Genomic DNA, 72,089 nt, shown 5'->3' on the forward strand with positions numbered 1-72,089 from the left:
ATGGTATCTCTCTTGATGCCATCAAAGGCACGCACACAGACGTTGTTAGGCCTAATTCTCTCAGTACCGATCTCCATTCGTTGCAAAGTTGAGAGAGGGCAAATATCTACTCCAAAACCACCATCCAGCATGACCCTTTTCACATAATATCCCTCGTATTTAACTGTCAGATGAAGGGCTTTGTTGTGGGCAGCCCCTTCCGGAGGCAAATCATTCTTGCTGAAAGAAATTTGATTGACTGCAAAAAATCTTTCTGCCATAATTTCCAACTGTTCCACAGTGGTTTCTATGGGAACATATACCTCATTGAGGGTTTTGATCAACACTTTCTGATGTTCAGTTGAATTCATTAGCAGAGACAACAAAGAGACCTGAGCAGGAGACTTCAGGAGTTGGTCTCATAATCCGTCTTTTCCATTTTTCGGAAGAACTATTCTGCTTCTTCAACACTAACTGGCTTCTTGGGTTGGAAACGATTCTTCGTGGCATTATTCACTTCTTCCAAATTGAGGTACTTCTTCACCGGGCTAATTTCATTTGCTTCTCCCGAGATCTCTTTACCCCTGTAAGTTACTACCGTCTTGTTGTAATTCCATGGAACGGTAGTGGGATCTGTCATGGGCCTCTACGGTGCGCGGCCAATAACCATGGGCTCATTTAGCCTTGGTGAAATTACTGGCCCCCGCACCACGTAGGTCCCTTTAGGCATATACATTTTAGATCCCTTATTTAGATCAAACCTTCTCGGAGGGCTCAATGACATTTGTTCTTTCTTGTGCCCCCGGGGAACATAAAAATGACATCTTTTGAGGGCGCCACCCCAGTTTCGGTTTCCACTTTCTTTTCTGTATTCTGAGGGATGGGTTTGCTCTTCTTCTCCCCTTGTCTTGTTTTGCGGCAGACTTTGGCTTCTTTTCCATATCGGCTATGGCAATGATGGATTTTAGAGCTGGGTCAAACTCTTTATCTTTACAAATCATTCTAATAACCGGCTCGTTGTTGTGATCCGGTAATGGATTGTTGGTTATATTAGGAATGTCTTCATCCTTTAGCACTATCCGCCTTTGTTCTATGAGGTTATCCACAGCCCTTTTCAGGGTCCAACAGTCGTCTGTATCATGCCCTTCCGCTCCTGAGTGGTAAGCATATCGAGTACCAACTTTGTAGGAGGGCGACACTGGGTTCTGCTTGGTTTGGGGTATGGGCTGCAACAAACCCATCTGGACAAGTTTGGGGAAAAGGCTGGAATATGACTCACCAATGGGTGTGAAGTTTGCCATCCTGGGTGGTTCCCGGGCATAGGCATTGTAGGGGAAGTTATTCTGTGGAGGTCTGGGATTATACTGAGCTTAGTGAGGAGGTTGATTTTTGGAAAATGGAGTTCGGTTTTGATTGAATTGTTGTTGTGGCCTAACGTAGGGTTGGGCATTCATCACTGCATATGACTGAGGAACCATATCATAGGCCACATCCTGGTGGGGATAGTAATGTTGTGGGGTTCTTATAGGGAAGTAAGGTCTGGGTGAATAGGATTTTCTTACATTTGAAGTTGCCATTGCCACTTCTTCCTTCTTCTTTCGGTTTGCTACACCTCCAGACCCACATTGAATTGCTTGAGAGGTAGCCCTTATAGCAGATTGACTCAATATTCGCCTTGTTTTTAAACCATTCTCAAACATTTCACCAATTTTGATGGCCTCAGCAAATGATTTCCCCATCGCAGACATCATATTCTAATATAATCAGCCTCTTGGGCTTGAAGAAAAATGCTAACCATCTCTGTTTCATCCATTGGAGGCTTGACTCTGGCCGCTTGTTCACGCCATTTGACAGCGTACTCTCGAAAGCTTTCCAAAGACTTCTTCTTGAGGTTCGACAACGAATTACTGCAAGGGAAATGTCGATGTTGTATTGAAACTGCCTGACAAAATTCCGAGCCAGGTCATCCCAAATATGCCACCGAGATATATCCTGATACATGTACCATTCAGAAGCAATGCCAACCAGGCTCTCTCCGAAATAAGCCATGAGAAGCTCCTCTTTTCCGCCTGTTCCCCGCAATTGGTTGCAGTACCTTTTGAGGTGGGCTATGGGATCCCTATGCCCATTATACTTTTCAAACTAAAGGGTTTTAAAACCCAAGGGTAAATGCACGTGTGGGAACATACATAGGTCAGCATAGGATATGCTCTTTTGACCGCTCAAACCCTATATATTCTTGAGACTCTGCTCCATGCTCCTCATTTTTCTGGTAATATCCTCTTGTTTAGGGTATTTTGTGGTTTTCTCTTGCCCCGTAGTAAACTCGTACTGGGGTGGCTGAGGGTAAGCATTGGTAGTAAACTGGGTAGGTTCCAGCGGGAAAGATGGTGCTTGAAATGTGAAAGAGGATGGATCGAAGCTAGGCCTGGGTAGAGTGGGTTGTGCCGTAGCTGAACAAGGTGGCGCAGTGAATATGTTTGAGGCCTCACCTGACATTGACACCTGGGGGCGAGCCTCAGAAGGTGTTCCAGCAAAGTGGGCTGAGATGGTAGGATATCCCAGTGGGGTGTTTGGGTAACTTATGGGGATGTTGGAAGTCCCACTTGCCCTGGGAAATAGCTCAGGGAATCCAGGTATCGCACTTGGTGGTTCTCTGCCGTTTGCCCAGGCGTCCCACATTTCCATCATGCGGAGACGCAAACTTCTATTTTCCTCAGCAGTTGTTGACTCAGAAATTGGGATGGCCGAGATCGGGCTATCCTCCGGAATAGGAACTGTCGACAGATGACTTTCTGAAGATATTTCAACATTTCCTTTCAACCTTGTGAAGTACGGATGTGAAGCCAGACTACCACAAAACCAGCCACCTTAATATAGAACTTGTACTTAACAGTAGACAACAAACCGGTCAGTTTGAAGCAGTTAACACATAGGTAATCGCACGTTGGGAGTGTGATGCACATATACAGTTAAATGTGTTTCTACATGTTTCATCCTAACTTAGCTTATTTCCCCAATTTTTTTTCTTTCCACTTTGGCTCTTTGATGTTGCTCCTCTTATTCCCATTTTCCTCCCTTTATTTCCTCTCTTTTCTTGCTTTGCTTTTTTTTCCGTTTTTCTTTTGGTTTTTCTTTGGCTTGTTTTTTCTCTCTTTTTGTTTTTTCTTTCGGTTCTTTCCTTACACATCCCTCTTTTATTTGAGTTATTTACAAAAATCATGACCGGATCCGATGAGGATTACCTACGTATCACGATGTCGCGTGAATCAGACCATTACGTAGTTCAAGAAATAAATGCAAAATAAAACATTTTTGGTATTTTTTTTTCAAATTTTCATTAAAACAAAACCATTAATTTTCTCTATTACAACGACTCGATCCTACATACTTGAGAATTGAAAACTACAACAGACTTGAAACAGACTTTAGGGAATGAACATACAGACTCGAAATAAAAAAAGAAAACATAATCAGGAGTACATCAGTGCCTCCAATCCTGTCCTAGGAGCACCAACTGGTCTTGTCGCGGGCCTATGCGCCATGTCATCCTGGAGGCAATAGAGATCGTCCATTATCTGTAGGACAAAGATCATTACTGTGGCAAAGAACATGGACCTGGTCATGCACTCGTTGCATTTCATCATGATGTAGTCGGTGATTCTTCTAACCCTTCCCCTGATGATGCCCTTTTCCTTCAACAAACGCCCAATCTGCTGAGATCTAGCCTCCAAGATCTGAGTGGCAATATGATTCTGTTCTTGCAAATGTTGTAGGTCTCCCTCTAGCTGTGGCATCAAAGCGTAGCAATGTTCTCTCTCGGCTTTGAAGCTCTTGGCTTGCTTGGCCATCTCATTCTCGAAGGTGGTTAGCTTTTTCTTTAAATTTGTGACTTCTCCATCGTATTTCCTTTTTAGTTGTCGAACAAACTCTGCCCGCCCCTCGGCGTTCTTTGCCAACTGTGCTCTAGCTCTTGCCAAACTGCATTCGAATTTTTCTAGATCATTCCCGTACTCACATATTTTATTCCTAAGGCCATTAATGAGTTTTTCATCTACTCGGCTTCTTTCCGGATTCTTGGCAGCTATCTTCATCCTTTGGATCTGGGCCTGGAGGATTTCATTTTCTTGTGCTAATTTTTTCTTCCCTCCCTCATATGCAAGGGTTTGTGCATCACTATCGAACTTGAAGTCTCTGATTTGTCCTTCTAACCTGCTTATAGAGGCCCAATATTTATTTTTTTTGTCACCCACTCCAACTATTCTTGTGATGCTTCGACAAACTCTTGGAGGTGAGGTCTTTTAGCTGGCCTTCCAAACTCAATTTTCCTTTTGTACCAGGCGAGGTAGTCGGGTGAGACTTCACCTCTGGATAGATCACGTACTCGGGTATTTGTTGTCAGATATTGTCACTCACTCCAAATCTGGCGAATCACTGTTTCGTGAAACTGACCATCAGAACGGATCTCGACCACATGAAGGCTAAGGTCTTCATCCTTGGGCACTATTTGACATCTCCCTAGCTGTCTCAAAACATGGTATGGGGCATAAGGCTGGATGCTTTTGAGACCCATTAGGAGGAAGTGAGGACCGGTAGCTGGCATGTATATGATTTCATCAACAGGAAGCCAGCCCAATGTCCACTCTATTTGATTTGCAGTAGGCAAGATATCCATTCTGCGAGCCCTTCTGGCATGTTAAACCCGTCGACCCTTGTATAAAACTCCCCTATGCAGCTTTTCCCTGTCGACCCATAGTTAATGTACTGAGGACGATGACATAGATGCTCAATCATCCACATTTGTAGCAGCAAGTTGCACCCTTCAAAAAAGTCTCCTCCAGCCTTACAAGCTGTGAGAGCTCGGAAGATTTCAAACACTATCATGGGTGCGAGGGTGCTTTTTGCTTGAGTAAGAAAAGTGTTGACGACCCCAACTATCCGTACATCGATATTCCCATCTTTACTAGGAAACACTAGAAGACCCAAAAATACCACCATGAAAAACACATGTGTTCTTCCTATTTTAGTTGATTCCCTTTGCTACAAATTCTTCTTTCTGGATTGTTGAAACTCCCTATGTGTCTATATCGCTGGTATATGAACTGTGGAGTAGAAAAACCAGCTGCCAAATCCGGGTATTGGACCCCCTACTTATCTTTAGTAGATCTAAAAACTTGTGTGGAGTGACAGCTCTTGGAGCGACCAAATACTTGTGTCTCAGAACTTCAGTGCTTCCAATATACCCAACTATCTCTTCCAAAGTGGGTGTGAGTTCAAAATCTGAGAAATGAAACACGTTGTGAGCTGGATCCCAAAACGTAACTAGTACCTTTATTATGTCTCCTCTAGTCTTGATCTTCAGTAACCCGGTGAGACCCCTATAGTAGAGGTTGACCACATCTTGTCCTGATTTACCCAGATCTTCCCATCACATATACAGTTCCAAAGGAATCTTGGTCATGACCGTCATTGGCAAATTTTGACTCGTGCTCATTCTGCACATCTAAATTAAGGTGATTGGTTTAAAACAGGGCGAGTTTTATAAAAAAGGTCAATTTTGCAACCATTTAAATAACATGGCTACTTTTACAAATACGGTCCTTCAACACTTCGAAAGGGAAGATTTTAGGGTTGTGTTTGCTATGTAGACAAAAATTTGAAAAGGGCAATAGGTGGTTATTCTTGTGAAAATAGCCTTCCGGCGTCCTTTTGGGGACATTTTGGGCTATTTAGGCAAGAATGATACTACCTAATTTATTTAAGATAGAATAACAACATTTCAATTTTTTGGGGTTATTTTTTTTGCAAAAAATGGAGTTGGACCTAATGGGGGTTGCCTACGTATCCCACATCCGGTGAGAAGCAAACTTGCGTAGTTTGGTCAGTTTTGACATAATAAAATAGAGAAAAGACATGAAACTTTTGAAACCAAATTTTTTTCTTTTTTTTTTCAAAATTTCAGCAGAGTTTCGGCATATTTTGGACACCAGGTTTTTTCAAAGTCGGGTAATCAATTCTCTCATACCTCAATTTTATTTTCCCAATTCCTTCCTTATTCTAGCAACCGGTCAACATGCAAACAGAAGCAAATAATTGCACAAGTAGCACGTAAAATATACATCAGGATGGTCTTTGATTCTAGGATCCACCTGTCCTAGACGGACCCAACCCCTGTGTTGAGTCCCCAAAGTCAAATGCACATGATGCAAACAAACGTTCCTACTAGGGATCCGGCATGAGGCTGAGTTATTCTAAGTTTTAAAACCTGGGTATATTGTTCTAGACTTGTGTACCCGTGCAGACAACTCGAGCCGGGGGGGCTACATATCGGGAACCAAAAGGACATCCGTCTTTGTAACTTGTCCGAGCCTCTTTCTTTTTTCAAGGTATGACACTAACAGAAAGAGGAGGCACGCCAGCGTGCACATCCCCGAAGATGAGAAGAGAAGGGTTTTGTAATAGTTCATATACAATTCAAATAATATCAAAGCGGTAAAAAGTAGCATTTAGCACATTAGGTTCAAATATGTAAAAATCAGATAATGAATAAAGCCAAAATATAACAGTTAATCTAAGCTCAAATTCTTAAACCCTGAACCAAAGTTATGGGTTATGATCCCCAGCAGAGTCGCCAGAGCTGTCACACCTCCTTTTTACACACCCGAGGGGGGTATAGCGAGTTTTTCCAATTTAAGTGACATTATTCGAAATGAGATTATTTATTTATCAGAGTCGCCACTTGGGATAGTTTATTTAGTGTCCCAAGTTTAAAATCCCAAATCGAGGAAATTCGACTTTCCTTTTGAAGTCTGCGAACCAGAAATTCTAAGTAAGGAATTTTGTTAACCCGAGAGAAGGTGTTAGGCATTCTCGGGTTCCGCGGTTTTAGCACGGTCGCTTAAACTATTATAATCAGCCCATTATCTGATTTATTACATATTTTAACCTATGGTGCATTTTAAATGATTAGCCGCTTTTAATAATTATTGTTACATATTGCAAATCACGTCACGGGAACCGTGCCCATGATTTACAACATGTTTAATTTTAAAGATTAAATTATGGCCGGGTCACATAAATCTACTCCCCAAATTTTAGTAATTAGTGGTCACAACTACGTCACGGAAACCGTACCCGCAGCTATGACAATTAATTAATTAACGCGCCTAAAAACAAACTATGAAAGTTCAAGGCATTTTTGAACTAATTTTGTGTTTATATGAGAGCCATAAATTAAAGGATTTTATTTGTATATGGCACACCCCAAATTATTTGATCTAAATTTGTGAGGGCCATGTGTTATAGATTTAAAGCATGGCACACCTAAAATTTTTAAAAAAAAGTTTATATATATTTTAAAGGGCAAACTAAAGGTATTTCTATTTTTAACTAATTTAAAACTAACTACCACAACCACGTCACGGGAGCCGTACCCGTAGTTGTAATAATTTTAATTGCGCCTAAAGCATTTTAGGAATGTTCATAAATTAGTTCTCACGTTATTGATGCAACAAAAGGGGAAAAGAAAAATGGGCCTCTACTTAGGCCCAAGTCACAATTAATGAGTTCAACTCTAGCAATGTACTTTATACAAGAAACCAAAAGCACGAACCATACAAAATTACACATGATTTCAACCAATGTCCATTTGTGCGTAAAAAATCACATTTTTTTTATAAATGCACATGAGTCCAGTTTCTTTGGGGAGTAATTACATGTACTGATTTTCCTTTAGGATGCATTTTGCTCAACTCCAATTTGTGAATGCAACTTGGTTATGGCATTTAAGAAAAAATGGCAACAAACCCAGTTAAAGAAGAAAATAAAAATAACACAAAATATTCAGTTGTTAACGATTTTGCCAACTACAACAGATGAATCAGTTAAAATATTACATCTCCTTTTTCAAACTACCTTTACAAGGATTAACGATTAACAGAAAACATTCTCACTCTTTGAACATGAACTGATTTAAATGAATCATCCATTATACAAAGTCCTTTTAGCACTCTGGAACCAAACTCTCAGCTTTACTATCAAAGTTGATTTTATTTTCTCTTATAGTTAAGTTTTAATGATGAGTTTTTGAAATTTCATTTAAGACATCAATTGCATGCTAATGACAACTCTAATCCCAAGTCAAACCATATGAGTTAGGGAATTAATATTATATATTCATCTTTACCATCATTTAGAAGTGTAGTGCATATATATATCAACTATATCAAATATTACAAGCCCCATTTGGATTTGCATTCAATTTAACATAAACAGAGAAATATACACTCTGAAATCTAAATACATCTTAGCAGTCATGCTTTCATGGATTCAAAGTGAGAAACGTACATAATATGAAGTGTGAAGAGTACTTCGACACTAATATTGAGATTCTAAAATAACCAAGCAAAAGATCGTAGGAACATTTCAGGAAGCAGCAAAACAAAACACAGACATCGAACAAAAATAATTTTTTTTGTTTCTCGATTAATTTTCAGAACCAAACTAGGGCTCTTATCATGCTTTAAACAATAGCAGAAATGAAGTGAAAGAAAGAATTAGAAGATGAACCTGAAGTTAGCACGTTTGATTTAATAGAAAAACTCCAATGATTACAATGGATGAGTTGGAACATAATTTGCAACAAAAATTCACACACCAGCAACAGGAATCGAACAGCCTCCAGAAGTTCATTTTTTCTTTAAAACTCAATCGGACCCCATTCTTTGAGAAACAAAGGCAAAGGATGCTGAAACTTTGGGAATTTTTTTTTCTTTTCTGAAGAGAAACAGACTCAAGCTAAGAAACTCAAAAACCCTAAAAATATTTCTACTCTTTTCTGATTTTTTTTTCGAAAAATTTCTCTAGGTTTTCTATCTGATTGTCTCTTCGATTTTTTTTCTCTGATTTTTCTTCTGATCTTTTTTCCCCTTACAAATAAAGCTTACCTCGTATATATAGTCTTCAAAATCTTCAAAAATCTGCCCAAAATCCGAAAATCCCTCAAGTTTTTGAACAATTTTTGGGACAAATGGAGGGTGTGGATTGATTCACATCTATCCACGGCTCCCATTCATCCAACAAATCGTCCTTTTTGTATAGAAATTATGCGATTTTGAGGGAATATTCGTACTCTTCTAACAAATTCGTTGGGGGATAAGGTGACGTGGAGGAGAGGGGACCGTGTGGGTGAACTCGGGTGAGTTATGGCGAGTTAAAGTGAGTCGATTTGAATTAGTGAGGAAGAAGATGAATAGTAGCAGTAGGCGCCGCTTCTATTCTCTAGATTTAAGGTTTGGAGATGGAGAAATGTTATATGAGGGATTTTATATTAAAGGGGCGGGTCGGTTTATTTGGTTGGGTTTGATCCGGTTTGGGCTGGGGCTGTAGAGATGAAAATGTTTGGGCTGGGGGGAATTAAATTAAAGATGCCCCAATTCAATTCTTTTTCAATTCTTCCATTATTTCTAAATTCATTTTCTTTTCCTTTTTCTTTCTTCTTCTTCTTTTTTTCTAATTAAAAATCCTAATAATTAAAAATCCTAAATTATCTAAAAATATGAAATTAAACTAGTTAACTAATTATAAAAAATTGCAAACATTCCTTAAATCTAAATTAAAAGAGGAAAATCAATAAACTAAAATTAAAAGACAAGAAATGTAAAAATGAGCTATTGTTGTGATTTTCAAATTTTTATAAAATAAATAATTACTGATTAATTCTAAAAATGTAAAAATAGATCCTAAATGCAATGCGCGACATTTTTGGTATTTTTTCATGATTTAAATAAAAATTAAACATGCACAGAAATGCAAACAATTAATAAAAATCTACAAAAATTCCTAGAAATGGCAAATAATTAAGAAAAATCTATCTTCGTACTCCTCTGACAAATCCGTTGAGGATAAGGTGACATGGAGGGGGGGACCATTTTGAGTGAATTCGGGTGAGTTATGGCGAGTTGAGGTGAGACGATTCGAATTAGTGAGGAAGAAGATGAATAGTAGCAGTAGGCGCCGCTTCTGTTAACAAGTCTAAGGTTCATGAATTTTGGGGAAAAATTATAAGAGGGATTTTATATTAAAAGGAAAAATGGGCGGGTCGGTTTATTTTGTTGGGTTTGATCCGGTTTGGGATGGTGCTGTAGAGAGGGAAATGTTTGGGCTGGGGAGGGGGATTAAATAAAAGATGGCCCAATTCAATTCTTTTCCAATTCTTCCATTATTTCTAAATTTCTTTTCTTTTTCTTTTTCTTTTTTCTTCTTTTTTTTCTAATTAAAAATTCTAATAATTAAAAATCCTAAATTATCTAAAAATGTGAAATTAAACTAGTTAACTAATTATAAAAAATTGTAAACATCCCTTAAATCTAAATTAAAAGAGGAAAATCAATAAACTAAAATTAAAAGACAAAAAATGTAAAAATGAGCTATTGTTGTGATTTTCAAAATTTTATAAAGCAAATAATTACTGATTAATTCTAAAAATATAAAAACATATCCTAAATGCAATGCATGACATTTTTGGTATTTTTTTCATGATTTATATAAAAATTAAACATGCACAAAAATGTAAACAATTAATAAAAATCTACAAAAATTCCTAGAAATGGCAAATAATTAAGAAAAATCTATCTTCTTGAATTTTATAGGAGTATTTCATATAGGGCAAAAATCACATGCTCACACTACCGGATATTGTATTAACATTGACTTCTTTCATTATTGATGTAGCGATCCGGCCGGTCGTTTTAAGAATTAACGCTCTGATCCCCTATTAACTGCTTTCCTCATGTTTGTTTCTACTATTTTGATTCGCCGGGATGTTTGATTTTGAGTTTCGAAGTGTTTTGGGACACTTTGTCCCTAAATGAGAGCTTAAGCTTTAGAATTTGGACTGTAGTCGGAGCAGTGTGAAGACGGCCTCGGAATGGAATTCCGTCGATTCCGTTAGCTCCGTTGGGTGATTTTGGGCTTAGGTGCGTGTTCGGATGGTGTTTTGGAGGTCTGTAGCTTATTTAGGCTTGAAATGCCGAAAGTTAAATTTTTGAAGTTTCCAGTTCGATAGTGAGATTTTGATATCAGGGTCGGAATGGAATTACAAAAGTTGGAGTAGCTCCGTAGTGTTGAATGTGACGTTCTTGCAAAATTTCAAGTCATTCGGACGAGGTTTGATAGACTTTTTAATCGAAAGCATAATTTGAGAGTTTTTGGAGTTCTTGGGCTTGAATCCAATGTTAAATTGGTATTTGGATGTTGTTTAGAGCATTTCGAAGGTTGGAACAAGTTTGAATGATATTTTAGGATTAGCTGGCATGTTTGGTTGAGGTCCCGGGGGCCTCGGGTGTGTTTCGGATGCTCAACGGATCATTATTGGAATTAGGTGTGCAGCAGATTTTGCTGGTTTTTCTGTTGCAGACTTTTACCCTTCGCGTTCGCGAAGGGGAGATAGTGTTCGCGAAGGCTGTCCAGGGGAAGTATCACGAACGCAAGGATAGGGGCACGTTCGCGAAGAGGAAAGGCGGAGCAGTTGGGGACCCCATGGAATTTCTCTACGCGTTCGCGAGTACTGGGTCGCGTTCGCGAAGGTCATGGAGCTGAAGCTACGCGTTCGCGAAAGAGGAAGTTGGCCAGTAGGATTTTTGTGCATCGTGTTCGCGATAGTAGTCTCGCGTTCGCGAAGAAGAACGTATCTGGGCAGATTTTTAAAACCTAAAATCGAGGGTTTAAGCCATAACTCATATTTTGGACTTGGGAGCTCGGGAAATTGCGATTTTTGAAGAGATTTTCATCTGGGTGATTTGGGTAAGTAATTCCTACTCGGTTTAGACTAATTTTCATGAATCTACACTTAAATCCATCCTTTAATTTCGGAATTTGTATGAAATTTGGGGGAAAGTTCTTAGATCAAAAATTCAAGTTTTGGTTGAGGATTTTACATTGGATTTGGATAATTTTGGTATGGCTAGACTTGTGAGAGTATGAGCATTCTGAAAATGTAAATTTTACCCGATTCCGAGACGTGGGCCCGAGGGGCATTTTGGCTTTTACCTAATTTCGCGTATTGGCTTGGAATTTGTTTGTAGAATCAGTTACTTGAAGTGTTATTTACATTATGCAATTGAATTGAATAAATTTGGGCCATTTGGAGTCGAGCACTTGTGGCAAGAATGTGGTTTCGGGTTAATTTTGAGTCGGTTCGAGGTAAGTGGCTTGCTAAACTTGTGTGGGGGAAACTCTCCTTAGGATTTGGTATTATTGATATTTGAAATGCCTTGTATGTGAGGTGACGAGTGCGTACTTGTGCTAATTGTTGAAAATCCGATTTTCTTTAAGTAAATTTTAATTGTGATTCTTTTTCCTGTTTATATTACTTGCAATTTAAGCTTGTTGTTAGCTTAGAGAAGCATGTCTAATTGACTCAATTGCTTTACTTGCTCAAAGTGCCTTATCTTGATTATGTGCAGCATGCTAGGCTAGAATTACCTATTTTACTTTAGTATGGAATTTGAATTGAGTTGTGTATTCTTCGTGTTGTTGCTGTGTGTTTACTTTGGGACTACGGGACGGTATCCCGGTAGATCCCCCTGCATGTTTACTTTGAGACTATGGGACAGTATCCCGGTAGATCCCCCTGCATATTTACTTTGGGACTACGGATTTGTATTTCGGTAGATCCCCCTGCACATTTACATTGGAACTACGGGACTGCACCTGGTAGATTCCCCTTGTACTGGATATTTACATTTGGGACTACGGATCGGATTTCCAGTAGATCCCCAGGCATTATGAGTTGAACTATGGGATCGCACCTGGGAGATCCACTAGATATTTATATTTGGGGACTACAGGACAGTACCCTGGGAGATCCCCCGGTTGTTATCTCTGTGTTGAGATGTACTCCCTTCCGTGATTACTTTGTCTCTGTTATAATTGCTATTGTTCTTTCTATTCTATGTTATTTCTTACTGTTGCACTTAATTATATTATCTTACTCTACACTGTTATACCTTATATTTTATTTAACCTCAGTAGGGCCCTGACTTTCCTCGTCACTACCCGGCTGAGGTTAGGCTTGGCACTTACTGAGTACCGTTGTGGTGTACTCATACCCTTTCTGCGCATGTTTTTCATGTTCAGATCTAGGTACTTCCACTCAGTCTTATCATCCTTGAGGCGAGGTGTTTCTGTAGAGACTTCGAGGTACATCTTCTGCGTTCGCAGACCGAGGACTAATGCTGTACGGTGGGTCGGGCTGGGACCGGGACCGGACCGGGCCCGTGGTCCTAACGGGCTAAACGGGCCTGGTGGGTCGGTCCTTAATGGTGCAAAAAGCCCGTGGCGGGCCGGGTATGATAAAAAAGCCCACGAGCCTGGGACCGCTAAGCCCGGGACCGGCTAGCGGGCCTGGGCCGGTCTTACCAGGCCTAACGGGCCTGGTAGGCTACTTTTTTTTTAACGGGCCTGGTAGGCTACTTTTTAATTTTTTTTTTTTTAAAATAGCAACGGTCAAAAATTAAAATATATATACATAACATACAATATATACTACAAGAAAATATATAAGGGAATATATATACATAACATACAATATATACTACAAGAAAATATATAAGAGAATATATATACATAACATACAATATATACTACAAGAAAATATATAAGGGAATATATATACATAACATACAATATATACTACAAGAAAATATATAAGGGAATATATATACATAACATACAATATATACTACAAGAAAATATATAAGGTAATGTATATACATAACATACAATATATACTACAAGAAAATATATAAGGTAATGTATATACATAACATACAATATATACTACAAGAAAATATATAAGGTAATGTATATACATAACATACAATATATACTACAAGAAAATATATAAGGTAATATATATACATAACATACAATATATACTACAAGAAAATATATAAGGTAATATATATACATAACATACAATATATACTACAAGAAAATATATAAGGTAATGTATATACATAACATACAATATATACTACACGAAAGTATATTAGGTAATATATATACATAACATACAATATATACTACAAGAATATATATATATACATAACATACAATATATACTTACAATATATACTACAAGAAAATTTATAAGATACAATGTAGATTATGGTGTACCTTGTACTTTGGCATATCTTCTTTTAGTTTTTTCCCCTTTTAATGGTGGTATTAGTACCTTGTTGTGCTCATTCCATTGGGGGAGGAAGACTAAGATATTTCTTGTAGTATTCCATGGTGTTGTGCTCATTCCATGGTGGTATTGTGTTGATGGTATTTATCCGCAAATTCGTCTTTAAGATATTTCAACAATTTGTGTTATTTTAAAATTATTAGACGTATTTATGCTTCATGTTGTATTTTCTTATTAATTTATTATGCATGGCAATTTAGTTTTACTATTGTTTTGTTATTTTACTTTTTCGTCAAACACTTTAATAATTTGATTTATACATATATATTATTTATATAGCCATGATATGGTTTACAAGAAATTGCCTTAAAAAAAACCTGTTAGGCCCGCTAAGCCCACGAGCCCGGCCCGTTTAACCCAGGACCATATGGGCTTAGGCCCGTCACGGGCTGGTTCCACCCGTTGAGCCCACGAAGCCCGGGACCGTGAGGCCCGAGACGGCCAGAGCCCGGGACCGCTAAGCCCAGGCCCGTTTGGCCCATTTAGGCCCGGGCCCGGCCCAGAATACAGCACTACCGAGGTGTCCCTTTCAATCTTTCTGTAATAGTATATCCCTTCAGTAGTTTCCTTTTGTTAGACATTTCTGGAGTTAGAGCTTCTTATGTATCTCTTAGCTTGTGATTCATGGGGTTCCGGATTTTGGAAAGTGTTAGGTTGAGATTTTGTACTGTTATATGTCAGGCGGCATCTTAAACACTATTTCAGTTTGTTATTTCGGTTTTATATTATTTTCTTTCCGCAAATTGTTCTTTTTCCGCATTTGTTAGGCTTACCTAGTGTTGATACCCAATTTTTCTTATATATTTTCAATATGCAAAATACTTTCAAAATAGCATATATATGCATATATAAGCATGTCCAAGTGTTTTATTATTTTTCCCATAATTTTTAATGTTTTTTAAATTGATTTATTTTCCTTTTCATCCATAAAATCCCCAATATTATTTTCAAAATTATTATTATTATGGTAATTCATCTATTGGACTTTCATATATATGCCAAAATATGGCTAGAATAATTTTTACATATTTTTACAATTTTATTTAGTGCTTTTAAAGCTAAATTGCACATAATTACAATATTAGTCATTTTAAGGTTTGATTGTGTCTTATATTTTTAAATTATTATTTATGTGTTATAAATTATTTTAGTGTTTTCAATTTATTTTCAGAAGTTATTTACTATTTTTACATAAATTAAAAAAGGAAAAGTGGCTATTTAAATTTTAGCCCAAATTGGCTTTCAATTTAACCCCAAATCAAACTCAATTCCCCGGCCCAATTCTAATTTAAACCCGACCCCTAACCCTTTTAAACCAACCCGAACCCGGATCCCTACTTACCCCTTTTAATCTAGGTCGTTGATCATTCAGATCAACGACCACCATTTCACCTTACCTTAATTAATCCCAAACGACTCCCAAAACCCTCTCATTTGTTACAATCCGCTGTCCTTGAATCCCTCTCCTCTCAAATTCTCTCTGAAACCTAAGGCTAACCCTAGTTGTCGCCACCCAAATCCACCCTAATCCCTTTCAATCCCTACCTAATCCATGGACTCTGATGGTTGTTTGAGAGGTGTACCGGTCTCCTATGGCTCCTGGTTGTTTGTTTCCGTGATTTCATGGATAGATCTCAAAGGGATCTAGTCCAGTCTTGGTTCAACTTCTATCTATGGCTTTTATCCAGCCATCCATGGTTGTTCAAGTTAGATACTTGACTTTTCCGGTTAGATCAGTAACTTTTCAAAGTCTTTCTCACTTTCTCTGGGTTCTCTGAAACCCTAGCTTTAAGAGCTTTTCGATTTTTCTTTCAGATCTGTCTTAGATCTATGCATGTTATGAACTTCTTGATGTTTTCTCAAAGGTTCTTCAATTTTCTTTCAAAGTGACTCTTCGTTTTCAAATTAGGGTTTCTTAGACTCTTTTCAAAAGATCTCTTCTCCGATTTTCGGTGATGTTTTACTATGTTTAAACGATTTGCTTATATTTTTTCTTCCACCTGGTTCCTCGTGTTAAAAACCCTAAGTGTTTGTTTTCTATCTGGGATTCTAAAACTCTCTTTGTTTGTCTTATACGTATGCTTGGTTCGATTATGTTCTTTGGGTTTGAATCCTTTTTTCTTGTTTGACTTATCTGATTTTGAGTTCTTACCAATTTTTTTACTTGACTATTGTATGAACCCTAATTCCTTATAAATCTTTTCTTCACTTATTGCTATAGGTTTGAAGACTTTTCTTGTTTTTGTGTGTTGATCTCCTTTACCAGTTACTATGTTTTCTTCGCTTTTGATTCTATGTGACTACTTGACTTTGTTGACTACTGTTCTTCGAGTAGATCTCTTTTACTATTGAATCCTATCTTACCCCTGCTACTACTATATGTTTGTTGCTTCTTTTGGCAATATGATTGGCCTCGCATGTCTGACATTCTTGTTCATCCTTCTCTATTCATATGGCAAAGTACAGAATCATGTTTCCTTCTTGATTGATCTTTATTCCCTTAAGTGACGTTTTAATTACAAGGTTTTCTTATAAACCCTAATTTTACTCGTTTGTTTAAGTTGATTGATTATTTCCTTTATTTGTTGTGATATTTCACCCTGCTGAATCCTTTCCCAAAATTAAGTATATTTTGTACTTAGACTCAAATATTTACCTTATACCTTTACTACCCCTTTTATGGCAAGAATCAATCTTTCTCAAACTGATTTCTTTCCTTAATTGTCCCTGTCAGTATCCATTTGAACAGTAATCCCTTGATTAAAGGGAAGTACTTGTATTAATGGAATTCTGATTGTGATTATTGCCATATTTGTGTCAAACCTTTACGTGTTACCTTATTTTCTACTCATTTTCAAAGCTATAAAAACCCTACCCTCTCTTCTTTAAAGACACGAACAATTGAGTTCAGAACACACAATTACACACTCAAAACTCTCTCTCTTTCTCTACTACTACTTGTGCTACTGTTTTGTCTAGCCGGCTAAAATCCAAAGCTAGATTGTGGAATCCTACTTGCCTTATCTTTCTGCACTTTGCTTCTTTAACTGGTATGTCCTAGTTTAATTTTAAACCTTTAACAACAACATGTTTCTTTATTTGTTTCAGTTTCCCTCATTTTTCTGTTTGTGGTTCTGTTAAGTTATATTACCAGCATGCTATAATGTTTCCCCTTCCCTTTAGATTAATGCATGTGTGTCTCCAAGCATGCCCTGCCAATCACTTATTGTGTACTTATCATCCCAAGCCCCCTATCCCTTCAATGTGCTTATGTTCTTTCTGACTAGCCTGTGATCATGCCAATATCAGCTATTGTTGTGCATGTCCTACTAGTCCTAAGACCCTTGATGGGGTTATATGTTGCAGTCAATGACTGTGTATCCCAAGTCCCTTGACCCCTTTGTGTGACTACTGATTCTGTATGTGATCCTATCTTGGGAGTTTTGAGTTTTATTTACTACTACAACTAATTTCAATCACCTATGTTACTGACTGCTTTCAAAATGGACTATCACCTCTGTAGCAACCCTATATAAAGTTGCCAGACCATTCTGGCGATACAGGGAAGAAGGAAGCTGGGTGAAGAAACTTACCATCATATTCAACGGGTAAATGATGTTGACAAATACAAATGGTGGGATAACAAAATCAAGAGTATACTGAATTAGAGTGGGTACGAACCTGGCAAGGGGCTCGGCAAGAACCTCCAGGGAATCTCTAAACCCATAAAACTCAAGAAACATGGCACTACTTTCGGTCTGGGATATGATTACACTTGGGAAGAGTTCAACAACTGGTCGCCACCATGGTGCGGTCCTTACTATCCACTAGAGCAGCCAATATCGCATCTGGAGTAGACTTTCCAACAGGCTAACATTATTTATGGATCAGATAAAGAAGAAACACTTGCAGCAGTGAAGAACTTGTTCCTAGAAGACAATGACATAGACTGTTGTGTTGTTCTCGAGGAGGAGGGGGAGGAAGGCCCTTCCATACAGGTTGTGAGCAGAGGGGCCTATCTCAAGAATTGGACCATCAGGACAACCAAAGCTCGACGTTCCTCGGGGTAGCAAGGCTAAAACACACATTATTCACTGTTTTATTTACTAAATGATTTTCTTTTCGCAATTTCAATTTCCACAATAAGATCTTCAATGTTCAAAACAGTTATTCAATTTATCAAAATCATTTTGACTTTTCTTATGAATTAACACTTATTTCTATCGTTTTCTCTCATTACTTTACTTATACAACTTTACTATTACTTTTCTTGATGAACCAATGACTGTGACATGCAAGGAGACAATGCAACAAATGGACATTGATTCAGAGGAAGATGACATACCTTATGAGATTGTCAAAGAAGTTGAGAACTTTGAAAACAGACCTAAGTCCAACCTGGACGAGACCGAAATTGTCAACCTGGGAGATGTAGAGAACGTCAAGAAAACACGAATCAGCATTCACCTATCGCCATCGGAAAAGGAAGAATACACAGAATTTCTAAAAGAATATGAGGACATATTTGCCTGGTCGTATGATGACATGACTGGTCTGAGTACGTCTATGGTGGCTCATAAACTGTCAACCGATCCAACATGTCCACCGGTAAAGCAAAGGCTCAAAAATTCAAACCTGATATGAGTCTGAAAATCAAGGAGAAGGTCAACAATCAGATCAAAGCTAAGGTTCTCAGGGTAGTAGAATACCCGGCGTGGTTAGCCAACATTGTTCCAGTGCCAAAGAAGGATGGGAAGGTCAGAGTCTGTGTCGACTACCGGGATCTCAACCGGGCCAGTCCGAAGGATGACTTCCCTTTGCTGAACATACACATCCTGATTGACAATTGCGCCAAGCATAAGTTGCAGTCGTTCGTAGATTGTTTTGCTAGTTATCATCAGATCAGGATGGATGAAGAAGATGTTGAGAAAACAACTTTCATTACGCCGTGGGGAATGTACTACTACAAGATGATGCTATTCGTCCTAAAGAATGCAGGGGCCACCTACATGAGGGCCATGACTACCATATTCCATGATATGATATACAAAGAGATAGAGGTATATGTAGATGATGTTATTATCAAATCCCAGAAGGCCACTGACCACATGGAAGATCTGAGGAAGTTTTTCAATAGACTACAGAGGTATAACCTGAAACTAAACCCCGCAAAGTGTGCATTTGGGGTTCCTACTGGGAAATTGCTTGGGTTTATTGTGAGTCGCCAAGGAATAGAACTGGATCCATCAAAAGTCAAGGCCATTCAAGAACTACCACCGCCAAGGAACAAGAAGGATGTGATGAGTTTCTTGGGAAGGCTTAACTACATCAGCCGGTTCATAGCACAGTCTACAGTTATCTGTGAGCCAATCTTTAAGATGTTGAAGAAGGACGCCGCTACCAAATGGACTGATGACTGCCAAAAGGCCTTCGACGGAATCAAGGAGTACCTATCAACACCACCAGTCTTAGTCCCATCCGAGCCAGGTAGACCCTTACTACTCTACCTTGCAGTGTTGGATGGAGCTTTCGGCTACGTCCTGGGGCAGCATGATGAAACGGGGAGGAAGGAGCAAGCCATTTATTACCTCAGTAAGAAGTTCACCCTGTACGAGGCCCGGTATTCTTTATTAGAATGCACTTGTTGTACTTTGACTTGGGTAGCTCAGAAGCTGAGACATTACTTCTGCGCTTATACTACATATCGCATATCAAGGATGGATCCTTTGAAGTATATCTTTCAGAAGCCCATGCCCACTGGCAAGCTGGCCAAGTAGCAAATCCTGTTGAGTGAGTTTGACATTGTCTACATAACACAGAAAGCGATCAAGGGACAAGCACTAGCAGCCTACCTCGCTGAAAATCCTGTGGATGGAGAATATGAACCCCTGAAAATGTACTTTCCTGATGAAGAGGTATCATTAATAGGAGAAGACATTGCAGAACCCTATGACGGTCGGAGAATGTTTTTCGATAGAACAACGAATTTCAAAGGAGTTGGCATAGGAGCAGTCCTAGTATCAGAAATCGATCAGCATTATCCAGTGTCCGCCAAACTCAGGTTCCCGTACACCAACAATATGGCCGAGTATGAAGCCTGCATCTTAGGACTCAAAATGGCCATTGACATGAACGTTCAAGAGCTGCTAGTAATTGGAGATTCAGACTTACTTATACATCAGGTACGAGAAGAATGGGCAACCAAGAACTCCAAGATACCCCCATATCTGCATCATGTACAGGAATTGAGAAAGAGGTTCACGACGACAGAATTCCAACATATTCCTAGAGTCCAGAATGAGTTCGTTGATGCATTGGCTACCCTGTCATCTATGATACAACATCTAGACAAGAATTTCATTAATCTCATTCCAGTAAAGATCCATGATCAGCCAGCTTACTGTGCCCACGTTGAAGAAGAAGCAAACGGAAAGCCTTGGTTTCATGATATCAAGGAATATTTGGCAAAAGGAGAGTACCCAGAGCTTGCAAATCCTACTCAGAAATACACACTTCGTAGATTGTCCAACAACTTCTTCCACAGCGGAGGAATCCTGTATAGGAGGACTCCCGATTTAGGACTATTAAGATGTGTTGATGCGAAGGAAGCATCGAGGCTACTAGAGGAAATTCATGCTGGGATCTGCGGTCCACATATGAACGGTTTTGTCTTAGCAAAAAAGATACTCCGGGCTGGTTACTTTTGGATGACTATGGAAACAGACTGCATCCAGTATGTCTAAAAATGCCACCGCTGTCAAATACATGCAGACATGATAAAGGTACCTCCAAACGAGATTAACACAACAAGCTCAACGTGGTCGTTCGCCGTCTGGGGAATGGACGTTATTGGACCAATCGAACCCACCACTTCCAACAGACACAGGTTTATCCTAGTAGCCATTGACTATTTCACCAAATGGGTCGAAGCAGCATCCTACAGAGCAGTGACTAAGAAAATCATGGTAGACTTTGTTCGCGACCGCATTGTTTGTCGATTTGGGATTCTAGAGTCAATCATTACTGTTAATGGCTCCAACCTCAACAGTGATTTGATGAAAGCCATGTACGAAATTTTCAAGATCAAACACAGAAATTCCACAGCCTACATGCCTCAAATGAATAGAGTTGTAGAAGCCGCCAACAAGAATATCAAGAAGATATTGATGAAAATGATAGAAAGGCATAAACAGTGGCACGAGAAGTTATCATTTGCTTTACTAGGGTATCGCACCATAGTTCGCACATCAATCGGGGCAACCCCTATATGCTGGTTTACGGTATAGAGGCTGTCATTCCCATCGAGGTGGAAATTATTTCCCTAAGGATCATACAAAAAGCTGAGCTCAACAACGCAAAATAGGTAAAAAGTTATTATGAGCAACTGGCCCTTATAAACGGAAAGAGAATGAATGCAGTTTGCCACGGTCAACTCTATCAGAACAGAATATCTAGAGCCTTCAACAAGAGAGTCAAGCCAAGACAGTTCACACTGGGGCAGCTGGTGTTAAAGAAAATTTTTTCGCATCAAGATGAAGCCAAGGGGAAGTTCTCTCCCAACTAGCAGGGTCCATATATGGTTCACCGAGTTCTGACAGGAGGAGCCCTCACACTTGCAGAAATGGACAGAGAAGTCAGGCCAAAGCCGATCAATTCAGATGTAGTCATGCGTTACTATGTGTAATCTTTATGCTTTCCTCATATGATGTAAATTGAACTACACCTGACCTGATTCCCATTTAAGAGGGGATACGTAGACAGCCTTATAGGTTCGGTCACAACTCAATAAAAATTTCATATTCCCCCAAAATTGGAAACTATGGCAGAATTTTGAGGAGGAACCTCAAAATTCCGAAGTGATTTTAGCCAATCGCCGCACGAGCATCAGTCAGAAATGTCAACCCATCAAACTGGGGAAAATTTTTGAGGAGGAACCTCAAAATTCTATAGCAGGAGGGGTTGCAATATCCTGAACCATGTCACAATCGTCGGTTCATCTGGAAGATATTTTTAACTATACATTTATGTCATACTATTATAAAATCATGCATGTTTATTATTGAAACTACTTTGTTTAGCAACGCTACCTCAATGATACAAACGGTATCACCAGATCAAATTCGCACGAGTCAAGCAAAGCCAACGGGGATATGAACTAACCTTCCCCCTACAAAACTCACGATTTTTCTTTGGATGCAGGCACTAGGATTGATAAATCATTAAATATACTGTACACACATGGAAAAAACATTGTTCAAGAGTACGACTCTGCGAACCGTTGCACTTGCCAACATTTTCTATCAGCACACACAAGTAATGCCCCCTAGTCACAATGCTCCTAGTAATCACAATGTCGCGATCTACTATCAGCTAAGAAACCTCTACTATCATTCATTATTTTATTTTCTTACATAAGGCTACTATTCTGCCTTCCGAGACTAAACGCTATCTCCATCCGCATTCCCCTCCCCCGTCCACTTAGTTTCATAAGTCTAAATGATTTGGGGCACAGAATCTGTCGTAGATGTGAAATTTGCTAATTTTTATTGCATTGCATAAGGCTACTATTCTGCCTTCCGGGACTAAACGTTGTCTCCATCTGCATTCGCATTGCATAAGGCTACTATTCTTCCTTCCAATCTGCATAAGGCTACCATTCTACCTTCTGAGGTTAAGCTCTACCTCCATCTGCATTCGCATCTTTGCATAAGGCTACCATTCTGCCTTCCAACTTGCATAAGACTACTATTCTGCCTTCCGACACTAAACGATGTCTCCATCCGCATCTTTGCATAAGGCCACCATTCTGTCTTCCGAGGTTAAGCTCTACCTCCATCTGCATTCATATAAGGCTAGCATTTTGCCTTCCAATCTGCATAAGGCTACCATTCTGCCTTTCGAGACTAAACACTATCTCCATCTGCATCTTTGCATAAGGCTATCATTCTGCCTTTCGAGACTAAACTCTGCCTCCAATTTTCTTCGAAACTAAGTGCCATCTCAAAGCACTATTTATTTCGCTTTTCTTACGGGCTAAGCTCTGCCTTGCAATTTGCAAGACTAAGCTCTATCTTGTCCACGTCATACTACTACATCCTTCATGGGCTAAAATATCGCCAACTCATCCAAAGGCATCATCGTTTGGAGGCACCATCTTCATAGCCCGAGAACACCATGTCATCGCCTGAGGATCCCTTTCAATCTTTTGCATATATTATTCAAAGGCATCATGGTTTGAAGTTACCATCCTCATAGCCCGAGAGCATCATTACATGTCCTGCGAATCCTTTATCATACGCTTCATGGCCCTGGACATCATGGTCTAAAGACGTCATCCTAACTGTCCAAAGCAACATTCATAGTCCAACGGGAATTTGCATCATGTTTAAATTTATGCACAATATACGCTCGTATTGTTTCTAATTGTAGGTAAACCGGCGAGCAACGGTCATCCCGGCAGGAGCGACCCCGCTCCAGTTCCCACAGCCATATGAAACCTTGAACATTCCCATAAACTTGCCACTCACCCCGCCCTAGATATTGCGTCCGTTCTTGAAATCGCTTCATCGGTATACTCCGCCGGTGGATCCTGAACTATATACGACATGATTCCTGTAAAGAGCAGGGATATGTAGGCAGCTCAGAAGCTAGGGTGCAGCCTAAACCTCTTCAAAACCGTTTCGCTCGGTCAAAATAGGCCATCATATCTTTACCAGACAACTCTTTCATCCTTCTCGGGTAAAGAGGGGCAGCTGTTGATACCCAATTTTTCCTATATATTTTCAATATGCAAAATACTTTCAAAATAGCATATATATATATATATATACGCATATATAAGCATGTCCAAGTGTTTTATTATTTTTTCCAAAATTTTTAAGGTTTTTAAATTGATTTATTTCTCTTTTCATCCATAAAATCCCCAATAATTATTTTCACAATTATTATTTTGGTAATTCATCTATTAAATTTTTATATTTATGCCAAAATATGGCTAGAATAGTTTTACATATTCATTTAGTGCTTTTAAAGCTAAATTGCACATAATTGCAATATTAGCCATTTTAAGGTTTAATTGTGTCTTATATTCATAAAATTGAGTCTTGTATTTTAAAATTATTTTTTATGTGTTATAAATTATTTTAGTATTTTCAATTTATTTTCAGAAGTTATTTACTATTTTTACATAAATTTAAAAGGGAAAAGTGGCTATTTAAATTTTAGCCCAAATTGGCTTTCAATTTAACCCCAAATCAAACCCAATTCTCCGGCCCAATTCTAATTTAAACCCGACCCTTGACCCTTTTAAACCAACCTAAACTCGGATCCCTACCTACCCCTTTTAATCTAGGTCGTTGATCATTCAGATCAACGGCCACCATTTCACCTTACCTTAATTAATCCCAAACGACCCCCAAAACCCTCTGATTTGTTACAATCTGCCGCCCTTGAATCCCTCTCCTCTCAAATTCTCTCTGAAACCTAAGTCTAACCCTAGCCGCCGCCACCCAAATCTACCCTAATCCCTTTCAATCCCTACCTAATCCATGGATTCCCATAGGTGTTTGAGAGGTGTACCGGTATCCTATGGCTCCTGGTTGTTTGTTTCCGTGATTTCATGGACAGATCTCAAAGGGATCTAGTCCAGTCTTGGTTTAACTTCTATCTATGGCCTTTTTCCGGCCATCCATGGCTATTCAAGTCAAATCCTTGACTTTTCCAGTTAGATCGGTAACTTTTCAAAGTCTTTCTCACTTTCTCTAGGTTCTCTGAAACCCTAGCTTTAAGAGCTTTTCGATTTTTCTTTCAGATCTGTCTTAGATCTGTGCATGATATGAACTTCTTGATGTTTTCTCAAAAGTTCTTCAATTTCCTTTCAAAGTGACTCTTCGTTTTCAAATTAGGGTTTCTTAGACTCTTTTCAAAAGATCTCTTCTCCGATCTTTGGTGATGTTTTACTGTGTTTAAATGATTTGCTTATATTTTTTCTTCCACCTGGTTCCTCGTGTTAAAAACCCTAAGTGTTTTATTTCTATCTGGGGTTCTGAAACTCTCTTTGTTTATTTTATGCGTATGCTTGGTTCGATTATGTTCTTTGGGTTTGAATCCTTTTTTCTTGTTTGACTTTTCTGATTCTGAGTTCTTACCATTTTTTTTACTCGACTATTGTATGAACCCTAATTTCTTATAAATCTTTTCTTCACTTATTGCTATAGGTTTAAAGACTTTTCTTGTTTCTGTGCGTTGATCTCCTTTACCAGTTACTATGTTTTCTTCGCTTTTGATTCTATGTGACTATTTGACTTTGTTGACTACTATGCTTCGAGTAGATCTCTTTTACTAGTGAATCCTAGCTTACCCCTGCTACTACTGTATGTTTGTGTTGCTTCTTTTGGCAATATGATTGGCCTCGCATGTCTGACACTCTTGTTCATCCTTCTCTATTCATATGGCAAAGTGCAGAATCATGTTTCCTTCTTGATTGATCTTTATTTCCTTAAGTGACGTTTTAATTACAATGTTTTCTTATAAACCCTAATTTTACTCGTTTGTTTAAGTTGATTGATTCTTTCCTTTATTTGCTGTGATATTTCACCCTGCTGAATCCTTTCCCAAAATTAAGTACATTTTGTACTTAGACTCAATTATTTACCCTATACCTTTACTACCCCCTTTATGGCAAGAATTAATCTTTCTCAAACTGATTTCTTTCCTTAATAGTCCCTGTTAGTATCCGTTTGAACAGTAATCCCTTGATTAAAGGGAAGTACTTGTATTAATGGGATTTTGATTGTGATTATTGACATATTTGTGTCAAACCTTTACTTGTTACCTTATTTTCTACTCGTTTTTAAAGCTATAAAAACCCTACCCTCACTTCTTTAAAGACACGAACAATTGAGTTCAGAACACACACTTACACACTCAAAACTCTCTCTCTTTCTCTACTACTACTTGTGCTACTGCTTTGTCTAGCCGGCTGAAAGCCAAGGCTAGACTGTGGAATCCTACTTTCCTTATCTTTTTGCACTTTGCTTCTTTAACTGATATGTCCTAGTTTAATTTTAAAGCTTCAACAACAACATGCTTCTTTATTTGTTTCAGTTTCCCTCATTTTTCTGTTTGTGGTTCTATTAAGTTACATTATCAGCATGCTATAATGTTTCCCCTTCCCTTTAGATTAATGCATGTGTGTCTCCAAGCATGCCCTGCCAATCACTTATTGTGTACTTATCATCCCAAGCCCCCATATCCCTTCAATGTGCTTATGTTCTTTCTGACTAGCCTGTGATCATACCAGTATCAACTATTGTTGTGCATGTCCTACTAGTCCTAAGACCCTTGATGGGGTTATATGTTGCAGTCAATGTCTGTGTATCCCAAGTCTCTTGACCCCTTTGTGTGACTACTGATTCTATATGTGATCCCATCTTGGGAGTTTTGAGTTTTATTTACTACTACAACTGATTTCAATCACCTCTGTTACTGACTCCTTTCAAAATGGACTATCAGTCCAGCCTTTTTTAAAAACAAATCCCTTTCAACATGTGTTTTGCACTTTCACTATACTCTTAGAATATAGGTTCTGCCCCTCTTGTGTGAGACTTACTTTGGGACCCTTGAGCTCCCTCTGAACTTGGACACATAAGTGTTGGCTCTTCCACACTACACTTACTCTGTTTGGTTATGCAAATCTGGGAATGAGCACTGCCCGGGATCCCTTGAGGTCCTTAGGGAACTCTGACACACCCAGACATGAGAAGGTTTTGGAACAACATTTGGCATTTGAGGTGGTTTATTCCATAACTCATAGAGGAAGTCAGAATCAGGCTCCCTATGGTTGTAACTTATTATTTTGCATTTCTTATGTAATTCAATCATTTGGTCTGTAATAATTTGTAAACAAGTATGGGTTTGGCTAGTGAAAGAGATGTGGAAATATGCATGTTATATTTATTAAAGGGTAGAAAACATGTTCCTAGATTTACATTCCTACTTGCGCAATAGAAATCATGCTTAGGACTCATTTCATGCATTAGAAATCGTGCTCATTAGGACTTACACTTACTGTTTTCAGCATGTCCATTTCACTAACATATCACTTATAAAATCTTGCGTTAATACTGGTGTTTCTGCAATCATGTTCCTACTGCCATGTACACTTACAGATCCTGTTTAGGCTAAACAACACTAACAAACATATCATCTCTACATATTCTAGAAATCATGTTTAGACGCTGCAATATTTGTGCATATATAAATCCTGCTTAGGATTCTACATACACATTATTCTGCATCTCCGTACATTAGATACTATGTCTTTAGAATTTCATTTATATTCGTTTAAGCATGCTTAGGCTAACTATGAATGCATAAAAGGGAATAAAGCAATTTTACTCAGTCCTTTACGACCAACTGACAATAATTCTATGTGTTGAACACCTAGGACAACATGTTTTAGGTAATAAAAGTAATCTCCAAACTGTCTTAATAACTTGGAATAACTGCTGCACCTCGTTTTGCGCCTAGGCAAGCCTTAGGTAATAATGATAAAACTGGAATTGCCTTTGTTTAATTATCAACTGCTACAACCAGCAGGCTGGCCTAATTCAGACTTCTTATCTAAGTCATGTAATAAATTTGGTTTTGCTTCAACAAAAACATCCTGCCTTAGGAGTTTAAATTCAGACCTTAACTGTGTATAAGTCATGTTGTTTACGTGCATTATTTGTGGAGGTATAACTAAGCCTTCTATCTGCTTACATGTTTCCCCCTAATTACAGTTTTATATGTTTTGTATGCCGCTTTAGCATTTTTACCTTTAAACCTGAGGTCTGCCTAGAACCTCCTTCTTTTAGGAATAGGAGTCCTAAAAATTCTTCCGTGACTAATAGGAAGGGACGGGTAGTAGCATGCAATAAGAGCCGGGACCAATCATCGCTCTAATTACCTTTGTGGGGGTGGAAAAGGGGAGATATGGATATGATGACCGATGTGCAAATACCACGTGTAGCCCCTCTTTTGAGGAGTGTCATACCGGGTATTGCATCGATGTGATCCATATTACAAACAAACCTAGGACACCCCATCCCCCTTTTTCTTATATTAATAAGCATGCTTTAGATTGTAACTCTTTTCAAAATTTAGCCTTTCAATAGTTGTTTTCAAACTTTTGTGTGTTTAAACTTAAATCCCCTCTATTTGAGCCCAATACTTGTCTATTTGTACAAATTCACAAAAACTTGTCTGGCCGGGAACCACACTAGTGGATCCTGAGGGGGTGCCTAACACCTTCCCCTTGGGATAATTCAAGCCCTTACCCTATCTCTGGTTACCAAACATAGTTAGAAATGAACCCTATATGTGTCCTAATGCGCCTTAAATCATTAGGTGGCGACTCTTCAAAAAATGCAAACCTCGTTCCCAAAAGGAATGAGTTGTCCCATACCAAATGACATAAACCCGATTTTCCGATGTGAAGAGGAAAAAGGGGGCACGACACCTAGTAGTAGAGACTAGGTGCCATCACGATAGTTGACGGAGGGCGAACTGGGGTCGTGACAACCAAATAAGAGAAATATCTCTTATCTCTTAAAATAGTGTGTTGTAGCACTATCTAGAAGACATATATCATCATTATTAATCTTGAGTCCAATTGATGACCGGGGAATTTTTATATTCTTCATTAAAAAAATCAAAAAAAAATACATCATAAGAAATATGAAAGACAAACAGAATAAGAACATTAAGAAATACATTAGAAATGTAGAAACTAGCAACACCTAATGCATTAGAAAAATATACTCAAGAAAAATAAACTAGTTGCAAACATAAAATGACAACTTTTATTATAGCTTCATTCCCCAGTAAGATAATTAGTTCTTCGGTCAATATCCTCAAAGAAGTCTCCAACTTCTAAATGAGTAATATTTGTTAGACCTCCAAAATCATCATCTTTGTATGCAAGATGTGTCTCACAATCATATTTGTTTGAGGGACCTACTTCGTCATCATTATTTTGAAAGGTCAAGTGTGCCTCCACATTATTTTCTTTCTTTATGAGGGAGGCTTGATAAAGTTTGACAAAATGATCCGGCGTACGACAAATGCGTGCCCAATGACCTTTCATACAACATCGGTGACACATATTAATTTTAGCTTTTGAAGGATTAATTTGAGAACCCTTATTGTTCTCCAGTTTATTTCCACCATAATGACGATAATTGTTTCGTCCTCTGCCACCTCCACATTTACGACCATGTCCATGATCACGGTAATTATTTTGTTTTCTTTCAAACTTATCATATGTTGCTACAGCATTCATTTCCGGAAATGGAGCTGACCCAGTGGGACGGGCTTCATGAATTTTTATTAATAAAGTATTAATTTTCTCTGCCACAAGTAGGCATGTGATTAACTCAAAATATTTCTTAAAACCTTTTTCACGGTATTGTTGTTGTAGTACCACATTTGAAGCGTGAAAAGTAGAAAATGTTTTTTCCAATAAGTCATCATCTATGATAGTGTCTCCACATAATTTTAATAGAGAACTTACTTTAAAGATAGCAGAATTATACTCACTTACGGTTTTAAAGTCTTGCAACCTTAAATGTATCCACTGAAAGAGACTATGCTGGTTGCGGGCCACCTCGAGAGATGCAGCTCGCCTAAGTCTCCGTATCATCCATGCTGCTATGCCCATTAAGCTGTTAGAGGTATATGTGTCTGTGCAACAAAAATGCACAACAAGTGTAGCATGAGAACAAAAACAACATGTACTCAGTAAGTATCCCATCTAATCTCGAAGAAGTAAAGATGATAGGTCGACTTCGACACTTACTAGTGGTCCAATGATAATATACCAATAATTTAATAAATCGAGAATTTTCATAAAAATGATGGTAACTCAAATAGCATGAGGCAAGTAAACAATTCTTTCGTTTATAGGAAATTTCCAAATTTATTTTCATCATTTATACATTTATCTTAGGCCAGGGAGAAACAAATATCAACATCTATGAATTTCTAGGAAAGCAATACAAGCATGCGCAAATCATGTCGAGGTCGTACGGCCCGATCCAATAAATATTTAAATTGTGCACTGCTAGAGGTACGAATGGAGAGAACCATAGATGCATCTATTTAATCTACCAAGGCGTTTGGCCCATTCCACAATATATAAACGCATTCAAACAGTCAATCAAGAACTCATCAAGGAGTAACTATCCAAGAAAAGGCAATTTCTCTTTTAAAAATAGAGAAACGATGACTAGTCTTTTAGAAATTCATTTACACGTTCAATATGTTTTAAGCATGTTTAAATTGACAACAAGATTTTAAATATTGCAAGTAAAGCATGTTTTGGGTCCTAAACTTCCCGGACTTAAGTATAATAGTAGCTACGCACGGACTCTCATCACCTCGTGCGTACATAACCCCCACAAATAGAAGCACATATCCAATTAATTCACATATGGGGAGAATTCCCTCTTACAAGGTTAGAAAGGAGACTCACCTCGCTACGAAGCCCACTTTCCGGTCCAAGATTATTCTCAAACCCTCAATTCGGTGCGGAACAATCCAAAACTAATGAAATAGTGTATAAACTAATCAATACATGTTCAAAAATTCATATTCCAACTATTAAGGTGATTATCCAACCTTAAATGTAAGATTCCTAAAATTCACCCTCAGGCCCACATGCCCGAATTCCGGAAATTTTCGAAGAAAGTTGTTACCCATAACCTTATGAAGTCAAATATATAATTTTTACCAAATTAAATAACCATTTTCGTGGTCAAATCTCATTTTTATACAAAACCTAGGTTTTCATCTAAACCCTTGATTTCACCAATTTTTACATGTTAATCTATTCATAATTTATGTATTAAACTCATGTTGTGTAAAAATTACTTACCTCAAAGTGCTAGGTGAAAACCCTCTTACAAAAGCTCCATAAATCGCCCAAATCCGAGACTTAAAACTCAAAAATGAGTAAAAAAATAGTTGACTCCCGTTTTTAGGCATTCTGCCTAGGCAAGTCACATGTATAAAATGCGACTTTGCCTAATTTTCGGGCAAAAAATGAACTACTACCAGCCTTCAGTCAACGGACCATAACTTTTTGTACAAATGTTCAAATGATAAATGGTTTAACTTTCTGGAAACAAGAATCAAAGATCTACAACTTTCATGTTTGGATATTTTCTGATTCCTTATAGATTTCGAGATATAAGCTTCTAAAATAGGCTCCTCGCATCAGAAATTTCTGGGGAAATTGCAGAACAGCTTTACCATTCTTTATTCAGTCGATCATAACTTTCTGTACAAATATCCAAATGATGAATGGTTTATCTTTCGTAAAACTAGAATTCAAGCGCTACAACTTTCATGTTTTGTAAATTTTTAGATTTCTTATAGATTGCAAGATATGAGCTTTCAAAATGGACTCCTCGCATCAGAATTTTTCTGGCGAACAGCTTCTGCAACAGATTTCAGCAGTTTTTCTTTGTCCAAAATCCATTCTGTTAACCTTTCGAAATCCACCCGAGGCCCTCGGGCCCTTAACCAATTATACCAACATGTCCCAAAACATGATACGAACTCGCTCGAGGCCTCAAATCACATCAAGCAATGTCGAAATCATGAATCGCACTCCAATTCAAGCTTAATGAACTTTAAATTTCAAACTTCTACTTTCGTTGTTTAAACCTATCAAATCACGTCCGATTGACCTCAAATTTTGCACACAAGTTATATTTGACATTACGGACCTACTTCAACTTTCGAAATCAGAATCCAACCCCGATATCAAAAAGTCCACTTCCGGTCAAACTTCTTAAAACCTTCAAATTTCTATGTTTAGCCAAATGACTCCAAATTGACCTACGGACCTCCGAATTCACTTTCGATCGTGCTCTTAATACCAGAATCACCATACAGATCTATTCCCAAACTTAGAATCCCAAACGGACATTGATAGCATTGAAATGCACTTCAACCCAAATTTATGAAATTCTTCTGATAATAGGCTAAATTGTATAGTTTGGCGTAAGTTCAGACTCTAATTTAAGGAGGATTTACTGTTTTAAGTGTGTAAATAATGCAAAAATTGTCTCTAATGGTGACTCTGTATTTCACAGGAGTGCAATACCCATTGAAGACTTATGATGGTGATCCGGGCAAAAATTGGAACTAGTGGACGAATTCAGGGAATGAAGCTTGACATGGCAGAATATAACCCCACTAGCGCGGGTATTAGCATGGCCTTAGCGTGCCTGCGATAGTCCAGTCATCAGAAGCAGAATGTAACCTCACTAGCGTGGCCTTAGCGCGCCCGCGCTAGTCCAGATGCGGGAAAGAAATGTGTAGGGGCAAATTAGGAAGTCCAAAGCAAAAACCACACGAACTATAAATGGTTTAATGCGTCCAAGAAAAAGGGAATCAGTTTTTATGGTTGAGAAGAAGACAAGAAGGGGCAAGAAGCAAGGAGGCAATTTGGGCAACAATTCTTATCTCCCTAGTTTGTTCTTTTATCAATTACTATGAATTCCTTTGTAGTTTTTATCATTGTTATGAGTAGCTAACTCTTTTAATCTAAGGTTTTGGGTGAATCCGTTGTGGATGAACTTGTTTTTATATTAATATAGTTTTGAGTTGGTTGTTAATCTCTATTTGTTCAACTACATTTTGATTTTGGTTAGTTGAAAGGATCCTCAATTAGCCGTTCCTATTTATTATGTATCTGCTTGAGAGAGAGTACATATTTAGGTAATTGTTTGAACAACATCACTCTCGGAGTATAGGCAAGAGTCATAACCGAGGTCTTAGAGGTTGGAGTAGAGATAACGATACCTCGGGTGCGATCTAAGTGAGCTGTAATGCGAATCTAGCTAGCGTAGCTTGAGAGAGTGCGTTTAGTAAATTATCATAATTACTTGAGAGAGAGTTATGATATCTGGAGAGTTCATGATCGATAGAGGCAACTAAATCGAAGATATAAGAAACATACAACAAAGGAATTCAACAACGGGGGAAACCATTACCTTAGACCTTTATTCCAATTGTCTACAACTGCGTGTTAGTTAATCTTCGTTTTATTAATTCTGTTAGCTGTAATAGTGACCATAACGCGACTTGTTATTCACAAAGTTTGAGAAGGTTGACTAATAAGAATTTAGTACTTAAAAGGCTTTTCTTGATACATTAATTCCCTGTGGGATTCGACTCGGGGCATAATACCCCGGATTATATTTGCAACACCCGCTTAGTCTTTTAATAGACACAGTTGAGTGTAATCAAATTTTGGCATCGTTGCCGGGGAGTTAATGGTATTATCAACTGTGATTGAAAGAAGTACAAAAAAAAATCTTAGTGTAGTTAGTTTTCTCTATACCCGATTTTTACATTGAAATTTTTTAACGTTTTTCGACTTGGTTGCACAGGTGCATGCCTAGAAACTCATCGAGAACTGGTGAAGTATTTGTACCATTATCAAATCTCGAGAAAGTTTTCAAGGCCTTGAATCGGGCCAACCGGAAAAACAAACAACAACAAACAACTGACCCATTAGAAACAGCAATGGGAAATCACGAAGAACACCCAGCTGTACCAATATCGCCAATGGCACCTCTTGTGCCCGAGGTGGCTCTCTATGATTGGGCACAACCCACAACTGAAAATCTGGCCACCTCGATTTTAGTCCCGCAGATACAAGCTGAATCATTCTAAATCACGAATAACATGTTGCATTTGTTGCAAAACAAGGGACTATTTTCGGGGTCACAAGTTGAAGATCCTCAACAGCACTTGAAAAATTTTCTGTCAATCTGCAAAACCCAACGGCAGCCCAATGTAACTTCGGAAGCAATCAAGTTGCTATTGTTCCTATTTTCAGTGACAGGAGCTGCCCAGACCTGGTTAAACTCACTCCCCATAAATTCCATAACAACTTGGGAGGAGTTAGTCAAGCAATTCGTGAACAAGTTCCACCCCTCCCCCCCCAACAAAACTACGCAACAGATTGATGACATTTTGAGTTTTAAATAGAGACCAATGGAAACATTGCATGAAACATGGGAGCATTTTAAAGGGATGTTGGTCATATGTCCGCACCATGGCATTCTAGATTTAATGTTGGGACAGCGGTTCTACATTAGATTGTCAGATAGCATGAAGAACATTGTTGATGCTTCAGCTGGTGGAGCATTTTTTAGTAAAACATGGAGAGAAGGTCAAGGTCTGCTTGACAAGATGGCGCAGAATTTGGGATGGATAACCAGAAATGCACCTATCACTCCAGTGGTACACTCAGTGCCTTTAGATCCATCCAATTCAATGGCTGAAAATATGGCCACCTTATTGACACAGATGAGCATACTCACCAAAAAGGTAGAAGAGTCAGGGCAAAAATAGCAGATACATATTGTAGATACTACTAATGGGGGATTGTGCACATCTTGCATTAGTCAGCCAATTGGTAACCAGTGGAAAGCAGAACACGATCATCAGCATTACCCTGAAGATATGAACTATGTGTCTAATTATGGGGGCCAGATACAGGGTAGTCAGAATTGGGGTCAGCAGAATCAGCAGTACAGTCCATCCTAAACACATTTCAACAGTGGGAATATGGGAGTATGAGACCCCCCAACAATATAGCACCTTACCCAAGGCCACAGGGATGCAGTAATCAGAATCAACAGCAAGGGTATCACCCTCCTCAGCAGTAGTATAGTGGAAGGCAGGAAGATGGGTTTGCTAGACTTGAAGCAATGATGCAACAGGTTATTGGGTCTAATGCAAAGATTAGTGAGAGAGTAGATACACATGATTCAGCGATCAAACATATTGAAATGCAGATGGGCCAAATTTTGATGTCTTTGAACAATCGCCCTCATGGGACACTACCTGCAGATACCTAGGTAAATCCAAAAAATCAAGTCCCGAAGCAGCTGATGGCGGTAAGCCTATGTAATGGCAGAGATTTGGATGTAGAGAAAGAAAGGGCTAGAGAAGCCAGGGAGGCTGAGACACTCATATCAGTACCCATTGAGTTGGATGAATCAACGAAACTGACAGAGGTGACAGTCCAGCTTGCCCAGGAGGAAAGTAGCATTCAAATGGAAACCGAGAAAGAAGCTGAGATAGCACAGGAACCAGTAGTTGATGTGGCAGCTTATAAAGATCAATCCCAAATGATTGGGAAGAAGAGACCTCATGCACCCTTCCCTCAGAGGCTAGCCAAGTACCAAAAAGAGGAGCAATACAAGAAGTTCTTGGAAATGCTAAAACAAATCTAGGTAAATATTCCCTTAATTGATGCTTTGAAAGAGATTCCTCGGTATGCAAAAATGATGAAAGACTTAATGTCCCGAAAATTTGATTTCCAAGACTTGGCCACAATTACTCTTACTCAGACCTATAGTGCAGTGGTGACTAGACCAATTGCGGAAAAGTTGTCTGACCTAGGGAGCTTTACAATCCCATGCACTATTGGTGATTTTGCCTTTGCTAAAGCACTGTGTGATCTAGGGGCCAGCATTAATCTTATACCCCCGGCAATTTATAAGAGGCTGGGTATTGGAAGAGCTAGACCCACCTCTATGTTGTTGCAGCTGGCTGACAGGACGGTAAAGCGACCCTCTGGTATTCTGGATGATGTGTTGATTCAGGTAGGGAAATTTGTGTTCCCTATAGATTTTGTAATCTTAGACTTTAAAGTGGATGAAGAGATTCCCATAATTTTGGGAAGACCATTCCTGGCCACGGGGAGAGCTTTAATTGATTGTGAAACTAGGGAGTTAAATATTAGGTTGAACGATGAAGAGATAACATTCAGCGTGCAGAAATCTATGAGGCGACCAAGTGAATTCGCCAATTACTCTCTTATTGATGCTGTGGATGTAATTGTTGAGACCAATGATAAACTGCTGACTATTGAAGATCCCCTCGTTGCGTGTCTAATGAATTTAGATAAGGTAAAGGGAGAAGAACTGGCTGGATGGGTGATAGCATTAGAGGGTAGAGGGTTCTGGGATAGAACTCTTGAATTTGAGTCCTTGCACTTGGAAAACAAAGAAACTCTTCCATCCAAGCCATCAATCGAAGAACCACCAAAGCTGGAGTTAAAGCCATTGCCAGCCCATCTCAGGTATGAGTTTCTTAGACCTGACTCCACACTTCTGCAGGTACTTAAGGAGTGCAAGACTATCATTGGGTGGACCATGGAAGACATAAAGGGGATCAACCATGCATACTGTATGCATAAAATTATACTAGAAGAGGGACACAAACCTTCTAGGGAACACCAAAGAAGGTTGAACCCCAATATGAAGGAAGTGGTGAAGAAAGAAGTGATCAAGTGGTTAGATGCGGGAATCATTTTCCCAATTTCTGATAGTAGTTGGGTTAGCCTAGTTCAATGTGTACCTAAAAAGGGTGGCATGACGGTAGTTAAGAATGATAACAATGAATTGATCTCTACAAGAACCGTCACAGGCTGGAGAATTTGCATGGATTATAGATAGCTAAATCTAGCCACTCGAAAAGACCATTTCCCACTTCCTTTCATTGATCAGATGTTATATAGATTGGTAGGAAGGTCACACTTCTATTTTCTAGATGGATACTCGAGGTACAACCAGATTTCTATTGCCCCGGAGGATAGGGAAAAGACTTCATTTACTTGCCCTTACTGAGTGTTTGCCTTTAGGAGAATGCCATTTGGTTTTTGTAATGCACCTTCAACATTCCAACGGTGCATGATGTCCATTTTCATAGATATGGTGGAAGACATTATGGAGGTCTTCATGGACGATTTCTCAGTAGTAGGAAATTCATTCGATGAATGATAGAAATTTAACCCATGTACTGAAGAGGTGCATCGAGACGAATCTAGTGTTTAATTGGGAGAAGTGACATTTCATGGTACAAGAAGGAATCGTCTTGGGGCACTTAGTGTCGAATAAAGGGATTGAGGTGGACAGAGCCAAAGTCGGCGTGATAGAAAAACTTCCACCTCCCACATCAGTCAAGGCTATTCGTAGCTTCCTGGGACACGCCAGCTTCTACCGGCGATTCATCAAGGACTTTTCCAAGATCACCAATCCCCTCTGTAAGTTGCTCGAAAAAGATAACCCATTTGTGTTTTCTGATGATTGCAGGGTAGCTTTTGAGAAACTAAAGAAGCGGCTAGTCACAACACTGATTATAGTTGTTCCCGATTGGGAGCAACCGTTTGAACTCATGTGTGATGCTAGTGACTACGCTGTGGGATCCATGTTGGGACAGCACAAGGATAAGGTAATGCACCCTATTTACTACGCAAGTAGGATGTTGAGTGGTGCTCAACTGAATTACACGGTAACTGAAAAACGAAATGTTGGCTGTTGTGTTCGCCTTTGATAAGTTCAGGTCTTACTTGATTGGGTCGAAGGTGATCGTGTACACAGATCACGTAGCCATTCGGTATTTAGTTGATAAAAAAGAGTCCAAAACGCTCCTAATTCGTTGGGTGCTGCTTTTGCAAGAGTTTGACTTGGAGATTCGTGACTGTAAGGGCACGGAGAACCAAATCGATGATCATTTGTCACGCCTGAAGGTGCTGAAAATGCGACTGAGTCTAAGGATATTCTGGAAACCTTTCCAAATGAGCAGCTGCTAGCCACAAGTGTGGAAGATGTGTCATGGTATGCTGATATTGCAAACTATTTGGCTTGCGGCATTGAACCATATGAACTCTCATATGTTTAAAAGAAACAATTTTATCGTGACTGCCGAAACTACTACTGGGATGAACCACATTTGTTTAAACTTTATATTGATAACATGATCCGAAGATGCGTCCCCGAGATAGAGCAATGTTCTATTTTGAAGGCTTGTCACGCGTCACCTTATGGAGGACATTTTGGAGGAGTTCGGACAGCAGCAAAGATGTTAGAGGCTGGGTTCTACTGGCCAGCAATCTTAAAGGATGCTCACCAATGGGTAAAGGGCTGCAACGAATGCCAAAGAATGGGAAACATATCTCGTCGACATGAGATGCCAATGAATCCAATTCAGCAAGTTGAGGTGTTCGATGTTTGGGGAATTGATTTCATGGGTCCCTTCGTCAGTTCTTACGGCAATAAGTATATACGTGTTGCGGTAGATTACATGTCCAAATGGGTGGAACCTGCAGCGTTCCCCACCAATGATTCGAGAGTGGTAGTGGGGTTCTTGAAGAATAATATATTCACCCGATTCGGGATTCCGAGAGCCGTCATTAGTGACGGAGGCACGCACTTTTGCAATCGTGTCTTTGAGAAGTTGCTGGCTAAATATGACGTATACCACAAGGTAGCAACCCCATATCATCCTCAAACAAGAGGGTAGGTAGAGGTCTCAAACCGTGAGATCAAGAGTGTGCTCACTAAAATTGTAAACGCCACAAGAACTGATTGGGCGAAAAAGCTTGACGATGCACTCTGGGCCTATAGGACTACATTCAAAACACCTATCGGTATGTCACCGTACAAGTTGGTATTTGGGAAGGCCTGTCACCTGACTGTGAAGCTAGAACATCGAGCTTGGTGGGCACTAAAGCAATTGAACATGAACCTTGATGAGGCTGGAGAAAATCGATTGACACAGTTGCATGAGTTGGAGGAATTCAGATATCACGCCTTTGAAAGCAGGAGGATCTATAAGGAAAGAATGAAGAGGTTGCACGACAAACACATTGTGGACAGAAATTTCAAACCCAGAGACAAGGTATTATTGTACAATTCAAGGTTGAGATTGTTTCCTGGTAAGTTTAAGTCCCGATGGTCTGGGCCGTTCAGGGTGACCAAAGTGTTCCCGTTTGGGGTTGTGGAGATAACCAGTGAAGATGACACCAACACCTTCAAGGTTAATAGACAACGACTCAAATTGTATGTGGGGATGGATAAAACATAAGAGTTTTCCGTGGTACTTCTCGATGAACCACAGAGGTTGAGAGAATCTTAAATACACTCACTCTACGTCGTGCCGCGATGTTAAATCAAGCGCTGGTTGGGAGACAACTCAACATGTATAGTTTTATTTAGTGGTAATATTAATATGTGCAGGAGTTCTAGAAAAGGGGCGGGCAAAAGCTTCCATGAAGAAAGAAGACAAAATAATGGCACGCCTGGACTAGCGCGCCCGCACTACACCAGCGCTAAAGCCGCGCTAATTAGGTTAAACACTTCCCAAATTGGTTTCAACTAGCGCGGGCGCTAAGCTCGTGCTAGTTGGGTTATACACTACCTCAGGTGTATGTCACTAGCGCGCCCACACTACCCCCACACTAAGGTCGTGCTAGTCAGGTTAAACACTGCCCGTAACTCCTTCGACTAGCGCACCCATGCTACGACAGAACTAAGGCCACGCTAATCCCCTCGACATCAGGTAAGTTCGGATATGTTTTTATTTTATTTTATTGCTTCTCTTTTAATTTTTTTTCATTAACCCATTTACTTTTAACCCTACCCAACTGCCCAACCCCTTTTATTTCACCCACTCTCCATATCCTATCACACTACCACCCCAAACTAAACCCTCCCTTATTCTTCCTCATCTATTCCTTACAAACCATTCCTCCATACATAACAATTTACAGCACAAGGTTCCTCCATCTCACGAAGACCCTCCATATCTCTTTTCATCACTCATTACGCTTTCGCTCTCATCCCCTCTACTGGTATGTATTCCTCCCTTTGATTTTGTTTTTAATTATTTAATTTCGTTTGTTAATTTCTTTTCCTTCTTTTTGATTTGTATGGTAGAATGTAGTCTTATTTTAGGGTGGAAACACTTGTTAGTAGTAATGTAGGGCTGAAACCTTTCAACATACAAATTGTGGGGGTGATATGTGTTTATTGGGTTACTTTGGTGGTGCTCCTTGTGTTGAAAGTATGCTTTGGGCTTAAAATTAGCCATTGTCCATCATGTGTTTGTTAAAATGCCTCTTTGGAGGAAGTGTTGTAACAAATTCAGTGGTGAGTCTGAGTATCCACGGTTGAGTCACTCGATTGTATTGAACTGACGTTGGACTAATTGTAGGTACCATGCCTCCCCGCAAACGTCATGCAACAGGCACCTTCTCCAGCCGCCCGGCTCAAGCCAACACCAGGGGACGACCTCGGAATTCGGTCGATTCTAGGCCTTTCAACAGTCAGAAGTTTGTGTCTGGCAAGGCCCAGGACAGGTTCAATAAAAAAGAGGCCAAAACCATGGTGCTGGAACAAGCCATGGATCCCAACGCACTAGGGGCAACCTGTCCCCTATACCCTTCGAGCTGAGGCGGCAAGGACTAGACATATTTTTAGAGGAGCCTATTACCGCAAATGTCATGTTTGTTAGGGAATTCTATGTGAACCTGCCGGAACATAAGAACTATACTATTACGGTGCGCAAGAGACCGGTAGATGCCTCTTTGGAAAATATCAGGATTCTGTACAGGCTTCTTCCACCAGTTGAGGGGTACGTGGATGCGTACCAATCGTACAATAGTAGGCATACTCCCTGGTCCACATTCACTGAGACCATATGTCAACCGGGAGCCACTCTGCAATGGTACAAATATGGGAATAAGTTCCACTCTTCGGCCCTCAAGTTTGAAGCCAAATGCTGGTTATACTTCATAAATAGCCAACTCCTACCCTCCAAGAACCTATCCGAAGTGAATATCCCTCGAGGGTGCTTAATTTGGTGTTTCATGAACAATGGTCCGTTCGACGTAGCCAAAGTAATACATGATGAAATGTTCCAGCGAGTCAGGGTGCAATGATATGGTTTATACTACCCGTACCTTGTCACCCGGTTGTGTCTTCAGGAAAATGTGCCAAGTAACCTTGTTATAGATATCCGACTTCCTTCGGTACATCCTTTCACGGCTGAGAGGGTCACCACAGGCAAGGAAGTGGTAGTAGCTGAGGAGTTAGTTGGACAAGATTCTGATGATGATAACGAAGAAGAGTAGGAGTAACCACATCAGGCAGCCGAGGATGTGGAGATTATCGGTGAGCAGCCAGCACGACCACAGGCTGCGGATGTTGCAGGCCCGTCTAGGGCCAGTTGGGGACAGCGGCTAGACCGCTTAGATGGTAAGGTAGCTGAAATACGGACCTCGGTGACTAACCTGGGAACTCGTGTTGATGAAATGGCAACCCAACAGAAGAAATCAGAAAAAACGGATCATGGGTTGGCTACGTGCTTTGGGTCTGGCATGCAATGTAGACGCCGGCTCTGTCTCCGATCAGGATTGATCTGTCAGGGAAGTTCCCTTTCCCTTACTCTGTTTGACTTGGCCATGAGGACATGTCCTCATTTTAAGTGTGGGGTGGGGGTTGGGATTTCCCTGTGTGTTATGTTGTATTTCCCTGTGTGTTATGTTGTATATATTCAAATTTCATTTTTTTTTTCTTTTTTTTTAGGTAATGTAGTAGCTCACCCTTGGTTTTTCTTTGGGCCGCGGTTCTTTTCCAAGGGTTTAGTTTGAACCGGGTATAGCTAGCTTCTTCTTTTATTTTGAGTTTTTAGGAATCTCTTGGGCGAGATACTTAATGAGAAAAAGCACCCTTCACACACCATAACACCATGACTCTTCGAGTGTGACGCTTAGGCTCTTTTGGTGACTCTTGTTGATTGCCTTAATGGTGCATGTGTAATTAACTCGAATGCTTAATGGAGTGTGTTGAAGAACTAATTTGGATGAATTATGTGACAAGTGTGTGTGAGGTTATCTACATCATATTCTATGCTTACATTTGATACCTAGAACTTGCCCCGTGTGTGTACAAATCGAAATAGAGGCTTGTTTAGTCCGAGAAGGGATATATGAATTTCTTTGTAAGCCAGAAGAAAATTTATGTATCCACCTGAATGCAATTAACCATAGTCAACCCCGTTTGATCCTATAAGCCTATTTCTTTGATAACCATGTGATGAACCATACCCCACTGTTTGAGTAGCTTGTCTGTTTGAACCATGTACCTCCCAGGAGGACTTATATTATTTGTTGTGATGTAAAAGTCAAAGTGTGGGGTAGAGGTGTGTTATATAAGGAAACACAAGGGAATAGATTAAAAGGTGCAAAGTAAAAAAAATGAGAGAAAGTTGCACTTAAGAAGACTAGGGGTGATTATGAAGCAAAGTGTGGTGAAAGGTCTGGGAATATTAAAAAAAATAGGCGGAATGTCAATATAAGTGTATTAAAAGTGCTTAGGGAGGTTAGTCACTGCACCCAAATGTATTCTACCCGTCCCTTAGTGTACATTATAACCAAGTAAAGACCTATTGATCTTGGACTAAATGAACTCAATTAGGGGAGTATTACACTACGGGCAAGCTTATGGCGTATCTGTGTAGCATATGAATGTTCTTTGCGAGAGAGAGTGAATTCTTCCTATATAAAGTTCTTGTTATCTTGAATATTATGTGTTGTGGAACTACTATCAAGTGTGTGATGTGAGGGAACGTGATTCATGAAAAAGAGGTAAGTTTTGACCTTCCGGCAAAGCATTATGAGAAAGTAAAGTATGGCATGGCATGAGAGAGTTGCCATTTGAGGTATAGATGTTACAATGTGAGAGAGATGCTTGTGACTCGTTTGTGGGGTGTCACTGTAGGGAAGCGATGGATGAAAAGAAACCTTGTAGGATGTAGCGGATTGCTCGAGGACCAGCAATAATTTAAGTGTGGGGTGTTGATAATAGGCTAAATTGTATAGTTTGGCGTAAGTTCGGACTCTAACTTAAGGAGGATTTACTGTTTTAAGTGTGTAAATAATGCAAACATTGGCTCTAATGGTGACTCTGTGTTTCACAGGAGTGCAATACCCAAATGAAGACTTATGATGGTGATCCGGGCAAAAATTGGAACTAGTGGACGAATTCAAGGAATGAAGCTTGACATGGCAGAATATAACCCCACTAGCGCGGGCATTAGCGCGGCCTTAGCGCACCCGCGCTAGTCCAGTCATCAGAAGCAGAATGTAACCTCACTAGTGCGGCCTTAGCGCACCCGTGCTAGTCCAAATGCAGGAAAGAAATGTGCAGGGGCAAATTAGGAAGTCCAAAGCAAAAATCACACGAACTATAAATGGTTTAATGCGTCCAAGAAAAAGGGTATCAGTTTTTATGGTTGAGATGATGACAAGAAGGGGCAAGAAGCAAGGAGGCAATTTGGGCAACAATTCTTATCTCCCTAGTTTGTTCTTTTATCAATTACTATGAATTCCTTTGTAGGATTTATCATTGTTATGAGTAGCTAACTCTTTTAATCTAAGGTTTTGGGTGAATCCGTTGTGGATGAACTTGTTTTTATATTAATATAGTTTTGAGTTGGTTGTTAATCTCTATTTGTTCAACTACGTTTTGATTTTGGTTAGTTGAAAGGATCCTCAATTAGCCGTTCCTATTTATTATGTATCTGCTTGAGAGAGAGTGCATATTTAGGTAATTGTTTGAACAACATCACTCCCGGAGTATAGGCGAGAGTCATAACCGAGGTCTTAGAGGTTGGAGTAGAGATAATGATACCTCGGGTGCGATCTAAATAAGCTGTAATGCGAATCTAGCTAGCGTAGCTTGAGAGAGTGCGTCTAGTAAATTATCATAATTACTTGAGAGAGAGTTATGATAGCTGGAGAGTTCATGATCGATATAGGCAACTAAATCGAAACTATAAGAAAGATACAACTAAGGAATTTAACAACGGGGAAACCATTACCTTAGACCTTTATTCCAATTGTCTACAACTGCGTGTTAGTTAATCTTCGTTTTATTAATTCTGTTAGCTGTAATAGTGACCATAACGCCACTTGTTATTCACAAAGTTTGAGAAGATTGACTAATAAGAATTTAGTACTTTAAAGGCTTCTCTTGATACGTTAATTCCCTGTGGGATTCGACTCGGGGCATAATACCTCGGATTATATTTGCAACGCCCGCTTAGTCTTTTAATAGACACAGTTGAGCGTGATCAAATTTTGCCAAAAATGCTAACTTCCACAATAGGGTCCAAAACGCTCTCGGGTCACCCAAAATCTGATTCAGTCATACGCCTAAGTCCGAAATCATCATACAAACCTGTTGGAACCTAAAAATCCCGATTCCGAGGTCGTTTCCTCAAAAATCCAATCCTAGTCAATTCTTCCAACTTAAAGCTTCCAAAATGGGAATTTTCTTTCCAAATCAATTCCAAACTTCCCGAAGTTCAATTCCGACCATGCGTACAAGTCATAATACCTGAAGTGGTGCTGCTCAGGGCCTCAAACTGACGAACGGCGCGCTAGAGCTCAAAACAACCGGTCCGGTCATTACATTAAAGATAGCAGAATTATACTCACTTACGGTTTTAAAGTCTTACAACCTTAAATGTATCCACTCATACCGAGCTTTCGGTTACCGTAAGTTTTAGGTGGTCATATCGATCCTTCAAATTAATCCATAATTCAAGTGGGTCTTTTACGGTTAAATATCCAGTTTTTAACCCTTCATGTAGATGATGATGAAGGAAAATCTTAGCCTTCGCTTTATCCTGATTTGATGCTTCATTTACTTGTATAATAGTATTTCCAAAACCTTTAGTGTCAAGGTGAATTTCAACATCAAGGACCCATGATAAATAGTTCTTCCCGGTGATGTCAAGTGCCACAAATTCAAGTTTTGATAAGTTTGACATAGTGAAAACTATCATAAAAGATAAATAAGTTAGAAAAATAATTATATTAATAAACAATTAATGAAACAAACGAGTAAGGAAAAAAAGAAACGGAAATAGAGCTATATCATATAAATAACCTACTATTTTATTTTATTCTGGCCATAAAATGAAAAATGCATATTGTTTCATTTGACTTTATATTATTGATATATATGTGTTAATAGAATTGAACATGACTAACATTATTTTTATGTTTCAATCCAATAAATATAAAATAATTAAACTAATGTGAAATTATTACTTGTCAATTCATTTCTCACAGTTCTTCAAAATTCCTTAAAGATATGTTTTGATCCGGGAAGTCCATGAATATTATAAGTATGTCATTAGTGGGTAACTAGTTTGATGACTTTGAGGTCATATAAGAGTTGAGCATTAAAGGAAATAGTTATTTTATCATGGCAATGTACTTAAACTATTTAAGATGCCCAAGAGCACAAGTAATCTGCAAATAGTGAGCATATGATATGTACTACCATAAATAAAATGAATATATTGACACATACCTTAATAAAATATGACTCAACTTAGCGGGGCTTAAGAATAAAATTAGAGTTTCGTGCTGATAACGTGTTATAAAATAAAAGCAATTCAGTAAAATATAAATAAGAAGAGACAGAAAGAAGGAAGAACTCTTTTCTTCTTTCACTTTGGTGTATCCTCCATTACAATTTACATAGCCTTTTATAGGCATAAAATGAGAAGACTTACTATTGTAAATAGTGAATGGGATGGACATAAAGTAAGAGATTTCATCTGTAAGTTATTCACATACATGGGCATCCGATCTACAAACTATTCATAACAATTGTAAGATTTTAGTGGACTAAAGATATACGTATAAGTTTTAAACATAAGACCTCTTTTTCTACAAGAAGGTAAAGCTTTATATGTATATTGAGAACTCCCGACTTGAAGACTTCTCGATTGAGGATAACTTTTAACATGTGTTTCAAGTTATTTAAGTGTAGAAATTATTCAACCATCCCTGGAAATTTAACTTTAATATATATATATATATATATATGGCTATTATTTTGAGAGCTGCGACACAGTATTATTTTCCCGAAAAAGAAACATAAGGTGCCATTATACGACCATTCCAGCTGGTTTTTCTGCCAGTTTTGAAGAATTTGACATTTTACTGAAGCTAAAAGTATATATGAAGGACATGTAGTATATATGAAATATATGTGTGTGCGCGTATATATATATATATATATATATATATATATATATATATATATATTATGAAATAATAAAAGAAGAAGAAAAATATTGTAGAGAAAAGTAGGCAGGGAGAATTCTTATTGATTTGGGATTAATTACAATGGAATAGAACCCTTCTATTTGTAGGGAAAAAGTGACTTAGCCACCAAGTAAAATCCTTACAATCTATATAAAATATTGACATTCATCTTAAATAAAACTTTATTTATAACACTCCCCCTTGAATGTCTATTCAACAGATAATGTGCCTCGTTAAAACCTTAACTAAAATAAAATCCGGTGGAAAAAAAATCTAGAGAAGGAAAAAGAGTACACATATTTAACAATACACCTTTTGGTTGCCTGGTTAAAAATCTTACAAGGAAAACTCATTGGGTCAAAACCTTGTTAGGGAAAAGGAGTACAATGTGTATTAACTCCCCTTGATGAGAGCATCAATTCACATCCTTGAGCTTTTGCATTCCAATCTTGTACACTAGTTTCTTGAAGGTTGATGTCGGCATAGATTTGATGAATAAAATAACCATATTAACTCCAATGAATATGTTGCACCTTGAAAATCTTCTCTATCATATTATCATGCTTATAGTTATAGCAAGAGACATATGTGTGCAAATAAAACTTAGGATATGGTACTTCAGGACCAAGAATTGTATATGCTTTAAGCGATTTAAATCCTTCAAGGATTGTCGTATAAGTTAAGTCATATAAGTCATATAATAGACTTTAATTAGATGCATATCAAGTGTCACGACCCAAAATCTAACCGTGTCGTGATGGCGTCTATCGTGATACTAGGCCAGCCACTTATTCCCAAATACTCTATTTTTCGAATAAAAACTTAAGAAAATCATAATTTTAACGAAAATCCAATAATATAAAAAATAGAAGTCAAAATCCAGCGAAAAGGAACATAATCCCGACCTCGGGTGTGACTAAGTCAAGAGCCACAACTACTACATCTGTTCGAAATAACATGACCAACACGGTCTGAGAATATCCAAATAAATATACTAAAGGAAGATAAGGAAAGGAGAAGGCAGAACTGCAGTCGCCAAGCAGCTACCTCGCAATCTCCAAGGGAAAGTCCACAATTATATAATCAGCAGCCACTACCGTGGCCCAAGATACCTGGATTTGCACACAATGTGCAGGGGTAACGTGACTACACCAACTCAATAAGTAACAAGTCCAAATTATGGACTGACGATAGTGACGAACCAAACCTCAACAGGTTGCAACAGTTAATTGTACGAAAAAGTAGACATGCTTGCAGTTCAAATAAAAGCTCGACACTATGTATTCACAATATGATCAGTACGGGGAGTATACCTCCACTCACAAGTACTCAACCAATCGGTACTATATATGGCCATCCGGCCCAGGAAAGATCCATCCCGGAGTATATACATCACTGAATGTAGTCATCCAGTACCGAGGAAACAGGCCAATCCAACCTCATGGAGAAGATCCATCTCCATACCAATACTTCGGACAAGATCCATGTCCAGGGAGGATCCATCCCTCAATATCATCAACTGCGCTCACTGGGGGTGTAAAGACTTTGAAGGGGCTTCTCTGATCCCAAGCACTATATCAATGCTAGCGAAGGCATGATCAATATCTTGTTGCGGCGTGCAGCCCGATCTCATATTGTCAATCAATATCCGGCTCTCGACCTCACTCAGTCAATACTCTCCAATCTCACTCACACGAGCTCAAAATGTCATGATACTAACCTGAATAATGATATGATATGTCAATAGCAATAATTGAGACTGGGGCATGATATAATATGCATGAACAGGACTGAGTACAGAATAATTATGAAGCAAATGACATGACAGCAAGAAACGTATTATAAGGTCATTTTACTAAGGTCATTTTACTAAGAAATGTATTTGGACATCGTATGAGGATTTTATGGTCATTTTACTAAGAATTGGATTGCTAGATTTTTCAAATTAATTACACAATTGCCACTAAATTCGTATTTAAAAATCTGCACTATTTTCAAATATTGAAACCAACATATCTCCTTCAATATAAGGTCAAATGGAATGATTCAAGAGCCTAACTTAACTAAAATTCCACAAGGAATCCATTGGAGGAATTAAAGTGAGTTTTGGGATTGTTTGATATATAATCGAGGCAAAATAGCTGGCAGAAAAATATAAGAGTATAAAACAAGGGTTTGTTCATTTGGTCATATTTTGAGTTGGGGAGCTCGGATTTGGGCGATTTTGGAGGCGATTTTCACCATATGTATCGGGGTAAGTGTTCTCTATTCGGTTTTGGTTATAATCATGAATCCATCTTCATTTTTGGCATTTGATTGATGATTTTAAAGTGAAATTTGGGAGTTTTTGCCTAATGTTTCATAAAGTGAATTTTTAAGTTTTGAACATCAATTCGGAGTCGGAATTGGATGAAACTAGTATGGTTGGACTCATAATTAAATGGGTTGTTGGATTTTATGAGTTTTGTCCGGTTCTGAGATGCGGGTCCCGGTTGGGCTTTTCGGCTAATTCGACCTTTTTCGATTGGGATTGGTTGCTTTAGCATTGTTTGATGTATTTGAGTTGTTTTTGGTTAGTTTCAAGTCGTTCGGAGGTCGGAACGTGCGAGATGGAATTTTTGGAGCATCACTAGGCTTGCTCGATATTGGAATTGGCTTGTTTGAGGTAAGTAATGATTGTAAATCTAGTCCTGAGGGTATCAAACCCCGGATTTCACATTGCTTTACTATTTTGAGTTGACGCACATGCTAGGTGACGGGCGTGTGGGCATGCACCGTTGGGGATTGTGACTTGGTCCATTCCCTAGCAACTATAAAGTTACGTATTTGACTTAAATTATATGATACTCATGTGTTTTAGAAAGAATTTCCTATAAATTGGGCTGAATGGCATATTTAGTAGGGGTGGGCATTCGGTATTTCGGTTCGGTATTTAACAATTTCGGTTCGGTATTTTGGTATTCGGTTTATTAATTGTGTATACCAAATACCGTACCAAAGTATTTCGGTATGGTTCGGTATTTCTTATTTTGGTTCGGTACGGTTTCGGTTTAAACCATTTTCTACTTCATGGAGCACAACAAAGGTATAGGTTTTGTCTGGTGTAGCTGGTGGAGTGTTCAGTAAGTAGAATGTTTAATTTGTGTTGTAGTGCTTTTGGTAAATGTTAGAACCTTTGCTGGTATGGTTGATCCACTTTTTGCTTGATCTTTTGCCTTTGAACCAGTGAAAATGAAAGTTTAAGCAGGTATTTTTATCAACTTTTTAAATTTTCCAAGGATGATCTTGATTTTTTCCTACTTGTATTTCACAATTAATATATTAGTTTTATTGCTATTATTATTACTCAATCACTACATTATTTAAATTTTGGTACTTGTTAAAAGATGAGTAATATTGTGTACTAGTGCTATTAAGGAAGACCAAACAAAATGAGTACAAAGAAAAGATCAAATATTTTCAAATAAACATAATTGTTGCAAGCATCAATTACTGTCTCAATTTATAAACTATTTCGGTATACCGAAATATCAAAAATTCAATACTGTATATCGTACCGAATTACCGAAATACCGAAATTTTTGTACCGAAATAAACTAAAATACTGAAAAAATTGAAACCGAAATACCAAATTAATTCGGTTCTGTTCGGTTCAGAATTCGGTTTTTCTGATTTTATGCCCACCCCTAATATTTAGGCCTTGTGCCAGAGCTGTTTGGACCCTTAGGGGGTTTTCTTATTATCCTCTCACTGTTTTTGATTTAAGATCTATACTAGTCATGTTGTGTTTACTGATTTCATAACTCAGTCTTTATTACTCCGTTTTGATGCATAAAATGATATTTTTGGGCTGAGTACCCTGTTTTACTGATAGCCCGAGTGGCTTGAGAGGTTTTTGACTGAGTCAGGCTGAGGGCCTGTATTGTAAGGATATTATGGGATCGGGCTGCACGACGCAGCATGTTGTTATTGATTCATGATTTTGTGAGGCCGCGGACCTGATTGATTTACGCCACGAAGTGGCTTGTTATGAGGATGAGGGCCTGATTGATTTATGCCATGAGGTGGCTTGTTATAGCGCTTGGGTTGTAAGAGCCCCTCCGGAGCCTATACACCCCCAGTGAGCGCGGGTACCCTGAGTGAGTTATATTGTGACGACCCGGCTAGTCGTCTCATATGTTACCGCTTCGTTTTTCCCCATTTCTGCTTCTTTATGCCTTGTTATCCGTGTTTTATGATATCTGGTTGGTCGGATCGAATTCGGAAAGGATTTGGTAAGGTTTGAGACACTCAGTCTCTTTTAAGAAAGATTAAGCTGGAAAAGTCAACCGGAAGTTGACTTATGTGTTATAGGGCTTGGATGTGAGTTCCAATGGTTTGGTTAGCTTCGGTAGGTGATTTGTGACTTATGAGCATGATCGAAATGAATTTTGGAGGTTCGGAGTAGATTTAGGCTTGAATTGGCGAAATCAGATTTTTGGCGATTTCCGGTTTATAAGTGAGATTTTGATATAGGGGTCCCCAATGGAATTTCGAGAGTTGCATTAGTTCCGTGGTGTCATTTTGTATGTGTATACAAATTTTCAGGTCATTCGAACGTGGTTTGGTTGGGTTTTTTATCAAAAACGGAATTTGAAAGATTCTAGAAAGTTTGGCTTGAATCTGATGTGTTTTGGGTGAGTCGATGTTGTTTGAAGTGATTTGATGATCGGAATAAGTTTGGATAAGGTATTAGGATATTTTTGTGCTTTTGGTTGAGGTTCCAGGGGCCTCAGGGTGATTTCGGATGGTTGACGGAAGAGTTTGAGATTTGACAAGTTGCAAATTTTTTATGCTTCTAGTGTTTCCGCACCTGCGGATTGGGGACCGCAGGTGCAATGCCGCAGATGCGAAAAAGGTAATGGTAAAAGCGTATAAATTCCTGGGAGGCAGGAACTGCAAATGTGGTTGTGGGGACCGCACCTGCGAAGGCGCAAATGCGGAATTGGCATCGCAGATGCGGTTTTAGCTGAGTTAAGTGAAAGCAGCAGAAGCGGCTCATTGACCACAAATGCGGTACTGCAGATACGGCTGAAGCACTGCAGATGCGGAAATGACTGGGGTCAGAATGTTATATTTTTCTCCTTCGCAATTTTCAGAGGGTTTCTTCACTTTTAAACACGAATTTTGGAGCTTTGGGAGATTTCGAAAAGAGAAATCAAGGAGACTTCATTAAGGTAAGGATTTTGGACCTAAAACTCATTTCTATGATAGTATTTCATGGATTAAGGCTGTAATTAAAGGAATTAAAGGGCTAAAAATTGGGGATTAGGGCTTGAGTTTAAGAGGCCTTTAAATGGGGATTTGAGGGGTCATTTGGACTCCGATTTCGGTGTTCTTGATATGTATAGACTCGTGGGAAGATAAGGATTCCGTTGATGTAAAAAATTTCAAATTTCGAGACGTGGGCCTGGGGATAGGGTTTTGGTAATTTCGGTATTTGTGTCATTTATTGATTGTTTTCGCTTGGGCTTCGTTCCCTTGGCATATTTTGACGTCCTCGTTCTAATTTTGGTTAGATTCGACGCGAGTGGAGGCCAATTCAAGGGGCAAAGGTGTCGCGAAGTAGTATTTTCACCGGTTTGAGGTAAGTAACCATTGTTAATCTGGAACTGAGGGTACAAAACCACGGTATTTGACTTGTTTTGATAAATACGATGGCGTACATACTAGGTGACGAGCGTGCGGGCGTGCACCAGTAGGGATTGTGACTTGGTCTATCCTGTAGCGAATATTAAGCCACGTATTTGATTTGGAAACATTATATTATTCCGTATTTTGGATATTTATACTGCATTATAGGTTGTATGCCATGTTTGGGGCCTTGTGCCGACCTGTAGAAACCCTTAGGGGCATTTTGACTATTTTCCTCACTTTACTTGCTAGAAGCAAATCCTCAATCATGTTTTACCTGCTTAAATGTTTAAAACTGGTTTTATTACTCTACTCCTAATTGTGAGGACTGTTTGGGCTGAGTTCCCTAATTTTCCATTGTTGTGCCCGAGAGGCTATGAGGTTAAAGATTGAGATAGGTTGAGAACCCAATTGTGAGGATACTTATATGGATCGGGATGCACGCCGCAGCGATACTTATATGGATCAGGTTGCACGCCGCAGCGATACTTATATGGATTGGGCTACACGCCGCAGCAATATATATATTGGATCGGGCTGCACGCCGCAGCGATATGATGTTTGGGTTGTAGGATCCCCTCCGGAGTCTTTACACCCATAGTGAGCGTAGTCGACTATAAATATATGGATCGGGCTGCACGCCGCAACGGTTATTATGATTTCTATTACTATGTGATATTAATGAGCCTAAGTGCTGAGAGTGAGTATTGAGTGATGAGAGTTGAGTCACGAGTGACTGAGAGGCTGCCCGAGGGCCCATATTTTGAGTGATACCTTGCCCGAGGGGCCCAGATATGTTATTTCCACTGATTTCACTCTTCTTTTAAAATAAGCCTCTGATGAAAAAATTGCTAAGTATATGATTTCAAGTGTTTAATCCGAAATTTGATGATTTTTCAACGAAACTGGTTTTAAACTGTAAAGTTGAACTGTTATCCTGATGTTTCTTCAGTTATATGATTTTTAACTGCTCATCACTGCTTTCAAACCTTATTTATTTTAGTTACCAACTGAGTTGGTGTACTCATGTTACTCCTTGCACCTTGTGTGCAGATCCAGGTGCCCGAGAGGCAAAGTGAGGGTCCTCAGCATTATTAGAGTTTGCCGGAGATTGCAAGGTAGTTGCATGGCATCCGCAACCCTGCTCTCTTCCTCTTATCCTTGTTTACCCGCATTTTCGACTTGCTATGTATTAGACAGTCATATTTGTATATTTAGAGGCTCTAGACTTGTGACACTAGATACTTGGGGGCTGTGTAGTTTCCTGTTATTTTGACTTTCGCATATTTTTTATCACTTTAACGGTTATAATGAAATTGGTATCTAAAATCTATGTTAGGAAATGGCTATTGTTAAAGGAAAAAAGGTTGTGGTTAATTGATTAGTTGGCTTGCCTAGTAATGTGATAGGCATCATCACGACTGGTATTTGGGGTCGTGACAAGTTAGTATCAGAGCCTAGGTTACATAGGTCTCGCGAGTCATGAGCCGGTTTAGTAGAGTCTCGCGAATCGGTATGGAGACGTCTGTATTTATCCTCGAGAGGCTGCAGAACCTTTAGGAAAAAATTCATATTCTTGAAATTCTTATCGTGCGTCCTTGATTCAGCTTGAAAGGTAACTCTTTGAATTCCTTCCATGCGTTCGTATGCACACATGAGCACTCAGTATCGGATATGAATCGATGGCTTGTGATTCCTGGATCGAGGGGCGAGATGTGATCTTTGTGTGTTGATATTGGGCTAGTCTGGAGGACTCGAGGCCGGATTTTTGCCTATAGCTTGAGCCCTGAGCTGTTGATTTTGTGAGCGCATGTTTCTGGATCCATATGTTCTGTTGTGTCCCTATTAAGGAAGGTGATGACTGGATAGTTACGTGATAAGTGTGATGTGATTGCGAGATGTATTCATGTGATTTGGAAGCAACGAGAAGGGTCTGCTGGAGGATAGAAGGACTATTAGGTGCTCGATTTTCATCTTGATTTGAGGTATAACCTCGAGTTATGGGTGTGTGAAGAATATTTCCATGTTACCTAGTTGGGAGTGGAGTAAATTTCATGTTGCAGTCTGAGTTCAGACTCAGGAAGTGTAAGTGACTGCGTAACATTTATGACGGTGGAAGGTATAAAGAAATGCCAGTTTGAGGCAAAGCAGGTGGGTTATCTCCTGCGGAGTGTTCTGAGGTTGTGTGATCCATATGTTGTCTGTTAGAAGATCTCATTTATAAGTGAAATATATGTGTTGCAATTTAAATTTGGATTGCTTAAGAGAGTGGGTTTAACTGTTACGAGAGTGAATGCGAGATTTGCACAAGAGTTAAAGTACCAGATGGTCTGTGTTTCACCAGCTTATGAAGGATTGAGTTTAATATCTCTATGGTATTGTGGCAGCAATAGAGTATATGCGTTATGAGTTCTTGAGTGTGTTTTGATCTATGGCTTCGAGCCAAGTGGGGGAGTCTGCTATTGATTAGTTGATTGCACGGTTATGTGCTATGTTGGTTCCAATTTAAGGCGTTCGAGAGAATTAGTTATGGCTTACAAAGATTTGAGACCGAGGATGGCTCAAGTAAAGGAAAAGGTTATGTTACGCTTTATAGGTGTATGAGTGTCACGACCCGGATTTCCCACCATCGGGTGTCGTGATGGCGCCTACTATCGGATCTAGGCAAGCCAAATATTTAAAACACCTTTCCTGCTTTCTTACAAACAATATAATAAACGAGACAAAATCTAAGCGGAAGACTTTAAATCTAAAGCAACTGAAAACCAAAAGTGCGGAAGCTTGAACCAAAATGCTACCCAGAATCTGGTGTCACTAGCTCACGGACTACTACAGAATACTACAATCAATGTCTGAAGGGAAAATACACCATGTTTGTCTGATACAAGATAAACAAACAACAAAAAACATGGAAAGAGACTTCGGCCTGCGAACGCCAGCTAGGCTACCTCGAGAGTCTCTGGACTGAAGATAGCTCCCAGAAGTCCTACTGTTGCGGTCAATAAGCTGCTCCCTGATCTGTGCACCAAAAATGCACAGAGTGTAGCATCAGCACAACCGACCCCATGTGCTAGTAAGTGCCTGGCCTAACCCCGGCAAAGTAGTGACGAGTCTAGACAGTACCTACCACAATTAACCTGTACAGATATATATACAACAAGTGCAAGAAAACAATAACAAGATAATACAAAGTAAAACTGGGAGGGGACATGCTATCGGGGAGTAACAGATAAAAATGAAATATCGGAAGTAAATAGAAGAAACTCCGGTTTCCATGATATATATATATATAGTGGACGGCGTGCCACACGATCCCATAATATCATATATAAGTGGACGGCGTGCCACACGATCCCATAATATCATATATAAGTGGACGGCGTGCCACACGATCCCATAATATCATATATAAGTGGACGGCGTGCCACACGATCCCATAATATCATATATAAGTGGACGGCGTGCCACACGATCCCATAATATCATATATAAGTGGACGGCGTGCCACACGATCCCATAATATCATATATAAGTGGACGGCGTGCCACACGATCCCATAATATCATATATAAGTGGACGGCGTGCCACACGATCCCATAATATAGATCGTAATATCTGACTTCATATAGTAGACCCCTTCAGGGGAGTATAACAACTCAATACCTTTAACCCGGCAAGGGTACAGCTAACAGCCCAAAATATCCTGACAAGGGAGAATATATATATCAGTCTACACATCCCGGCAAGGGAGTATTCACAACACATTCTCCTTTTAAATCATTCTTCCTCAACCGTTCACATTATATGAAACTTATCAAATAAACAAGGAGCTTGTGTCACATTATTCGAATTAAAAGCAATCAAGACTCACGGTCATGCTAGACTCCGGTGCATAGATAACCGTCACCATGCCTATACACCGTACTCCACATTAGCAAGTAGCAAATATCATCCTAATCCTATTCCCTCAAGCCAAAGTTAGAACAAACACTTACCTCGAATGCTCCAAACTCAACTCACGCTTCTAGTATAGCTTTACCTCTTGATTCCACCACCAATCCGCTCGAATCTAGTCATAAGTTACTTAATCACATTAATAATTACTAAATGAATCATCCCCAATACATGAAAATAGATTTTTCAAGGTTTTTCCCAAAAAGGTCAAAAATACCCCCGGACCCACGTGGTCGAAACTCGAGGTTCGGACCAAAACCCGGTTACCCATTCCCCCATGAATCCCAATAGATGATTTGTTTTTAAATCGGACCCCAAATTGAGGTCCAACTTCTCAATTTGTAGAAAACCTAGGTTCTACCCAAAACACCCAATTTTCCCCATGAAAATCTTTGATTTGAAGTTGAAATTATGTTAAAAGATGTTAAGGAATAAAGAAATTAAGTTAGAAATCACTTACCAATCGTTTTGGAGAAAAAAAAGTTGTTTGGAAAATCGCCTCTTAGGTTTTGGGTTTTTGAAAAGTGAAAAATGACTGAGATTTTCCGAACTTGTATACCTTTCTGAGGACCTGGCGCGGACCGCACAAAAATGTGTTGCGGCCGCGCCGAGTGGGAGAAAAATTGGGGCTTCTCTGAACCCTTCCAGCGCGGACCGCACTGTTTTGGTGCGCGGCCGCGCTGGTTGACCTGAAACCCTAGCCCTCAGACTCAGCCACGCGGACCGCACAGAAAGGCATCGCGGCCGCGCGGCTCCAGCGCGGACCGCGCAAAAATGACCGCGGCCGCGCTGGTGTCTGCAACACCTGAACCTGCATTTTCTTAAGTCCAAGACCTCCCGGGCCCCATTCAAAACTCACCCGAGCCCTCGGGGCTCCAAACCAAACATGCACACAACCTTAAAAACATCTTACGGACTTACTCGTGCGATCAAATCGCCAAAATAACATCATATACATAGGATCAAGCCTCAAACACATGATTTTCTTTCTTCAACTTTCATAACTCAAACTCTCCATTTTTAGTCCGAAACACGTCATATGACGTCCATTTTTAGCCAAACTTTACAGATAGTGCTTAATACATATTTAAGACTTGTACCGGGTGTCGGAACCAAAATACGAGCCCGATACCTATATTTTCTAACTCCTTTTCATTTCAAATTTTCATATCAAATTTCAGAAAAACAATTTCTTTCAAAAATTCATTTCTCGGGCTTGGGACCTCAGAATTTGATTCCGGGCACACGCCCAAGTCCCATATTTTTCTACGAACCCTCCGGGACCGTCGAATCACAGGTCCGGGTCCGTTTACCCAAAATGTTGACCGAAGTCAACATTATGCATATTAATACCAAAATTCATCAAATGTTTCACATAATTCACATATTCTAACATAAAAACTTTCCAGCTACACGCCCGAACTGCGTACGCCAATCGAGGCAACTAAAAGTGAGGTTTTCAAGGCCTCGGGAGCACGGAACAAGGAAGAATTACGGTGATGACCCCTTGGGTCGTCACATTCTCCACCTCTAAAACAACTGTTCGTCCTCGAACGGACAAAAGAAAGAAGTACCTGAGTCGGGAAATAAATGAGGATAACGGCTCCGCATATCGGACTCGGACTCCCAGGTCGATACCTCAGGAGGCTGACCTCTCCACTGAACACGCACCGAAGGAAAACTCTTCGACCTCAACTGTCGAACCTGCCGGTCTAGAATAGCCACCGGCTCCTCCTCATATGACAGATCCTTGTCCAATTGGACAGTGCTGAAATCCAACACGTGCGATGGATCTCCGCGATACTTCCGGAGCATAGATACATGAAACACGGGATGCACAGCTGACAAGCTAGGTGGCAAGGCAAGTCTATAAGCCACCTCTCCCACACGATCAAGAATCTCAAATGGACCGATGAACCTAGGGCTGAGCTTGCCCTTCTTCCCAAATCTCATCACGCCCTTCATAGGCGATACACGGAGCAATACCCGCTCACCGACCATGAAAGCAACATCTCTGACCTTGCGGTCTGCATAACTCTTATGTCTGGACTGAGCTGTACGAAGTCTATCCTGAATAATCCTAACCTTGTCCAAGGCCTCCTGAACCAGATCCATACCCAATAATTGAGCCTCTCCCGGCTCAAACCATCCAACTGGATACCGCCATCGCCTACCATACAACGCCTCATACGGAGCCATCTGAATGCTGGACTGGTAGTTGTTGTTGTAGGCGAACTCTGCTAAAGGCAAAAACTGGTCCCACGAGCCTCCAAAATCAATGACACAGGCTCGGAGCATGTCCTCAAGAATCTGAATAGTCCTCTCGGACTGACCGTCCGTCTGGGGATGAAATGTTGTACTCAACTCAACCTGGGTGCCCAACTCTCACTGAACCGCTCTCCAGAAATGCGAGGTAAACTGCGTACCCCGATCCGAAATGATAGATAGCGGCACCCCATGAAGGCGAACAATCTCTCTGATATAAATATCGGCTAACCTTTCGGATGAATAGGTGGCTGCAATAGGAACAAAATGCGCTGACTTGGTCAGCCTATCAACAATGACCCAAACTGCATCAAACTTTTTCCGAGTCATCAGGAGTCCAGTAACGAAATCCATCGTAATCCTCTCCCACTTCCACTCGGGAAGTGCAATCCACTGAAATAGACCACCGGGTCTTTGATGCTCGTACTTAACCTGCTGACAATTCAAACACCGAGCCACGTGCGCAACGATGTCTTTCTTCATCTTACGCCACCAATAGTGCTGCCTCAGATCCTGATACATCTTCGCGGCGCCCGGGTGAATAGAATACCGAGAACTGTGGGCCTCCGCTAAGATCAACTCTCGAATCCCATCAACATTGGGCACACAAACTCGCCCCTGCAATCTCAATACACCATCATCATCTAAGGTTACTTTCTTGGCACCTCCACGCTGCACCGTGTCTCTCAAGACACACAAATGGGGATCCTCAAACTGCCGCTCGCGAATACGCTCTAATAGTGAGGAACGAGCAACCGTGCAAGCTAACACTCTGCTAGGCTCAGAAATATCCAACCTCACAAGACGATTGGCCAAGGCCTGAACATCCAAAGCAAGCGATCTCTGGCTGACTGGAATATAAGCAAGACTACCCATGCTGGCGGACTTCCTGCTCAATGCATCGGCCACCACATTGGCCTTCCCCGGGTGGTATAAGATAGTAACATCATAATCCTTTAGCAACTCTAACCACCTCCTCTGCCTCAAATTCAACTCTTTCTGCTTGAACAGATACTGAAGACTCTTGTGATCAGTGTAAACCTCACACGTCACGCCATATAAGTAATGCCTCCAGATCTTCAGGGCATGAACAATGGCTGCCAACTCGAGATCATGAACCGAATAATTCTTCTCGTGGATCTTCAACTACCTCGAAGCATAAGCAATGACCTTACCTTCCTGCATCAACACTGCACCAAGCCCAATACGAGACGCATCACAATAGACCGTATATTGCCCTGAACCTATGGGCAGAACCAATATCGGTGCCGTGGTCAGAGCCGTCTTGAACTTCTGGAAGCTCGCCTCACACTCGTCCGACCACCTGAACTGGGCACCCTTCTGGGTCAATCTGGTCATAGGGGCTGCAATGGATCAAAACCCTTCCACGAACCGACGGTAGTAACCTGCTAACCCCAGGAAACTCCGAATATCCGTAGCTGAAGCTGGTCGAGGCCAGTTCTTGACTGCCTCTATCTTCTTCGGGTCTACCTGAATACCTGCTGCTGATACGACATGACCCAGGAATGCGACCGAACTCAACCAAAACTCGCACTTTGAGAACTTAGCATACAACTGACTATCCTTTAGGGTCTGAAGGACCACTCTGAGGTGCTGCTCATGCTCCTCCTGACTGCGGGAGTATATAAGAATATCGTCAATGAAGACTATCACGAACAAGTCCAAATAAGGTCTGAACACTCGGTTCATCAACTCCATGAACGCTGCTGGGGCATTAGTCAATCCAAATGACATGACCAAAAACTCATAGTGCCCATACCGAGTGCGAAATGCTGTCTTAGGGACATCAGACGCCCTAATCCTCAGCTGGTGGTAGCCAGATCTCAAATCTATCTTTGAAAACACCCTCGCACCCTGAAGCTGGTCGAATAAATCGTCGATCCTCGGCAGTGGATACTTATTCTTAATTGTAACCTTGTTCAATTGCCGGTAATCGATGCACATTCTCATCGAACCATCCTTTTTCTTAACAAACAACACCGGCGCACCCCAAGGCGAAACACTGGGTCTAATGAAACCTTTCTCAAGCAAATCCCACAGCTGTTCCTTTAACTTTTTCAACTTCGGCGGGGCCATACGATATGGCGGGATAGAAATGGGCTGAGTGCCCGGGGCCAAATCAATACAAAAGTCGATATCCCTGTCGGGCGGCATACCCGGCAAGTCTGAAGGGAAAACCTCAGGAAACTTCCGAACAATGGGCACAGAATCAATAGAAGGGGCCTCCGCGCTAGAATTGCGAACATACGCCAAGTAGGCCAAACATCCCTTCTCGACCATACGCCGAGCTTTCACATACGAGATAACACTGCGGGTACAATGACCAGAAGTCCCTCTCCACTCTAAACGGGGTAATTCTGGTAAGGCTAAGGTCACGGTCTTGGCATGGCAATCCAAGATAGCATGGTACGGGGATAACCAATCCATCCCCAATATAACATCAAAGTCAACCATGTCCAAAAGCAACAAATCAACATGGGTCTCAAGACCCCCAAACACTACGATACAAGAACGATGAACTTGGTCGACCACAATAGAGTCACCCACCGGTGTTGACACATAAACAAGAATACTCAACGAGTCACTAGGCATAACCAAATAGGGTGCAAAATAGGACGACACATATGAATACGTAGATCCGGGATCAAATAGCACAGAAGCATCCCTATCACAGACCAGAATAGTACCTGTAATCACAGCATCTGAAGACTCAGCCTCTGGCCTGGCTGGCAAAGCATAACAACGGGGTTAGGCCCCACCTCCCTGAATCATATCCCTGGGACGATCTGCTGCTGGTTGACCCCTACCTCTAGCGGTCTAAGCTCCACCTCTAAAACCTCTACCTCCACCTCTATGTCCTCTACCCCCGCCTCTAGCTGGCTGGGCAGGCTGTGGGGCAACTGGTGCCTGGATCATCGGGCGAGAACCCTGCTGCTGCGAGCTGCTGGAAACTCGAGGGCAATATCTGGCAATGTGACTCACATCGCCGCAAGTATAACAAGCCCTTGGCTGTTGAGAATAACGAAGTAGTGGTGCACTGATAGGTGCTGATGGTGAACTGAAGAGCTACTGGTCAGAATACTGCGGCTAAGAACCACGACCACCTGGTGTACCATGAGAAGCCTAGAGAGCTGACTGAAAGGGCCTCGAAGGATGGCCTCTACCATAAGATCCCTACCTCCAGACGAGTACCACTGAATCTACCAGAATTACGGGGCCTCTTATCATACCCATGACCACCTCCCTGAGCAAGTGCCATCTCTATCCGGCGGGCACCATCTTCCGCCTCCTGAAATTAAATCTCACTACCGGCATTCATGGCCATCTGAACACGGATCGGCTGGGCCAACCCATCAATAAACCTCTGCACCCTCTCTCTCTATCGGTGGGGAGTATCACAATGGCATGACGAGCAAGATCAATGAACCGGGTCTCATACTGGGTGACCGTCATAGGACCCTGCTGGAGATGCTCAAACTGCCTGCGAAGAGCATCTCGCTGAGTAACTGGGAGAAACTTCCCCAGAAATAACTCTGAAAACTGATCCCAGGTCAATGATGGCGACCCTGCTGGCCTGGCTAAACAGAAATCCCTCCACCAAGTCTTGGCGGATCCTGCCAGGCGAAAAGTGGCGAAGTCGACCCCATTGGTCTCTATAATGCCCATAGTCCGTAGAACCTCATGACAGCTGAATATGAAATCCTGAGCATCCTCTAAGGGGGTGCCACTATATGTGGTTGTGAAGAGCTTGGTGAAACGATCAAGCCTCCACAAAGCATCCACGGACATAGCCGCACCATCGCTGGACTGAGCCGCAATACCTGGCTAGGCTGCCACAGCTGGCTGAACTGCCACGGCTGGCAGAACTGCCACGGCTAGCTGAACTGCTGGAACCTGAGCCTGAGGAGCTACTGGCTCTGGAGTACGAATATCGGGAGTCTGAACTCCTCCCCCAGCCTGAGATGTGGCTGGAGCTACGGGAAGCAAACCCGCTCTAGAAATGCCCTCCATAAAGCCTACCAGTTGGACCAAAGCATCCTGAAGCACTAGAGTGGTTATAAAACCCTCTGGGACTTGAGCTGGGCCCACCAGAATAGCTGGGGCCGGAACCTCCTCCTCAAAATCGACCTGAGGCTCCGTCGCTGGAAATGCTGCTTGGGACTGAGCTCTGCCCCGGCCTCTGGCACGGCCTTGGCCTCTCCCTCTGCCCCTAATAGGGGCTGTTGCTGGGGGCTCAGGCTGTTGCGCGGTAGAAGAGGAAGCACGTGTCCTCGCCATCTGCGAAAGAACAGAGTGGAAAGACAATCAGTACTTGAGAAACAGAATCGCACGACAAGAATGAACAAGGTGAAGTTTTCCTAACTCAGTAGCCTCTGCGGGATAAATACAGACGTCTCCGTACCGATCCCTCAGACTCTACTGAGCTTGTCCGTGAGTTGTGAGACCTGAGTAACCTAGTGCTCTGATACCAACTTGTCACGACCCGGATTTCCCACCATCGGGTGTCGTGATGGCGCCTACTATCGGAGCTAGGCAAGCCAAATATTTAAAACACCTTTCTTGCTTTCTTATAAACAATATAATAAACGAGACAAAATCTAAGTGGAAGACTTTAAATCTAAAGCAACTGAAAACCAAAAGTGCGGAAGCTTGAACCAAAATTCTACCCAGAGTCTGGTGTCACTAGCTCACGGACTACTACAGAATACTACAATCAATGTCTGAAGGGAAAATACATCATGTTTGTTTGATACAAGATAAACAAACAAAAAAAACATGGAAAGGGACTTCGGCCTGCGAACGCCAGCTAGGCTACCTCGAGAGTCCCTGGACTGAAGATAGCTCCCAGAAGTCCTACTGCTGCGGTCCGTAAGCTGCTCCCTGATCTGTGCACCAAAAATGCACAGAGTGTAGCATCAGCACAACCGACCCCATGTGCTGGTAAGTGCCTGGCCTAACCCCGGCGAAGTAGTGACGAGGCTAGACAGTACCTACCACAATTAACCTGTACAGATATATATACAACAAGTGCAAGAAAACAATAACAAGATAATACAAAGTAAAACTGGGAGGGGACATGCTATCGGGGAGTAACAGATAAAAATGAAATATCGGAAGTAAATAGAAAAAACTCCGGTTTCCATGATATATATATATATATAGTGGACGGCGTGCCACACGATCCCATAATATCATATATATAAGTAGACGGCGTGCCACACGATCCCATAATATCATATATAAGTGGACGGTGTGCCACACGATCCCATAATATCATATATAAGTGGACGGCGTGCCACACGATCCCATAATATCATATATAAGTGGACGGCGTGCCACACGATCCCATAATATCATATATAAGTGGACGGCGTGCCACACGATCCCATAATATCATATATAAGTGGACGGCGTGCCACACGATCCCATAATATCATATATAAGTGGACGGCGTGCCACACGATCCCATAATATAGATCGTAATATTTGACTTCATAGAGTAGACCCCTTCAGGGGAGAATAACAACTCAATACCTTTAATCCGGCAAGGGTATAGCTAACAGCCCAAAATATCCCGACAAGGGAGAATATATATATCAGTCTACACATCCCGGCAAGGGAGTATTCACAACACATTCTCCTTTTAAATCATTCTTCCTCAACCGTTCACATTATATGAAACTTATCAAATAAACAAGGAGCTTGTGTCACATTATTCGAATTAAAAGCAATCAAGACTCACGGTCATGCTAGACTCCGGTGCATAGATAACCGTCACCATGCCTATACACCGTACTCCACATTAGCAAGTAGCAAATATCATCCTAATCCTATTCCCTCAAGCCAAAGTTAGAACAAACACTTACCTCGAATGCTCCAAACTCAACTCACACTTCTAGTATAGCTTTACCTCTTGATTCCACTACCAATCCGCTCGAATCTAGTCATAAGTTACTTAATCACATTAATAATTACTAAATGAATCATCCCCAATGCATGAAAATAGATTTTTCAAGGTTTTTCCCAAAAAGGTCAAAAATACCCCCGGACCCACGTGGTCGAAACTCGAGGTTCGGACCAAAACCCGGTTACCCATTCCCCCATGAATCCCAATAGATGATTTGTTTTTAAATCGGACCCCAAATTGAGGTCCAACTTCTCAATTTGTAGAAAACCTAGGTTCTACCCAAAACACCCAATTTTCCCCATGAAAATCTTTGATTTGAAGTTGAAATTATGTTAAAAGATGTTAAGGAATAAAGAAATTAAGTTAGAAATCACTTACCAATCGTTTTGGAGAAAAAAAAGTTGTTTGGAAAATCGCCTCTTAGGTTTTGGGTTTTTGAAAAGTAAAAAATGACTAAGATTTTCCGAACTTGTATACCTTTCTGAGGACCTGGCGCGGACCGCACAAAAATGTGTTGCGGCCGCGCCGAGTGGGAGAAAAGTGGGGCTTCTCTGAACCCTTCCAGCGCGGACCGCACTGTTTTGGTGCGCGGCCGCGCTGGCTAACCTGATACCCTAGCCCTCAGACTCAGCCACGCGGACCGCACAAAAATGCATCGCGGCCGCGCGGCTCCAGCGCTGACCGCGCGGAAATGACCGCGGCCGCGCTGGTGTCTGCAACACCTGAACCTGCATTTTCTTAAGTCCAAGACCTCCCGGGCCCCATTCAAAACTCACCCGAGCCCTCGGGGCTTCAAACCAAACATGCACATAACCTTAAAAATATCTTACGACCTTACTCGTGCGATCAAATCGCCAAAATAACATCATATACATAGGATCAAGCCTCAAACACATGATTTTCTTTCTTCAACTTTCATAACTCAAACTCTCCATTTTTAGTCTGAAACACGTCATATGACGTCCGTTTTTAGCCAAACTTTACAGATAGTGCTTAACACATATTTAAGACTTGTACCGGGCGTCAGAACCAAAATACGAGCCCGATACCTATATTTTCTAACTCCTTTTCATTTCAAATTTTCATATCAAATTTCAGAAAAACAATTTCTTTCAAAAATTCATTTCTCGGGCTTGGGACCTCAGAATTTGATTCCGGGCACACGCCCAAGTCCCATATTTTTCTACGGACCCTCCGGGACCGTCGAATCACAGGTCCGGGTCCGTTTACCCAAAATGTTGACCGAAGTCAACATTATGCATATTAATACCAAAATTCATCAAATGTTTCACATAATTCACATATTCTAACATAAAAACTTTCCGGCTATGCGCCCGAACTGTGCACGCCAATCGAGGCAAATAAAAGCGAGGTTTTTAAGGCCTCGGGAGCACGGAACAAGGAAGAATTACGGTGATGACCCCTTGGGTCGTCACAATGAGAATCGCGAAATATCTTGAGTTGTTATGAGTGTGGTAAGATGGGGCATATAAGGAGGCAGTGTCCTCGTCTTCATGATGATCAGTCTCAGCAGAGGGGGCAGCCCTCGACTTCTACTCCAGTTACTTCACCACCCGCCCAGCCAGCTAGGGGTGGAGGTCAGTTAGCCAGGGGTCGCCCTAGAAGAGGAGGTCGATCAGGTGGTGGTCAGGCCCGTTTCTATGCTCTTTCGGGTACACCAGATGTTGCTGCTTCAGATGCCGTGATTTAAGGTATTGTTTCAGTCTGCCACAGAGATGCCTCTGTATTATTTGATCCCGGTTCCACCTTTTCTTATGTGTCATCATACTTTTCTCGTTATTTGGGTACGCCCAGTGAGTTTCTTGCTTCACATGTTCATGTATCTACCCCGGTGGGCGATACTGTTGTTGTATACTGTATATACCAATCGTGTGTGGTGACTATTGGGGATCTGGAGACCTGTGTGGATCTTTTACTATTGTGTATGGTAGATTTTGATGGCATTGTGGGCATGGATTGGCTATCTCCGTGTTGTGCTATTCTGGACTGTTATGCTAAGACAGTTATATTGGCTATACTGGGTGTGCCACGAATTGAGTGGCGAGGTGTGACTGATTATGTTCCCAGTAGAGTAATCTCATTCTTGAAAGCCCAGCGTATGGTTGGGAAGGGATATCTTTCGTATCTAGCCTTTGTAAGGGATGTCGGTGTTGAGACTCCCGGTATTGATTTTGTTCAGTTGTGAGGAATTTTCCCGATGTGTTTTCTGTAGACCTTCCGGGCATGCCACCGGACAAGGATATTGATTTCGGTATTAACGTGGTTCCGGGCACTCAGCCCATTTCTCTTCTGTCGTATCGTATGGCACCAGCGGAGTTGAAAGAATTAAAGGAGCAGCTTCAGGAACTCCTTGATAAAGGGTTCATTCATCCTAGTATGTCACCTTGGGGTGCGCCGGTTCTATTTGTGAAGAAGAAGGATGGCACTATGAGGATGTGCATTGATTATAGACAATTGAACAAGGTAAAGATTAAGAATAAGTATCTTTTGCCTCGCATTAATGATTTATTCGACCAACTTCAGGGAGCGAGAGTGTTCTCCAAGACTGATCTACATTCAGGTTATCACTAGTTGAAGATTAGGGACTCGGATATTCTCAAGACAGCTTTCAAGACCAGATATGGTCATTATGCGTCCTTGGCGATGTCTTTTGGGCTGACTAATTCCCCAATAACATTCATGAATTTGATAAACAGTGTGTTTTGGCCCTATCTCGACTTGTTTGCCATAGTCTTCATTGATGATATTCTGGTATATTCGCGTAGTTAGGAGGAGCACGCGGAGCATTTGAGAGTTGTGTTGCAGAGATTGAGAGAGGAGAAGCTTTATGCAAAGTTCTCCAAGTGTGAGTTTTGGCTCAGTTCAGTAGCTTTCTTAGGGCACGTGGTGTCCAGCGAGGGTATTCAGGTTGATCCAAAGAAGATAGAGGTAGTTCAGAGTTGGCCTAGACTGTCCTCGGCCATAGAGATTTGCAGCTTCCTTGGTTTGGCAGGCTATTAACGTCGGTTTAATCAAGGATTCTTATCTATCGCATCACCCTTGACCAAGTTGACTCAGAAGGGTGCTTTATTTGTATGGTCGGACGAGTATGAGGAGAGCTTTCAGAAGCTCAAGACAGCTTTGACCACAGCTCCAGTGCTAGTTTTTCCATCAACTTCAGGTTCCTATACCATGTATTGTGATGCTTTGAGAGTTGGTATTGGTTGTGTTTTGATGCAGGAGGGTAGAGTTATTGCTTATGCTTCTCATCAGTTGAAGCCCCATGAGAACGACTACCTCGTTCATGATTTAGAGTTGGCTGCCATAGTTTATGTGTTGAAGATTTGGAGGCATTACTTGTATGGTATGTCTTGTGAGGTGTTTACTAATCATCATAGCCTCCAGTACTTGTTCAAACAGAAGGATCTCAATTTGAGGCAGCGGAGGTGGTTGGAGTTGCTTAAGAATTATGATATCACCATATTGTACCATCCGGGGAAGGTCAATGTGGTGGCCGATGCTTTGAGCCGAAAGGCATTGAGTATGGGGAGTTTGGCATATATTCCAGTTGGGGAGAGAACTCTTGCAGTTGATGTTCAGGCCTTGGCCAGTCGGTTTGTGAGATTAGATATTTCGGAGCTCAGTCGAGTATTGGCTTATGTGGTTTCTCTATCTTCCTTATATGATCATATCAGAGAGCGCCAGTATGATGATCCACATTTGCTTTTCCTTAAGGACATAGTTCAGCACGATGATGCTAGGGATGTGACCAATGGTGATGATGGGGTGTTAAGGATGCAGGGTCGGATCTGTGTGCCCAATGTGGATGGGCTTCGGGAGTTCATTCTGGAGGAGGCCCATAGCTCGCGGTATTCCATTCATCCGGGTGCCGCGAAGATGTATCAGGATTTGAAACAGTACTATTGGTGGAGGAGAATGAAGAAAGACATTGTAGGATTTGTAGCTCGGTGTCTCAATTGTCAGTAGGTGAAATATGAGCATCAGAGATCGGGTGCCTTGCTTCAGCGGATAGATATTCCAGAGTGGAAGTGGGAGAGGATCACTATGGACTTTGTTGTTGGACTTCCACGAACTTTGAGAAAGTTCGATGCTATTTGGGTGATTGTGGATCGGCTGACCAAGTCCGCGCACTTCATTCTTGTATGTACTACTTATTCCTCAGAGCGGTTGGTAGAGATCTATATCCGGGAGATTGTTTGGTTGCATGGTGTCCCAGTTTCCATCATTTCAGATAAGGGCACTCAGTTTACATCGCAGTTCTGGAGGTATGTGTAGCGAGAGTTAGGTACTCAGGTTGAATTGAGCACAGTTTTTCACCCTCAGATGGATGGGTAGTCCGAGCGCACTATTTAGATATTGGAGGACATGTTGTGTGCTTGTGTCATTGATATCGGAGGGTCATGGGATCAGTTTCTACCGCTTGCAGAGTTTGCTTATAACAACAGCTACCAGTCGAGTATTCAGATGGCTCTATATGAGGCTTTGTATGGGAGGCGGTATAGATCTCCAGTTGGTTGGTTCGAGCCCGATGAGGCTAGGCTACTAGGGACAGTCTTGGTGCAGGATGCCTTAGAAAAGGTGAAGGTCATTCAGGAGAGGCTTCGTACAACGCAGTCGAGGCAAAAGAGTTATGCTGATAGGAAGGTTCAGGATGTGTCCTACATGGTTGGCGAGAAGTTTGTGTTGAAGGTTTCACCCATGAAGGGTGTTATGAGATTTGGTAAGAAAGGGAAATTGATTCCTCTGTTCATTGGTCCTTTTGAGGTGCTTTGGAGGTTGGGGAGGTGACTTATGAGCTTGCTTTGCCACCAGCTTGTCGAGTGTGCATCCGGTATTTCATGTTTCTATGCTCCGGAAGTATATTGAGGATTCGTCTCATGTTCTGAATTTCATCACGGTTCAGTTGGATGATGATTTGACTTATGATGTGGAGCCAGTAGCTATTTTGGGTCGTCTGGTTCGAAAGTTGAGGTCAAAGGATATAGCTTCAGTGAAAGTGCAGTGGAGAGGTCGGCCCGTGGAGGAGGCTACCTGGGAGACCGAGCAGGAGATGCGGAGCAGATATCCTCACCTGCTTGAGGCTTCAGGTATGTTTCTTGACTCGTTCGAGGACGAACGTTTGTTTAAGTTGGGGAGGATGTGATGACCCGGTCAGTCGTCTCATGTGTTATCGCTCCATTTTTCCCCATTTCTGCTTCTTTATGCCTTGTTATCCGTGTTTTGGGTTATCGGGTTGGTCGGATCGAATTCGAAAAGGATTTGGTAAGGTTTGAGACACTTAGTCTCTTTTAAAAAAGATTAAGTTGGAAAAGTCAACCGGATGTTGACTTATGTGTTAGAGGGCTCGGATGTGAATTTCGATGGTTTGGTTAGCTTCGGGAGGTGATTTGTGACTAAGGAGCATGATCGGAATGAATTTTGGAGGTTCAAAGTAGATTTAGGCTTGAATTGACGAAATCGGACTTTTGGCAATTTCCGGTTAATAGGTGAGGTTTTGATATAGGGGCCGGAATGGAATTTCGAGAGTTTCATTAGTTCTATGATGTCATTTGGGATGTGTGTGCAAATTTTCAGGTTATTCGGACGTGGTTTGGTTGAGTTTTTTATCAAAAGCGGAATTTGAAAGTTTTTAGAAAGTTTGGCTTGAATCTGATGTGTTTTGGGTGAGTTAATGTTGTTTGAAGTGATTTGATGATCGAAACAAGCTTGGATAAGGTATTAGGATATGTTTGTACTTTTGGTTGAGGTCCCGGGGGCCTCGGGGTAATTTCGGATGGTTGACGGAAGAGTTTGAGATTTGAGAAGTTGCAGACATTTGTTGCTTCTAGTGTTTCCGCACCTACGGATTGGGGACCGTAGATGCGATGCCGTAGATGCAGAAAAAGTGATCGTAGAAGCAGATAAATGCCTGGGAGGCAGGAACCGCAGATGCGGTTGTGGAGACCACACCTGCGAAGGCGCAGATGCAGAATTGGCATCGTAGATGCGGTTTTGGCTGAGTTAAGTGAAAGCCGCAGAAGCGGCTCATTGACCGCAAATGCGGCACCGCAGATGCGGAAATGACTGGGGTCAGAATGTTATATTTTCTCCTTCGCGATTTTCAGAGGTTTTCTTCACTTTTAAACATGAATTTTGGAGCTTTGGGCAATTTCGAAGAGAGAAATCAAGGAGACTTCATTAAGGTAAGAATTTTGGACCTAAAACTCATTTCTATGATAGTATTTCATGGATTAAGGCTATAATTAAAGGAATTAAAGGGATAAAAATTAGGGATTAGGGCTTGAGTTTAAGAGGCCTTTAAATGGGGATTTGAGGGGCCATTTGGACTCCGATTTCAGTGTTCTTGATATGTATAGACTCGTTGGAGGATAAAGATTCCGTTGATGTAAAAATTATCGAATTTCGAGACGTGGGCCCGAGGATCGAGTTTTGGTAATTTCAGGATTTGTGCCATTTATTGATTGTTTTCGCTTGGGCTTCATTCCCTTGGCATATTTTGACGTCCTCGTTCTGATTTTGGTTAGATTCGACGCGAGTGGAGGCCGATTCGAGGGGAAAAGTCATCGCGGAGTAGTATTTTCACCAGTTTGAGGTAAGTAACCATTGTAAATCTGGAACTGAGGGTACAAAACCCCGGTATTTGACTTATTTTGATAAATGCGATGGCGCACATGCTAGGTGACGAGCGTGTGGGTGTGCACCGGTAGGGGTTGTGACTTGGTTTATCCCGTAGTGACTATTAAGCCACATAATTGATTTGGAAACATTATATTATTCCGTATTTTGGATATTTATACTACATTATGGGTTGTATGCCATGTTTGGGGCCTTGTGCCGACCTGTAAAAACCCTTAAGGGCATTTTGAGTATTTTCCTCACTTTACTTGCTAGAAGCAAATCCTCAGTCATGTTTTACCTGCTTAAATGTTTAAAACTGGTTTTATTACTCTACTCCTAATTGTGAGGACTGTTTGGGCTGAGTTCCCAAATTTTCCATTGTTGTGCCGAGAGGCTGTGAGGTTAAAGATTGAGAGAGGTTGAGAACCCAATTGTGAGGATACTTATATGGATCGGGTTGCACGCCGCAGCGATACTTATATGGATCGGGCTACACGCCGCAGTGATATATATATATATATTGGATCGGGATGCACGCCACAGCGATATGACGCTTGGGCTGTAGGAGCCCCACCAAAGTCTGTACACCCCCAGTGAGCGTAGTCGACTATAAATATATGGATCAGGCTTCACACCGCAGCGGTTACTATGATTTCTATTACTATGAGATATTAATGAGCCTGAGTGCTGCGAGTGAGTATTGAGTGATGAGAGTTGAGTCACGAGTGACTGAGAGGCTGCCCGAGGGGCCATATTCTGAGTGATACCTTGCCCGAGGGGCCCAGTTATTTTATTTCCACTGATTTCACTCTTCTTTTAAAATAAGCCTCTGTTGGAAAAATTGCTAAGTATATGATTTCAAGTGTTTAAACTAAAATTTAATGATTTTTCGACGAAACTGGATTTAAACTGTGAAGTTGAACTGTTATCCTGATGTTTCTTCAGTTATATGATTTTTAACTATTCGTCACTTCTTTCAGACCTTATTTACTTTAGTTACTTACTGAGTTGGCGTACTCACGTTACTCCCTGCACCTTGTGTGCAGATCCTGGTACCCGAGCGGCAGAGTGAGGGTCCTCAGCATTATCAGAGTTTGCCGGAGACTGCAAGGTAGTTGCATGGCGTCCGTAGCCCTTCTCTCTTCCTCGTATCCTTGTTTACCCGCATTTTAGACTTGTTATGTATTAGACAGTCAAATTTGTATATTTAGAGGCTCTAGACTTGTGACACCAGATACTTGGGGGCTGTGTAGTTTCCTGTTATTTTGACTTCCGCATATTTTCTGTCGCTTTAACGATTATAATGAAATTGGTATCTAAAACATGTGTTAGGAAATGGCTATTGTTAAAGGAAAAGGGTTGTGGTTAATTGATTAGTTGGCTTGCCTAGTAATGTGATAGGCACCATCACGACCAAT

General features: G+C 40.6%; 1 non-coding gene across 1 annotated transcript; it reads right to left on the reverse strand.

Moving 5' to 3' along the window:
- Positions 1-34,246: 34,246 nt before the first annotated feature.
- On the reverse strand, positions 34,247-34,353 carry LOC138888810 (small nucleolar RNA R71). Its single transcript, XR_011406389.1, has one exon. It is a non-coding gene; the product is annotated as a small nucleolar RNA R71 (small nucleolar RNA).
- Between the last annotated feature and the right edge of the window lie 37,736 nt (positions 34,354-72,089).

Source organism: Nicotiana sylvestris, chromosome 3 (genome assembly GCF_000393655.2).
Source record: "Nicotiana sylvestris chromosome 3, ASM39365v2, whole genome shotgun sequence".
Taxonomy (NCBI): domain Eukaryota; kingdom Viridiplantae; phylum Streptophyta; class Magnoliopsida; order Solanales; family Solanaceae; genus Nicotiana; species Nicotiana sylvestris.